General features: G+C 33.4%; 3 protein-coding genes across 13 annotated transcripts; 2 read left to right on the forward strand and 1 right to left on the reverse strand.

Moving 5' to 3' along the window:
* Positions 1-12,664: 12,664 nt before the first annotated feature.
* On the forward strand, positions 12,665-14,553 carry LOC102578545 (glucan endo-1,3-beta-glucosidase 8-like). Its single transcript, XM_006349520.1, has 2 exons — positions 12,665-13,009; positions 13,275-14,553. Exons 1-2 carry the CDS (start codon positions 12,672-12,674, stop codon positions 14,455-14,457), a joined length of 1,521 nt encoding a protein of 506 aa, XP_006349582.1. The 5' UTR covers positions 12,665-12,671; the 3' UTR covers positions 14,458-14,553.
* Positions 14,554-17,079: 2,526 nt separating this feature from the next.
* Positions 17,080-40,165, reverse strand: LOC102578890 (uncharacterized). 10 transcript variants are annotated; one of them, XR_001473696.1, is made up of 17 exons: positions 39,794-40,165; positions 33,303-33,614; positions 31,534-31,713; positions 29,071-29,206; positions 28,058-28,389; positions 27,695-27,824; positions 26,694-26,822; positions 26,520-26,564; positions 25,232-25,308; positions 24,577-24,673; positions 24,402-24,491; positions 24,241-24,291; positions 22,941-23,007; positions 22,688-22,753; positions 19,287-19,407; positions 17,573-17,645; positions 17,080-17,397 (listed from the first exon to the last, which is right to left on the reverse strand). XR_001473696.1 is itself a non-coding variant. In XM_015309629.1 (15 exons), exons 3-15 carry the CDS (start codon positions 33,563-33,565, stop codon positions 21,301-21,303), a joined length of 1,749 nt encoding a protein of 582 aa, XP_015165115.1. In that variant the 5' UTR covers positions 33,566-33,614; positions 34,483-34,789; positions 39,794-39,871; the 3' UTR covers positions 20,960-21,300. The 10 variants fall into 10 exon arrangements, 6 of the variants coding, with proteins under 6 accessions (XP_015165115.1, XP_006349583.1, XP_015165114.1 ...); XR_001473693.1 differs by lacking the exon at positions 22,941-23,007 and having other exon boundaries at positions 17,081-17,397; XM_015309629.1 differs by lacking the exons at positions 17,080-17,397; positions 17,573-17,645; positions 19,287-19,407; positions 22,941-23,007 and adding exons at positions 20,960-21,453; positions 34,483-34,789 and having other exon boundaries at positions 39,794-39,871.
* A 9,485-nt stretch (positions 40,166-49,650) lies between these two features.
* On the forward strand, positions 49,651-56,394 carry LOC102580407 (delta(12) oleic acid desaturase FAD2-like). Of its 2 annotated transcripts, none has more exons than XM_006349527.2 (2): positions 49,651-49,753; positions 54,985-56,394. In XM_006349527.2, exon 2 carries the CDS (start codon positions 54,996-54,998, stop codon positions 56,148-56,150), a length of 1,155 nt encoding a protein of 384 aa, XP_006349589.1. In that variant the 5' UTR covers positions 49,651-49,753; positions 54,985-54,995; the 3' UTR covers positions 56,151-56,394. The 2 variants fall into 2 exon arrangements, with proteins under 2 accessions (XP_006349589.1, XP_015165116.1); XM_015309630.1 differs by having other exon boundaries at positions 49,673-49,751; positions 54,982-56,394.
* The last annotated feature ends 5,114 nt before the right edge of the window (positions 56,395-61,508 follow it).

Here is a 61,508-nt window from a genome sequence, read left to right on the forward strand (position 1 = left end):
CCAGCCAAACCCAAGAAACTTCTAATATGTGAAAGGGATAGAGGTCTAGGCCAACTCTTAACTGCATCCGTCTTCTTAAGATATGTTTCAATACCTTTCTCGGAAATAATATGACCAAGGAAAGCCATGGATCTCAACTAAAACTCGCATTTACTAAACTTTGCAAAGAGTTGTTGGTCCTTGAGGACTTGCAACACAATCCCCAAATGATTGGTATGCTCATTTTCACTCCTTGAGTAAATCAAAGTATCATCAATCAACACGATCATGAACATACAAGGTATTTTCTAAACACCCTATTCATCAAATCCATAAATGTGGCCGAAGCATTAGTCAAACCAAACGACATTACCAAAATCTCATAATGGCCATATCAAGTTCGAAAAGCCATCTTCGTAATGTCATCTTCTTTCACCCTCAATTGGTGGTAACCCGACCGGAGGTCAATCTTAGAGAAATAACTTGCCTCTTGAAGTTGATCAAACAAATCATCTATCCTTGGAAGAGGATGTTTTTTCTTAATGGTAACCTTGTTCAATTGTCGGTAGTCAATACACATACAAAGTGCACCATCTTTCTTCTGAACAAACAAAACTAGAGCACCCTATGGAGAGATACTCGATCGGATGAAACCCTTATCCAATAAGTCTTTCAATCGCTCTTTTAATTCCTTAAGTTCTATCGGAGCCATACAGTAAGGAGGAATAGAGACAGGGTTGCATATTTGGGAGTAGGTCAATGCCAAAATCTATTTCCCTTTCGAGAGGAACACATGGTAGATCATTAGGAAACACTTTTGGAAACTCATTAATAACGAGGACCTACTCTAAGTAGGGGTTTCGGAATCCATATCCCTGACCTCAACAAGATGATAGATACACCTCTTAGAGATCATCCTTCTAGCTTTAAGACAAGAAACAAATTGACTCTTAGGCATAGAGTTTTCCCCTTTCCACTCTAAGATGTGTTCATTTGGGAACCAAAATTTGACTACTCGGGTTCTACAAATAATAGAAGCATAACATGAATGCTGCCAATCCATACCAAGGATAACATTGAAAGCGAACATATCAAGCTCTACTAGATCAACATGAGTGACTCTATGGGATAAGGAAATCGGGATTTTAGGTATTTTCCTAATTGTTTTAACCCCACACTACGTTGTTTTACTCCTAAATATAAGCCTTATAAATACCCTTCACCCTTAGAAATTTCCCCCAAATTATTTATTCCCTCAAATTCCTGAATTCTCTCCAAGGTTCTCTCCAAAAATCTTCTCTCTAGATCAAGGAAGAAGAATCTAGGGTTCTTCAAGTTCAAGTCTCCTTTATTCATCATTTCTTAGGGCTTTAATCAAGGTATGTAAGGAGTTCATCAATGGGTTTCAATCACCCATTGAGTCTCCAAAGTTTCTTGAATTCCCCAAGTCAATTTCCCAAAAATTATTTAGGTTTTCATTCAATCCCTTGTTGTTTCTATTTGTATGGATTTGATTGATTGATTATGATCTTATTTTGATGATTTGGTCTTAATTGCATACCTGTCAACTAATTTCATGTGAACATATGCTTTGACATATGAATTTTGACTATGAACCCTAAGTTACATGAATTTATAAAGAAGCTTGAATATATCAATATATTTTTATGAAATGGTGCATATTTTTATAAAAGAAACGTGTATGACTTAAGTAAGCCTATTGATGAAATTATTTATATGTTCTATGAAGCTTGGTCACATGACATGAATAACATCTAGATTTTACCTTAATGCTTTTGGGCTATTTTCCTAAATTAGATCTCGATTAGTATGGTATCCAGATATGCCATCAATGATTATAGATCACACTTTTAAAACTATTTCCATTAGTAGTAGGAAATTTTTAATATGAAGTTAATGACTATGGGCCTTGTAAAGCTATTATGAAAAGACCATGGATGGTGAAAAGTTTTCTCACGGGTGGTCTAAGAAGCTACTCTATGATATTTCTAGCTTGAATTAGTATCTTAATTGTACTTTCCATGGATGATAATATGAATATGACTAATGACTACTCCATGGGATTTATACTTAGAACCGAGAGGATATTGAAATGGAAGCTCTCCCATAGTTGAGGTCGGGTTTCTAGTAGCAATCTCTCTATCTCATAACTATGTGCACCCATAGGTTTGTCTTAGATAGACATTAGCTAGTGGATCCATTTTAGCTCAAGCGTGTGGTTCTTACCTTGGAAAGTAAGGACATCTCTTTTTGGTATGGGATAGACACCGCATGGTCAATGGCGGTTAATGGTAAACTCCCCACAAAACAAATTAAGTTCATTACTAATATTTTATGAAGATTTCTTTATGATTTAAATATGCATTCACCATGTTCATGATTTATAAATCCACTTAAATGATTTTACTATGCTTTAACGTGGTCATGAATTTAATGTTTTCGATTTTATCCTATTATGATCACGTCTCATGTTTTATTGCATGCCTCTCATAATTAGTACATTCCATGTACTAATGTATACTTGTGCCTACATTGTTCTACTAATGTCTAATGTAAGGCTTGACGACTCTTCTCCCTCCGTTCGTGGTTAGTTGATTGTAATATTAGAGACTTGAAGACTTGGTGAGTCCTCATACTTTGAGGATGTTGTCACTCTTATATGTTTTTCTTTATTATCATTTTCAAACTTTGTATGTGATGTATGGGTTACGTCCCAATCAATTCTTTTGATGTAATAGATGGCTAGTTGAGACTATGTTTGACTTCCGTTTTTGTCGAACTCTGTATGCTATAAGACTATCTATTTGGACTCTTTATTTCTATTATCTTGTATTATTTCTGCTAAGTGGCCTGTGTAGGACCTCTCGGGGTCTTATATATCATGTCACGTCTAGGGTGTACCTTGGGTTGTGACATAGGGTCTTTCAGCAGATTTTTTTTAAGGGTCTTTTTGTCTTTTTCTAACTATTTAACCCGTAAAATATGTCATTTCAAGTTCAAAATTTATTTTTCACTTTTAGGGTTTGATTACCCAAGGTATGTGGGAACTTCACCAATGGATTCCTTTCATCCATTGGATTCCAAAAGAATTTCAATTTTTCAATTGAATTTCACCTAATTCTCTTAGGGTTTTTATGTATTCTCCATGGGTTCAATTTATAGTGATTCAATTGATTAAATTCAATCTAATTATGCATGATTAAACTCAATTACATGATTCTCAATTGATTTCATATGGACCCATGTATATGCCTATTCTATGAATATGAACTATGCTTATGAATTATGATTATGAATTTATGCATGTTTTATGAAATTGATGATCCATGACTAAAGGATGCTTTTAAGATAAAGTATCAATAATTTGTGAAAGATTTTCTAACATATGAACGAAATTATGATTTGGATGCTTAGATAGGTTAAGTGTTTTAATGAACAAATTATAAAATTATGGTTTAAAAAGAAGCTATTCTAATATGAACTTATGATTGGATTGGTAGTTTTAAATTTCTTCTTTCCAAGTATTTAGATAGGATTAAAACTATGACTATTTACATTGAGATTTTACTTAGCACCGAGAGGATTTTGAGATGGAGGTTCTCCGGTTAGTAGAGTTCGGTTCTCTAGAAACAATCTTTTTGTCTCTAACTATATGGCCACATAGGATTGTCTTAAATGATCTAGGCTAGTGGATCTACTTTAGCTATAACGATTGATACGGAGTTCTTACCTTGGCAAGTAGACTCTGTCTTTTCGGTGTGAGAATTACACCAAATTTCGTGTTATAGCTCACATGGTCTTATTGTTGGTTAACGGCAAATATCCCACAAATGAATTATGAACTCTTCAAAAGACTTTTCAAAGCTTTTCTATGGTTTTCAATATGCATTGATCTTGTTCATGATTTATGATATCTCTTTAAATGATTTTACACGTTTTACTTGGCCATGCATATCATGTTTAAGTTCATCATATTATCATGCCTACGTTTTATGCATTTCCCTATACTCAGTACATTCAAAGTACAGAATGCATATTGTGCCAATATTGTTTCATATATAGGGTCCAATTGTTTTCCTCCCAGACTTGGCTAGATCAGGATTTCTCTACTACAAATTGGATTGGTGAATCCTCATGATTTTAGGGCAAGGCCATGGACTACTTTATTTCTTTGATGCCCTTTAGTTTTCAGATTTTGTTGGTGACTTAGGGGTTTGTCCTAGTCAGTTCTATGAATAGAAGGCTTATGCCAGACTTAGTAGTATTTTGCGTATTCTCTTATGTGCTTTGTTGGTATCTTTTATGTCATCTTAAGATTTGAGACTTATATTGCATATATTTCTCATTTGTTGTATTTTATTATGTCATCCTTATGTCAAGTGGCTTGTCTAGGATCTCTCTTGGTCTTATTCGCCATGTCACGTCTAGGGTATACTTTGGATCGTGACAGCATGTCAACCTTGAACTTTAGTGGCTCCTCACCAACTCTAAATTAGAGCTCACCAAGCTCCACATCAACAATGGGTTGAGCACCAACAAAAGCGCCCTAGGATCCACACTTGTTCCCACTTTGATCTCTCTTCGTATTTCCTTTGAACAATTCATTCATTTCACTCCACGTGTAATCCATTAAGAACCCTTCTACCAACACATTAGCCATTAACTTATTTTGATAATTCAAATCTATAGAAAGGTTGCACCGGAATCGCATCGGGTAACATGTTATTTGGACATGTCGCTATATTTTGCTTAAATCTTAACCAGACTCCATAGAGGGATTCTTATGGATTTTGCCAAAAACATACAATATCACCTTGAATTTTAAATAAAAAGGTTATGGGGAAGTATCTTTCAAGGAAAATCTCCTCCATCTCTCTAATATGCAATTGATCTTTGGGACAGATCACCCATCCATGTTGTGGCTTCAGCCATTAGTGAGAATGGAAATAGTTTTAGCTGGATACATTCTCGGCTCATGTTCATCGCCTCAATGAGGAGACAAATCTCCTTCATCTCTCATGTGCATTTGGGCAAAAACAACACAAACAAAAGAGTAGCAAGAAAATAAAATGCACACAAATCTGTATTTAGAAATCAACAAAAAAATGAGCACTAACCAATGCCCGAAAACGATGTCATTTTTTATAAACGCTCAACTATGTCCCATATTTCAGGGCATATGTGGTCATATGTAAAACAAATAGCCAGCTTATGAGGTCGGGGTCGAACCACAAGGATTGGTATGTGGAACTCTTCTTCTATTGATTTCACCGCTCAAACATGATAGAAAATTGAATTCTCAACAAACATACATATGAAAATGGGGGGTTTTAGCTAACAACTAAGATTTTGACAAAATTAAGTAACAAAACATGGTTTAACACAAATGAGAGCCAAACAAGTTGGAAAAGACTAGGGGGGGTGTCCCGAGATATCAAGTGTATGTCCCTTTGATTCTCATGAACTCCAAGACCCTTTCAATTAAAACACCAAACAAAGCTTGAGTAAATAGACTATTCCGAGCTAATATCATTAAATGTGAAACCACTCGAATTATCTCATCTCTTGCTCTAATCCATAGTATAAATTTCATCAAGTCCTCACTATTAAGTCTTACCCAACTCCATTACGCTTTCCCAAGTCAAAATGGTGTTAGAGGGATCAATCAATGTTTGCAACCACTTATTTTAGATTCAAATTTCAAGACAACAATACATCCATGCAATACAATTAATATTAAAGCTAATTAATCAACATCCATTCATGGTTTTACACCCCCTCTAGAACACACACCTCTAGAAAAGGATTTAGATACTCATAAAAGACTAAATATAGACAATACTCATAAGGGAAAGCTTCATTCCAAGAAATATTGGCAAGCAAAACTTGAATTCCAAACTTGAATTGGCCCAAATTTGAGTTTTCTTTCTCTACAAGCTAAGAAGTTGTTACTACTCTTCTATTCTCTGCCTTACACTCTATTTTATATCATATTATGTCATCTCATATGTCCAATTCCCTAATCGGGAAGAAAATAACGGTACATAATTGCACAAATCCCTATTTTATCCTTGAAACATCCCAAAGGAAGCACTCTTTTTTCAAAATTGCATTTTGGCCCTTCAGCTTCCGTCTTTAGGCTTGTGCTGGATCAGTGAGACGTTGATCAGAGAAAGTAGTGTGACAATCACCTCCTCGCATCAACCGTCAATTTTCATCAGGATTTTCTACTCTAAGATCGGCTAACACCAATCAGTCATTGTACTGTGCTAACTTCATGATGGTACTGAGGCATCAAAGCTCCATTCAAGACGACATTTAGTCGGTGAGACATTTATTGGCTTCTACGGGATGCAAGTTAGTTCCATTGTTGTGTGCTTTAATGCTTTTTGGCTTCAAATCTATCAAACTTGCTTTTTTCAAATAATGCATGTATACAAGAGAACTAGGACCTAAAATCTCTTCAACTAGCATTAAAACATGACAATGATTCATAAATTTGAGTCCAATGAGTCCTTAAAATACCTACTCATAACCTGTGGTTTCACTGTGTAATTGATTGGTAGTTATAATCGGTTACATGAATTTCATCTTTCATTTTCTCAAAGTTAACTATATTATTGCGATTTTGGAGCTCAAGTTTGAGTGAAAACAATGGGAATCACTTGGAAGTGTTGATGGTTAGCATTGGGACGTTGCTTGGGTCATTATTCTCATGTATATCTTGTAAGTTCCTCTCAGTTTCACTTTTTTTGGTTCATATCTTGATTATTCTTTAGATTTCCTTGGTTGGGCTATTTTGAGCTCGTTTGTGCTCGGATTGTGCCCATTTTTGTGGCACAAGTTCCTTGAGCTAATTGAGACTTTGTGATGGAATCATTTTGAGATTCCATGCACGGGTCCCATGGTCCTATTTTGACCCAATTTTTAGGTTCTATCCCTTTATAACAATTTGGGTAACTATTTGCTCGTGCTGACATCTACATTGTAATTTGATAGCGTGGCATCATTTAGAGGATACTCTGAAAGGAAAATTTCATAGATAGAAGTTTGAGTAAGATATCGTCCTTGAGGTAGGTTACAATCTTCTCTTTGAAATATTATCGTGATTGTGGGACTGAGACCTTAGACTGGCTGGAGTTCAAGGTTAGTATGATTGTATTGTGATGGGTGGTTACCCTGCTGATTGTGTAGTGTGAATGTATTGAAAATAAATTGACTGTGTTTGGTATGCACTCATACACATAACCTCCATATTTAACATATTTTGAGATAGAAATGTCCATTTGAGACCCTCAAACAAATTTGTCATAATTTTTAATTATTTTGGGCTCCTAGGGAGTGTGTTACTGGTTAACTTGAGGAAACTTGGAATTTTGAAAAGAATTATATCATTTTATAAGGTTTTTGTCTTAAAGATGTATTCACATTAAACTTATTGGTTTTACTATCGAGGCTTAAATATTTTTAGGAAAAATACCACTTTCTGAGAGTTTGGATGAAAAAAGAGAAACGCTTAAAACATATGTATTTCTACTGTTTTGTTGAAATATGGGTTGTTTTAGTTGATACCATGACCCCGAGGGAATATTTCAGGTTGCACTTCATGCATACTGCATATGTTGATGATCTCCGACAACCCACAAATTGAATTTTGGATTTTTACTTTTACTGCATATGTTGATGAGCTCCGACGGGTCTACATAGTTGTCTTAGGGAGCCGACGGGGCGACCAATAAGATGATTTCGACACATTTAATCTTATACATGCATTGACCACATATGCATTGTATCGCCTTGCATTATATGTCTGTCTATAATTGACTTGTGTTCTAGTGTCGAATTTTCATTATAATTATTAACTTCACTATCAATAGTAGTGTGTATGACTCTAGCTATCTGTTGAATTGTAGTGTTAGCACTATCGTGCATCTTTGATTTATATAGTTTCTATTTGAGCTCAGTCGGTCTATGATGCCTACTGAGTACCCCATGTTTTGGTACTCATAACACAGTCCTACATCTTTTCTTTGATGCAGCACCTATTATGATCCAACCCTGCTGATTCAAATCTTTCAAGACATGTCGCTCTTGAATCGTGGTGAGCTCTTGGCATACGGAGATTTACTATTTTCTGTCTTTTGTAGTGTCTATATATTTTATAGTTTGATTAGACAGAATTGTTGTATATCGTCCCTTTTGTACTTAGATATTCTTGTATTGGTAGCACAAGGACTGGGTTTGGTTCTTGTATGTTGTTTTGTCTTTCTTGATCACTTTCGGGGCCTTTCTGTATACTAGTTTTTGAGCATGCGTTTTGCGCGTGTAACCTGTATTAATGAGTATTATTTCTTAAAAATTTAAAATATTATTAAATAATATGATTTGAGTTTTTTTAAAATAAAATCTGTCTAATTGAGGTTTCTTACTTTGTCCCACTACTAATTGTGACACTCTAATTTCATGACCTCCCAAGTGAATGCATTGAGATAATAATATGAGAAGTTAATAAAATAAACTTTATTTATAAGTCAAAAATGAGTTTGTAAAGCAAAAGAAAAAAGATAAAAAGATTGCATGGGATTTATCCCCTGCAAACCGTAGTGCAACATTAATATTTCTTTAATTAAAAGCTTGATAGGAGATTATTTACTTTTTGTACCAAAAATGGTGTAAGATTAACTTTGACCGAAAGAAAAAGATAAATCTTTCATCTTTTTTTATTTTGCCTTTTGAATCTCCTAATAATTATAATGAATGTGTTCAAAATATTATATTACATTTTTATCCACAAGCACTTAAAACTAATTATTTAAATATTAATACTATAAATTAAGGTGTAAAAAGTCTTAATATTTATATTTTGAAAATCAGAATATTTATAAACATAACTACTATTTTTATTAGAATTTAATTATATTTTCATACATAACTTTTCCGCCATTAATCTAATGTTATATGTTTCACCTTCTTTTTTTCCAAAAAAAAAAGGAGAGTAAACATTCTATCACATTCATTCTTAAATATGAAAGTTAATGTACATGTAAATTATAAGTACATAGAACAAAAAAAAAAAGATACACATGAGCAAGACAATTAGGCATTTCTTTTTGCTTTTGTCTCTATAATGAAAACTGAAACAAAAAAAAAAACTAAACAAATAGTATACATTTGAGCATACAAAATAAAAATATAAAATTAAAGCAAGTTGCTAACAGAGTAACAATTCAACTATATAAAGAGAGATAGAAAAGTCTCATAATAATTATAATTTCTACAAATAAGTATAAAACTAACACACTAAGCTCCAATGATTTAACAATTAAATTCTTGTCTATTTTCGTGACTGTATAAGGGGAACTCACAACTTTCACTACAAATTGTGAAATAATTGTGACATTATTTCACCAGTTTAGAGCTCCTACACACAAGAATTCTAGAAGTAGTAAATAAAAGTCTTTCTTGGAAAAGTTAAATTTATAAAACAAAAATTGTGGAAATATGAAAAGTCACATGGAAATTTGAAGGTTCAATTACTATTAAAATAAATATAAAAAAGATAGATCATTAACTTTAAAAGATACATGTATCTACTTTAATTTCTTGTCTTTAAGGAATAATTACTCATTTGTATTCTTTTATTATTTGTGTGAGAAATTTGAAAGGTCAAGATTAAGAAATGAGAATAAGAAGATTAAATATATGAAAATTATAAAACTGAGCTTTTAACGTGTAAAAAAATGATGTAATTAATTATTTTCTGGAAAAAGAGAAGAGCATACATACATTTTAGTAAAGGTAATGCAACAATTATTAATAAAATTATAAGTATTTAATGAATTTAATTGCAATATAAATATTATATAAATAAGATAGATAATTAGATGTTTTTATTATATTTTGATATAAATTAGGGGCAAAATAACAACCCAACGTTGAAGATAGGAGCTTCTTTATATATATATATATCTGAAATATAATTGAGATATTATTATTTAATATTTATTTAATTAATTAAACTTTTAATTTAGTATAGGGTTAAAATAATAAGTATATTAAAAAATTCATTGTAACTTACAATTTACTAAATGTTACACGTATAAGATAGATTTTCATCTTTGACGCTTCCCACTTTTAGTAATATATTAATAATTAATTAAAGTATTATTATTTAATATTTAATTAATTAGATGTTTAATTTAGCCTATATATATATATATATAAAAAAAAAAAAAAATCTGAAATATAATTGAGATATTATTATTTAATATTTAATTAATTAATAAGTATATTAAACAATTCATTGTAACTTACAATTTACTAATGATTCTTTCATTGTCTTTCTAATGAATAACTTACTATTCAAAAAATAATTAAAATATATTAGTATTAATATTTAATTAATTAGATGTTTAATTTAGCCTAGGGGTAAAATGGTAATCTAACTTTTCATCTTTGGAACTTCCCACTTTTAGTAAACCTAGTCTCTGGACACGTGTGTTCTATGTGAATATTTGTAGATTCGTTAGAACAATAAAAAATTTATGCAAATCGTGTGAAGTCAGTAATATTTTTTTAATGTGCAAGAAACACCAAATGAGGGACACATTGTAATGTTTAAAATCAATTCCTTTGAAGCTAACCATCGGTAAATCAATTTCGTTGAAGCTATTATCGGTAATTTTTAAACTTTGTTTAGTAGTTAACACACTTCAAATAAAGTCACAAATGACTAATTTGAGACAAATATCAATTGATAATGATAAAAATTCATTAAAATTAGATTAGTGAAGTCTAATATATATAGAGAAAAAACACACAAAAAAATAGAAGAAAAATACAACATACACATCATTCGTAAGACTTTATTCATATAGATTATAGATAGAGAATAAATATAGAATCAATAAGTTATTCATATTCGAAATTCGGAAGCTACAAGTTTAAAGAGGAAAAACAAAAGGCAGAGACCATGAGAGGGAGTAATTGCACTGACAAATCCTATAATTTGCAAATTATGTATAACGAAGTATGCATCATATTTTTCTCCAGAATAAGATAATACTTATTTCTAATAAAAGTAGAGACAAAATTTACCGGCGGTGCTTGACATCATATTCATTGCTTCACACACCATAACATACACACACACATATATCTTTTATAATAATAACATATCTCGCGAAATCTGTCTAGGGAGTGTAGGGTGTGCACATACATTACCTCAATTCAGAAGACCCTCAACTTGAGTCGAGTATAGCAAATCAGAGTAAATATGAAAAAGAAAAATGACAGTGAAGAGAATATAATTAAATATAATATAACAACTATTACGAAAACAGTAACAACAAAAAAAAGTGCAAAACCGGAACATCATAAAAATAATTGGTGGTAGAAAGCATAAGCAAGACAATACAAGAATAAAAGTACTACTACGACAAACATTACTAAGCCTAAACCCTTCGTAAAGAAAGAGAACACTCCACTTCAACCTTCTACCTTAATCGGCGATCTCCATGCTTAAGCATTTTCTGTAATTGATGAAATCAAATTCATTTTTCTTATGAGCTTTGAAAGGCGAATTAGCTTATGTATTTGCCAATAATAACTTTACCTCATGCACATGATGTTTATAAGCCAAAAGTCTGCCTAGAATTCTGTAGAAAGCTCAAAAGTTATGTTGGAGAATGAAGAGACATAAAATTTGCCTAGAATTCTGTAGAAAGCCCAAAAGTTATGTTGGAGAATGGAGATACATTCTTAAAATGTCTTTCAAAACACCTTTTCATTTTTAGTATTTAATATAATATAATATGATATAATTATTATTTAATATTTAATTTCTTAGATAGATATTTTATAACATTTTGAATTAAGATAGGGGTAAAATAGTATTTCAACTTTTACTTTTGTGGCTTCCCACTTTTAGTATAATATGATATATGATTTTGTATTGCTATATACACATCTATGGTATGTGCCCCTCTTTTTATTATTATTACTTCCGCGTAATCATATGTTAGTTTTTAACTCATCGTTTGTAGTTGGATATTTACCTAGTGGGTGGTTTATGATAGGCGTTATCATGACCCAATTTCGTGTCCTAACAATACATTTCCTATGAGTAGCTTAATATAAAATAATTTTGAAAACCCCTCTCAATTAATGGTATAAATGATTTTCATAAAGTGTGTGCCAAAACCTTTGATATAACTTATTGTGTACAAGGATACTATGTAAAAGATTTGTTGTATAATTTAAATATAATGATTAGAAATTAAAAACTACACATGTGATTAAAATCACCACACTAAAACGCCATCATATATCATATTTTATTAAAAGACAACTAAACTACTCATGTGTGGTTGTAATTTTTAGAGTAACTAAAAATATTATCATTATGTTTTTTATGTTCTCGAGTTTTCAAACTGTCCTAATTATAAGCAAAGCCATTCCTTAATCTTTGACATTATTAGGCCTCTAATGTAATGATTGGTTAATTCAATGCCTCTATAATATTGTAGGCACTTTTTATTCATCTATAAATCCATCTCCATTGTTTTTGTTTGCATTGGCAGGTGTCTAAGAATTCATATCCCCTTTCCCTCCTGCCAGCAGGAAAACCCAAAAAAAAATAAAACAACAACAAAACCCCAAAAAAAAGTAAAATGGGAAAGCTTTTGGTTAATGTTTTCCTAGTAACATTCTTGGTGTTTTTGGGGCATAATGTGGAAGGACTTGGGGTTAACTGGGGTGACATCTCCTCCCACAAGTTGCCTCCTAAAGATGTAGTCAAAATGTTGCAAGAAAATGGCATTAAGAAGGTGAAGCTTTTCAATAATGATGAGACCATCTTGAATGCCTTGGCTGGAACTGGCATTGAGGTCATGATTGGCATCTCTAATCAACTCCTCAAGGATTTGGTCAATCCTGATGTTGCCAAGAAATGGGTAAAAGAAAACGTCACACGCTATGAGCCTAAGTCTCCTAAAGGAGTTAATATCACGTAAGTGCATCTTTTTACCTTTTGATTCATCATTTGTCATATACATAAACATGCCTTTTAACTTGATGTCAGCTTACATCTATGCCCTCCAACTTTGAATGTGCATAACTAGGCACTTAAATTCCTATAAAATTAAACATGTCCTAATACACATAGGATGCAAGTTTAAGTGTCCACCCAAAATTGGCCAAGCTAAAGGACACATTTATTTGTTATGCGTATCATTAAACATGATTCATAAATAATGTATTTATAATTGGTGCAGACTTGTAGGTGTTGGTAATGAGCCATTCTTGAGAGATTACAAGGATACATTGACAAATGTTACAGGGCCAGCATTAGAGAATATCCAAAATGCACTGAATGATGCTGGACTTGGTGACACCACCAAGGCAACTGTACCTCTAAATGCTGATGTTTACTTGTCACCAAGCTGGAATCCTGTACCTTCTGGGGGATTTTTTCGCGCTGACATCATTGATCCACTCAACTCTATTCTTAAGGTGTTGAACAAGAATAAAGCTCCTTTCATGGTCAATATTTATCCTTTTCTTAGTCTTTTCTATGGAAATGGTGCCTTCCCTTTTGACTATGCCTTCTTTGATGGTGTGAGCAATCCTCTTAAGGACAAAGATGGTGTTGAATACACCAACTGCTTTGATGCCAATCTTGACACTTGTGCAGCTGCTCTGGCTGGAGCAGGGTATGGCAACATGACCATTATGGTAGGAGAAATGGGATGGCCTACAGATGGAAACAATTATGGTAATGTGACATTGGCTGAAAAGTTTTATAAAGGATTTGTATCATATCTTGCTAAAGGAAAAGGTAGCCCACGTCGCCCTGGAAATGTTGAGGCATACCTATTTGCCTTATTTGATGAGGATAGGAAGAGCACACTCCCAGGAAACTTTGAGACACATTGGGGACTTTACTATGACGATGGAACGCCAAAGTTCCCTCTTGATTTACATGGAAATAAAAAGACTCTTGTCTCCGTGCCAAATGTAGAAAAACTCTCCAAAAAATGGTGTGTGATCAAGCCGGATGTTAAGAATTTTACAGATCTTATGACATATGCTTGTGACCGCGCAGATTGTACACCTCTTACTAATGGATCATCTTGCCAAAACCTTAATGACGCTGCCAAGGCTTCATACGCCGTGAATGCCTATTTCCAAAACAACCAACAAAAAGATGATACTTGTAATTTTGAAGGCAAGGCAACAGTAACCACAAAGGATCCATCTCAAGGGACTTGCAATTTCACCATTGGCTTCAAGTCACTTACTTCTCTTTCTCCTTCTCCTTCCCCTCTTCCTTCTTCCGATCACTCAGACGCTAAGGCTCCTTCATCATCATCATCATCAACTTCTCCTTCAACTCCAAAAATTTTAGCCTTTGCTTCCATGGGAATCTCTTTTCTTGTTTCACTATTTTTCATGTAGATGAATCTTATTTTGTTACTTAATAATTTGTGATTCTACCCTATAGGATTCTTATTTTTGTGGAGAGTCGATATTTAAATGTAATCTTTTTTCAAATAAAATGTATGGATCATGAGATGTTGCTTGATCTCCTTTGGATTGGCAAGCACAATCATCATTTTTTTATTGTATGTGTACTACATATGTTAAATATATATATATAGAGTACATGCTACCACACTTTCTATAAATTTTTGTAAATCTTTAAATCATGTGATGGATTTTATGATGCTTTTTGTCATTTGGGTCGAATCCCATAGAGAATAAAGAGAAATACAAAGTGTTAAGGAAGAAGGAAAAGACATAACATTTCTCGAATAAATAAGGGGTGTGGGTGGAACACCACACACCATTCCATAATACCCCGCAACTTATAGTATATTTATGAATTGTAAATGTCGATGAATTGGTATGATATCATAGGATTAAGGTTTTCAATGGGAAATTATATCAAGAAATACTTATCACTACAAGTGTTAGACCAAATTAGTTAGAAGCAAACGGGACCCTTCAAACATTGTCTAACTTGGAACAAGCATATCTCTTGGTATATATAGAGTTAGAGGCCATACTATATATCAAATTCAATATCATTGAGTTTAATTTTCAGAAAATCAAAACACTCATACATATATCTTCAAATTAAAGTAAAAATATGTGTATGTTTTACTACTGAATACACATAGGACAAAATTGGCCGCGGTGGACACGTGACAGCCACATGTGGTGCCGGTCAATATGTAGAGAGATCTCATTGCCATTTTTTCGATACACTTTTGGTTTATTGATACCCTTATATGCTCTACCCATATAAATCAAAGAGTTAGTATGCCTTTATTATGTTGCGATATATTGAGATCATAGAAATTGAACTGGTTGTTGGAATATAATATTGTTGCGATCTTATATTTTGTTTATCTTAGGAATTACTTGTGAAGCTTCATATTGAGAATTGATAATCGTATTCATGATCGCCATTGAGTCTACTAGTACATTTTGAGTCAAAGTAGTCATGTTACTCATATCTAGAGAATTTACAAGTCATTTATATTTGTTGATGCCCAATTTCTTGAGGGAGATATATTTCATGTTGTATGTTGTATGTACTGATAGAGGCCCAATCTGGCATCTTCAATAGGAGGGTTGTTGCTTTCAGCCTTGGTTTGTAAGCTTCATTATTTCTGCAACAATTGAGACAAATATTGAGTTAGTGTAATTATGACCCTCTAGGTCATTTTTATGTTATTACCTTCTTTTCATTATTTAGGCCGTTCCTATAGCAATTCCAAGTCATTTATGACTTGCTGGAATTGACCGTTTAGTTACCTTGTCATTTATTTGGATTTTGTGCAAGTCTCTGTACTTTGAAGCTTCTGAAACTTGAACAAGAGGTCAAAAATTTTAGGAATATGGTTTCAGAATGAAATTATGATGGTTCCGTCAGCTTCGAAACACCTTCGAAACACCGAGTTTGGTTTAGAAGGACCCTTGGTGCGGATCCTGAGCCCCCTTGTGGAATTTGGCTTAAAATGGAGTTTGGGTGTGTGACTCACTTTTATCGAGATCTCGTTGAGTCCAAAATGCTAAATTTGGTGCAGTAGCATATTTCGTTTGCGTGCACGGGGTTTCCAACCAATCCCGAGCACCTAAGCAGAGTCCGGTGGGACTTGGCTATATTTTCTGATGACTCATGGTGCAGTCGCTTTCGCAGCCCTGGTGTCACTTAAGTGGTCTTCGGCTCTTCACTGTGGCAGACCTGGCTAGCGAGGGGTCAGTCGCTTTAGTGGCCTTGGCTTCGCTTAAGCGCTTGCCGCTTTAGCGGCCAGGGGATCACTTAAGAGATGGTCAGTCTGGGTGGCCAGCCGTGTTTGCGGTGCCGCTTAAGAAGCGTTAGTGACCGCTGTTGCGGCACATGCAGTTAGTTAAAGACCATTTGGGGGTCTTTTTCACCATTGTGTTAAGTTCGATTTTGAGTTTTCTCAGCTCGATTCTCTGGAGGAATTACTATTTCTTGCTGGAAATTGTTGGAGCATTGTGTGGGAACCCTCCGGAAGGCATTGTAGGTTCATTTCAGAGATTAGTTCTTGCTCCCTTGACCTCTCTTTGACCACTAATGGAGTTTTTCTTTGGGTTGTGTTGCATGAGCTAAATTTCCAGATTTTCAAGCGTGAATAGTGGCCCATTTTGGGACACAAGTTCACAAAACTCAATTGGGCGTTTTGACAGAGTCAATTTTGGAATTCCCGACGCGAATCCCATATTTTCATTTTTGACTTGATTTTGGGTCCGGCTCCAATTGTTGTGCTTTTGGTGTCAAACTGTCTGTATTGACGTTGTGATTCTATTTTTGATAGCATGGTAGCGTTCAAAGCTCCAGAATTATGATTTTAGAGCGTGTGTGGTCTACTTTGAGGTAGGCTATGGCTTCCCGTCGTTTAGATTGAGCTCGAGAATGTGAATGCATGTTAATTGTTGAAATTTGGGATAGGATAGTAGTAGGCTCATGTTAGTTGCTTAGAAACCATAAATGATCATATATATATAGCAAGTATACACACAAATATAATGATCATAAATATTTCACAATTAAAATATGATGATGGAATAAAAGACAAGTAGAGAAGTGGAGATAACATTTTTATAATAAGATATTCAAATCATATGGAGTTTGGCTAGAAGAAAAACAGTTGCTGAAGTGACACCAGGAATAAAGATGTAATTAGGGATGGCTTGTGGAATAACACTTTGCTTGATGAATAATGTAATTAATGGGACTCCAAACAAGTATAACAATACGTCTTTGGCTCCCAACCCTGTGATTTTTGTTTCACCAATTATTTCAACAAGCATTTTGTGATACTCTTCCCTTTTCAATGATTTTCCACTGCAAATCTCATATTCCTGAAAATTGAATTAAAATATCTATTATATCATGTCCTTTAAGAGTAAACAACTATTTTTGTTACTAAATATTGATTTGCTCCCTAAGGATTTTAGTTTACGTATGGAAAAACATATTGTTAATGTGAAAAGAATAACCACAATTGTTAGACAAAAGTGTCATTTGCATGCTTACTTGGTGCAGCCGCTCGAGTGTGGCAATCCCTGGCACCCTTAACTGTGTGCACCCTAGCTCTTTGTTGATATCTCTGTCAAACAATATAACATGGATATAAAAGAGATTTAAATTTACTTTACATTTGTTGTTTCAATTCTTCGATAGAGATTAGATTAAACGGAAAATAAATAAGGTTTATAACAGCTTATGACAGACAATTGTAAGGTCATTAAATTTGTAGGCTCTAATTGAAGAGAATAGCAGAAGAAAAGTATAATGGGGACCTTCTGTACTCAAGATCTTTAACTAAGATCGAAAAATTCAACTAGAAAAGATGAGGAAGCTAGAAAGTTAAAGGAAGAATTTTGGAACGAAGACATGAAACTTCTGTACCATAATCATCTTTATTTTTCACACTAATGACATGAATCTTCTGTACCATATTTACTTCGCCGGATACGTATATTTGGTGCGCTCAGATGCATGTATCTTGAATACATGTGGGTCAAATTAAGTTTAATTTCTTTCAGATACATTGTATCGATCCAAGCGTGATAATTCGCATGTATTTGGATATACCGACTTTCTCTACATGTAACTAGTATCAACGTTGACTTTGCTTGCTCTCCCTCTCTAACTCGTCTATCTCCCTATGAATTTGTATTTCAAAATATATGGTATCAAAGATACATGTATATGACTTGAAATTTGAAGGAGTGGTATATCTGACTTGAAATCTGATTTGAAATTATAAATAAGTGAGAGAATATGTCGTTATTTCAAACTATAGAGTGGATTAGTATTTAAAGAAGTAAAAAGAGCGAATGAATAAGGTTTTATGAATGGAGAAAACATAACAGAAAATAATGGACATTTAAGCCCATTACAAATAGAGGAGGTAAATGATACCATCGAAAGTCTAGAGTCTGGGGTAGCCAAGACATGTGCTGACACATTAAAAAAGTATTTTTCAAACAAAGTTTTGAATGATATTGTTACACGTTCCATGGAGACCATAAAAGAGACTGAGGTCACTAATCAGATTGCTTTGGAGGGAGATAATGAAGATGTTTTCCAGGTTATGTCTCATGTGAAGTTAACGGTAGTTATTTCACTGATTTTGTGATTGTAGAGGTAGAGCATCTATCAAGGACTAGTTTAGATCATGCATCACTTGTATTAACATGTGGGCAAGAAGAACAACATATATCATTAGGACTTACATCTTCTTATAATTTTGGACACAACATGAAACATTTATTGGTATATATAGTAAAGCACAACTGACTTACTAGGAAATTCTTTTTAAATTTTGTGTGTGTGTTTAAACAAAAGTTGAAGCAGCTTAAGGTGGCCTAAGTTAAGTGGAGCACAGACACATTTGAAGACATTTTGCATGAACAAAAATCATGTTGAAATGATAGTGTATGGAACAAGAGAAGGAAACTTTTCTAATAAAAAAAAATAGGCAAAAAAAGTTAAAAGTTAATAACATGGAAGATTACACTATAACAAAAACACCTTTTAGCGGCAATAAATATACACATTAACAAAGAGTGTTAAAGCCTTTACAGACATTAGTTAATTGTTATTTGATCCAATGTCGCTAAAGGCTTTAAAGACATATACAAAGAGTGCTAATTCCCGCTAAAAGTACATAGTTAGTGGCAATTAAGCCATTGCCGTTAATTAATTGCCGCTAAAGATCATTTTTTTATGTAGTTTTACTTACTCGACTGTTTGGCAGACTGCACGGCAAAATTGTGCTAAGCTCCATTTCTTAGTGTTGTTAAAATGAGTGATGTAGCAATTGTCTATTATTGGACCAATATTATCACTCTGCTCACCATTTGCTGCAAAAAAACAAAAGCAAAAATATTACAAAAATTGACATGAAAAGAAATGAGGTGTGCAACATAGAGAGAAAGAAGATGGACCAAATTTCTTGAGGGATTGTCCCATACTATGAAAATATTAGGTGAAATGATCAAGAACAAAGACATATATATATATTACCTCAAATTAAGACAGATCTATTAATGTAAAATGAGACTTGAAAAGGAGGAGGAGTATATCTTGAGCATGAAGCAAAAACACTTGACACTTTTCTATGTACAAATTGATACATATGACTTTTGGTAGCCAAGGAAGGAATGTTTGATCACTACTCTAACATTTGAGACAACCAAAAGACTATGCATGGCAAAATATTTTATTTCAACTTGAATGGACTATAACTTTTGCCTCAAAGAAGAATCTACTAATTTATTTTACCAAGTCCAATTAAGAGTGTGTTCGGTAAGAAGGAAAATGTTTTATATGGAAAATAAGTTGGTTATTTTTTCATGTTTGGTTGGTGAATGAAAAAGAATTTTTTAGAAAATATCTTTTATTTTTGGCTAGAGAGTAGAAAATACTTTTTAGGACAATAGTTTCTGACCTGAAAACCAACCCTGATAATTGATTCAACACCCGATCCACGACCTTACCCCTACTCCCGACATGGGACCCGATATTCGAATTGGGACCACACCCTAATCATGATCTGAATCGAAACACAATCCCAAGACCCAACCAAGGACCTAACCCTGACTCACGACCCAAGACCCAACATTCGAATTGGAATATGATCCTGACACCCAAATTCAACTGCAATCCGGACCCACCTTTCGAGACGGGATCCGACTTAGACATTCGACCCCGACGATCAATTTAGAACCCAAACTCGACACCTAATATAAGACCCGACCTCGACTTTCAATCCAAAACCTGACTCAAAACCCCATCCCAACACCTAATTTGGGACCCGATTTTATATCGACCTAATCCTAACTCAAGATTCGACTCCGACTCAATCTGGAACTCAAGAGTTGGGTCTTGAATCGTGAATCAGAAGTTGAATTCAAAATTAACATCGGGAATCAATACCCGAAACTTAAGTTGGTATAGAAAACTGAGGTGTGAGGTTCAAAAGATTTTGGAAAATATTTTCCTTACTTTTTAAGGCAAGTCATTTTCCTTAAATTTGAGAAAAATAAATTGATTTGGAAAACATTATCCAAAAAATTCAAACCAACCAAACATGAGAATTTTCTGGAAAACATTTCCCTTCATGCCAAACACACCTAAGAAGGAAGCCACATGCCTGTTACGCTCCAAATTATTCTAAGTTTCGATGGTACATATATAACCCGCAATCCATCACATGAACCCAATAGCAAGTAGCAACAACAGGTAAATATCATAAAACACAAATTTAAATCTAGTACAATCTTTTCTAATAGTATTTCTTTTTTCCATCGACTAATTTAGTTTTTCTTTCTTGATACGTTATTTCACCTTCGTAACATTTTACAAATCTTAATTTTGAAAAACTTTGTTTATATGACCTTAAACTCAGCAGTATGTCTATCACTCTTCAAAATAAGGACCATGAAATAAGAATTTACATGAATACCAACACACATTTAATTTATACACATCGAGTATTGGCTTATTGCTTGCCAACTGAGTAAATGACAGATCCAACCATAATTGTCAGGCCAAAATCAATTCTTCTAAAGGCATTGGCCTCTTTGGGGTCCAATTCATTCTTCCTAATTGTAGTATAGGTACACCATCTCTTATTGCATTCAAACTGCCAAACATATACTTAATTTTACAGAATAGCAACTTTCTGTAACCTTCTCTCATTGAACTCTTTGAGAATTAGAAGCTAAAATTGTACAACTTTGTATGCGTTGAACTTAGCCGAGCAAGGTATTCCAGTGTTTTTTAAGAATCTCATGTGCCTTGAAGCAAGGGACTGCCTGCAGTTCAGTGTGCCCATTTAAACAATCCTGCGTTACAATACCCAGCCTCACCAAAGTACTTACGGCTTTGTCTACAGGCATTTCAACCTGCACATAAATGCATCAGTGTCAAGATGGAAAAATATATACGGGAGACCTTGTACTTGTTCCAGTTTGTCATCCTGGTCCCCCTTTACTACACAAAGTTTCATTCAAACACTTCTACTTGTTCAAAATCTGTCCGAGAATGAATGCCCCTCACTTGCGCTGACATGAATGACCCATAGGATCCACGTCACTTGCCAAATTAAAAAAATATCAAAGTATGAAAAGAAATTTTAAGAATAAAATTAAAACTTATTCTAGGAAATCCCCTGCATTTAGTTCTTCCCCCATCTGTTCAATATCTTAGGAACAAGCTCATTCCAAGTTAAAAGACATCCACAGTCCACACAATACAAGCATACTCCAGTTGTTCACACAACAAATTCTCAGCATCTAATTCACTCAAGTTAACATCCAATAACTTCTTCATTTCCTCAAGAGATTCATATGCCATTCTCTTCAACCCCGTTCTTCCATAATCTTCACTCTCAGGAACAATCAATGCCAACTGGTTCAAATCAACTGAATTCACCATGAACAAACTCATAATTTTGGACCCATTTTTTGACATCGCCTTGAATGTCAACACCCACAAACATAAGAAAAAATAGTGTTTTTGAGGAAAGAAAGAAGAGTTCGGGATGTAATCTGAGGGAGTAAAATAGAAGGTAATGGAGGCCGACACAGAGTTGGAGGAACACGACGGATGGGTTTTCATCACCGAGGCTAATACACAACCACCATTCAATATCTATACACGTTGACAGTGTGACGGTCACTTTGTTTTGTCCTATTGTCTTTATTTGTGATCTTTTTAATTCTTTGTGAATTAGGAGAGGATGAATAGGAAAAATGAAGTGGAAGGCTTGTTTAGTGGTGGTGGGGAGAAAAAGAAGAAGAAGATGGGAGGATTTGCAGAATTTCTTCTTTTTCTTTTTCTTTTTCTTTAATTATTATTTGTTTCTGATTTTAATACTTTTTCCGCCAAAATATTACTTTCATGGGCTTTTAAGCATGTGTAACTGCACACTTTATACAACTCAGCAAACCAAATGCCACACAAGCTTGGTCAATGGTCCAAAGGACTTAAAATACTACTTCTGAGTTCTGAACACGTACGTGTTCAAATAAAACTGTGTAGTTGAGGGGTCGGGATGACAAACCGGAACAAGTATAAGGGTCTCCAAGGCTATGCCGCCAAAAATACAACTACAAAATAAATAAATCACCAAGTTACCTTTTCTTCCAATAGATCATAAATAAACTTCTCACATCTGGCTCCGATATTTCTAGCACAACTTTCCTGCATTCAAATTATTTTTAACAAGATCTCAGATGGTTAAATTCAACAGAAGTTTGTAACCAACTGGAAATCTTTGCTTAAGTGATGACTACAAGCCCGTGCCTACACCTTCAAGGCCTTTCACATGTAAAGCTAAGGAGCTACAACCATTTGGATTACTTGTGATAAGTGGGAAGCATCAATGTACCTACTAACTGCTTTATCATATTCTTCAAGTGTAAACAAAACTTTTGTCTGCTAACTTTCTTCATAACCTTCAGAGGGAAAAAGTGTTATTTTTTTAAAAGTGACAACCGAATTCATAACCTGACACTTCATCCTATCACCATGTTCTCCTATCATAGTGTAATTCATGTACACCTAAATGATCATGTAACTAGAAGAGAAGAAGATCAATCGAACCAAAGTGCACCTGAAGTGCAATGCTTCCATTTTTCACATAATGGTGTTCTGTAAAAATCCTTAGCGGCTATGCCATTTAAAGGAAGTGATGGAATCCAGAAATTCAATTAGGCTTTAAAATATTGACATCACAAGAATGAAAAACAAAATCACGATAAAACAGAGAACACTAATATATGTGCATTATCCAAGAAGCGATCACAGCACTTGAAACCACCATATTAGGAAGCTCTTCTTAATTTCTTTCATTCCTTTAGGACAGGCAACCCCCTCAGGGATTCTAGATCCAATTCAAGCTCCAACTAAGAGTAGGAAGAAGACTTCATTAGACTTTAAGGTTTCATGAGTATGAGATTAGTCCCTGCTTAACTCTCTTAACTCACTAGCGCCCCAATTCCCAAAATTTCCTTGCCTAGGCACCTCCATTGAGATTTGTCAAGGATCCCACACTTGGATTAATTGAAAAGGAAAACAACAAACAGATTATGTTTTCGCCGCACTGAAGAGAACAGTGGGAAATACAAAATGGAAGGTGCAGGTGGAAGTGGGTCTATTTGTTTTCTGTTGCTATTGCAATTTAACAGTGATACTCTTAGAAATCTATTTCCGATGCAAACAGCAAAGAGTGGATGATATCAAAAGAGGTGATGCCCCTAGGTAGTGAGGCTTTGACTGATAAAGCTATAAACTACAGCTTTAAATATAATGGAGGAAAAATATGAAAAAAATTAAAAAAGGAAGACCGAATCAGCTGCTACTTTTTGAAGCGTAGGCTATCGCGGTGGTGTGGGTTGGTTTATATATTGATCAATCCTAAGAAGTGAAATAATCTGGAAAGAAAAGAGCAAGTAGAAAAAATGAAGCACAGAGAAAAATAAAATTATCAGAAATTTTGTGCTTGTTACTTTCCATTAAGTGCAGTCTCCCGGTAGCTATAAAGAAATGAAAACCTTAGAATGCATAATAAGAAATTATAAAAAGATTTTATTTATACAGACAAATCAAAGATCATTGAAAAGAAACTAGTAGAACAATTAACAAGGAGAACATAGTGCTCTAGGAGTAATGATAAGATCACGGAAAACCTGGATGTTTTCTTTCAGCAAGACTGCATATGCCAAAATGGCTTCTTTGTACTGCAAGAAGGGAAGAATGCAAGAATCAGGTGCCTATATATTTCCTCAAGAAACCAATTACATTCACTTGTGTAGACAAAACGGATACAAGTGTTAGAGGCTTCTGTTACCTGCTGTTGTTCAGAAGCATCCAGGAGAAAGTAAACAGAACCAAAGCCACTTGCTATTGTTTTCTCATTAAGTGTCCTGTTGACCAGAAGCTAAATATAGCTTTAAAAAAATGAGTAGGCATAAAAAATTTAGAACTTCATAAAAAGAAATGGAGAATGGAAGTGATGGACTCACTTGATATCTATCCCATGTTTGCTTGTAACCCAAGACCACACGGCTCACATATATCACAAGAGCAGTGACTGCAACCACATCTAAAAGTATTGCGGATCTGTAATCAGATCATCAAGTTACTTTACTCAATTGAAGCACACATAGTAATCAGACTAGTTATGTTTACAATGATTTTAGCATCAAAGAAAAACAATTATACCAAAGAAGCCATGACTAACAAGTAGAGGATGATGCAAGTTTGATTTGACCCACAAGTTTGAGAATCTTAAATGTCAAAATCATGTGCACAGTGACCTATAATTCTAACACTAAACCAAAACCAAACTGAGGTACCAATAGAATACAATACTGAAAAAATAAGATAAGCTTCAAATAAGCATGTTAGATATGATTTTACTAATGTACGAAAAAAAGTAAAACTCGGAACAATAAATTTGCCAACCACACTTATTTTAAGAACCAAGATGAGGAAAAGAGGAGTTGGATGACAGCAGTGCCTTAAAAGTATTGTTTGTCTCTCTTTATAAAAGAATTTTGAGTCGGTTCAGGATATTAAAGAAAAGATGATGTCCTAACAAGACATTGTGCATTATTTGACAACTACACCATGGATTGAAAATTGTGTAGAGATCACGAAAAAGTTGACCAATCATACAGTGAAAACATGTTTTCGAACTTGTAGTTTATGAAGTATGCCAGAAGTCCAAGAACCGAGGCAATGTCCAGGCGTACCTACAAACAAAAGTGAAAGTACTTCTTCAGGATAAGCAGCGAATTATAAAACAAAACAAAAAAACAGCACCCTGCATTCAAAACACTATAAACCTCCATGAAATAATTATAACAATAGTATTAAGAGTGAGCATTCTCAGTCCAGTGACTAAAGGAAAATAGTTATATCTTCGTCAAACACAAATAAGGTTGAGGTGGAAAGGGCTATGACAATTGCATTCATTCCACAAGTAGTTTGTGATCTAAATGATATAGACTTTTAAGGTTTCCTTCTACTATTTGACCTCTAGAATTCCCAAAATTGAAGACATAATTAAGCAAATAAAAGTAATGACATTTTCAAGTTTTTAGATGAGATGGACACACAATTTAACAAAGGTATTGGAGTATACAGAAGTTCTGGCTTTAAATCTCATCACCATCCTCTATCAAAGAATATTTTCACATGCTTGACCCATGAAAAAAAACAGACTTGCATGCCTGAATGTGTGTATAATGCAATGCACACATGGGATAAATTAAACCATCAAACAATTAGAAAGTTCCATGGCCTCGGTCATGAGAAAGAAAAAGACTTCAGTAAGCAGGTATAGTGGCTACTCTGATACAACTTATGCCGAGAATTTTCTACTAAGAACTCCACCTTAAATTTTGTATGATATGCCTTTCTTATATCTGATTTACTGATTACATTAGGAACTATTGTTTTTCCAATCTGCTTATGTCTTTCATTTATTTATCCAATTCAAATATGTGTTGGATTATATCTATTCATTCTTCTTTCTTTAAATGTTTGCCCAGAAAAATGTCACAAGATGGAAACAGAAATCATGTCAGATCAATATTTAGAAACCAACTAAAATTTACAGAAAATTTTGATGCTTACCATACAATGGTTATCCAAGAAGATTGATACTAACTTTTACGTATTTTCAGGCTACAAATTATTATTGTCGCCAATTCCAAATTTAATATCTATATCTGTACCACACCACACAAACAGCTAATTCCTAGAGGGCCCTATGTACAACTTATGAGAACTTGTGCACTTTCCTTTCACCCAGTTTTTCTTGATATCAAAATGTAATAGTTTAAGGTTTCATCTCAGGTCATTAATGCAGAACACCATTGTCAAATTATCCATTATCAAACTGTAGAAAATTCATTTTTTCCATACTGAAACGATGTTAAAGTTCAATTTCAGCTCATACCGAGTCTAGTATGCGGAAAGACAACTTCTTGTGTGGAAAAACAACCTACAGAGAGTAACAAGCATAATAAGTTGAAGTACATACTAAATCAAAATGTGGACGGAGAACAAATACAATCATAAACTTCAAGTGATTTAATAGTTGATCAAGTATATTCTGTGTTCAAGGATTTACGGGTAGATCTGGAATGGGGATTCTCTCGTATATCTTCAGCTGTAAGGAGGGAAACTCGGCTATATCAGCATCACCTCCTTCACAAGTTCCCTTGATGTATAGCAAAATCAACTCTTGGTAAGCTGGCTCCTATCAGAAGCAACTATCACATTATATGAGGATGCAGAGCCTGAGAATAAGGTTATCTAGCAAAAGATGAACACATATGTATTTAAATGTTTTCTTTGACAGTTTACTCAAAGTCTCGACTAAGATCAGTTTTAAAGGCATAAGCACTCTTAAGGGTGCAGTATTCCATTGCTATTGCTAGAGATCAGGCTATTCATAACACAGAGTACATAGGACATGCAACAGTTGCAATGAATTATTTCAAGCACTACAGTCAGATGTAATATTCTAACCATGACAACAGAAATGTAATGTTCATGATGAAAGGATTTGGGAGTAACTCAAGGCAAAAAAATGTACAGTTTTAAGAAGGGGGAATGGAGAGAGAAAGAATGAATTGCAGTTGGATAAGTGGTATAAAAGAATTGCGCTTATAAACAATATATAAGATAAAAAGGTAAGGCGCTCTCAAAAGAAAAGAAAAAAGGAAGACTTGTGGAAACAGAATAAATTGTACGCCCTCGTCCCATTTTATATGACTTACTTTCTTTTTTAGTCAGTCCCAAATGAATGACACATTTTTATATTTAGTAACAATTTAACTTTAAAATACTTATCCTTAATGAAATGATTTATAGCCACACAAATATCAATGACTTATTTTAGACCAAAAGTTCCAAACATCTTTCCTATTTTCTGAAACTCCGTGTCAAGTCAAACTAACTCATATAAATTGGGACGGAGGGAATAACATCTTTTAAGTAGTTTGAATTGAAGACCGTGCCAACCCATGATATTCATTGTGCTTCAAGCAATTATGAGGACAAAGATAGGATAGTAAGGCATTAATGTCATATGCTATGAGAACCGAACTTCAATGTAATTGAAGTTACCTGGAGTGTTGATTTTGAGAGAAGAATGGAAATAGAAGTTCTCAACATTCTCCAAAAATCATTTCCACATAGTTTGCGTGATGCAGGTTCCCATATATCGCTAAGTGATATCCTCGACAAAAATATTGGCCTAGACAGAAGATTCTCTTTGATGACATAGTCATTTCAAAAATCAATGAAATTTAAATCTCATTCTTTAACCAAAGAAAATAACAATAGCAGCAGTAGCAAGAACAACAAAAAAAAAAAAAAACTTCCTAAAATATGAGTTTTTTCTTACACATAAGAGTGTATGCAAGTCTTACTAGAACACATACACTCAGTCACACAGCAAGATAAAATTTCATACTCAAGTGGACAAACCTTAAATGAGACTCGGTTTCAGTAACATCTATTTCATCAACTTGCTGTTTATGTGTTGAAGGTAGAACTCCAATCAACACCAGCAGTTTTTTTAGAAGCCTGCCACGAGGCCCAGCTGCTGAAAGATTTTCTTCATAACGAGTTACTGCATTCTGTGCAGCTTTCGAAAGGGGAAAGTCGTTTTCTGATAATGTGTCAACTTCAAATGGCCTATTTGATATGTGCTGGTTGTCACTAGATGTTTGCTGAAAAATCGAAAAATATTTCAACCAAAGCTTGGTTTTTCTGGCCCAAATTTGAGCATCGTCTTTTGTGATAGATCTTTCCAAAACCTGGTTCAAGAATAGATAGAAATCTTAGAACAATTATAATGACCTTCAAAATCAATGGAAATTTTCGCATCTACATCAAAGCACTAAATGCATTAGCAAAAAGAACTATATGATCAAGTCGGATCATCATCAATTCATCATAAATCAAATCAATATGGTTTCAAGTATATATGTAATCATGAATAAACAAAAACCAGAATGATTGAGCTTGAGAATTAGTTGCAGCAGCCTTTACATGTACTGCCTAATTCTGCCACTGTTTCTGCTTCCCTAGCACATGACTTTCAGATTTTTAGTAATCTTGCCATGTCTGTCTCAATTAAAATAATCCTGTTTATCTAAGCGAGTGTCTTAGTGAAATATTTGAAATGATGATCATTTGACCACAGATATATCTTTTTAATGACTTTTTGGTTTAGCTTCTTTTTGCAGATTTGAAGAAGCTCATTTAAAAGAAAATGCCCTAACTTGGTTTATGTTTCCAATTCTTTTGGAGATGCATGGAAGTCTATAACTGTGATTGGCCACCAAATCCAAGAAATCAGGTTCGTATGTAATCACGAGAAAAACTACCAAACCAACAAAATTTCCCCTCCCAATTAATATTGAGGAGCCTTAGAAAGCAACTTTTCAGTTTATCTCTATAGAAAGGAAAATTTTGATTTACCAATACCAACATACCTCAGTCAACCAAATACTAACTTTCTTCAGAGGTTTGACTATCAGAGAGAAAACTCCTTGTAAAAACTTTGACTGCAAGTACTCTAGTTTTTCAACAATTAGCAAACCCTTCTGCCTCTCAGTTGCATAACCACGCCTGCATGCAAATATTCATGAATTTAATACATAAAAGAGAACAAGTCAAAAAAAGAGGAGTAAGGGAAAGTGTAATGAGATAGGAATTTCAACAGATATCCTCCCACAAGTGTAAACCCGTTTAGATATCCTCATATATTCCATTTGGAACTTTCATATCTCAAAACCCTCCCACAAGTGTAATCCAACTTCGGGATTCATTCGTGAACTCTGAATACAGACTTACTAGTCTAAGAATGGACTTGCTAAAAGTTGGCTCTGATTACATGTGAAAGAGTTTGAGCATTTAACCCAGAACCATAAGGTAATAGTGGATCACGAGCTCTATAGATTCATTAGTTGCCCCTGTACATCTGATGTAGACTTTTAACAACAGGTATCTTCTCCAGCTGACAAGCGGCCTTATGCAACTGGTCCGGCCAAACTTCTCTTTATTTTCTATGTTTTACTGACCACTTCTTTCAGGTGAGTTTCCAACAGCACATACCTCTTCTTCTGCTGCTGATTCTTCAAGCACTGTTTCTGAAAGATCTCTCTTTTTTCCCGTGGTAATAGAATTTGGATGTTGAACCCATCTGAACATCGAAAAATCTAGTTCTGCTCTTTTTCTTCAAGATACTAGAGTTGATTTTTTCTTTTTTAGAGTTATCAGAGTTTGCTTTTGAGTTCCCTCTCTGAATGTTGACTTTTCTGTCAGTTTCAGGCATTGGTCAGTAGCAGGGCGGTCCACGTATGAGAAGGATCCTATTTACATCCACTATTGTTGAGCACATTCTGGATCTTGGGAGCGACATTGAGTATTCCATTCTTTTGTATAGTCGGGTTAAGCCCGTAACTTTATTTTCATTATTTTTAAAGTGTCATAGAGGCTCCATAATTAGTGTCGAGTTATGTTTTGGGGGTGAGGTATTCATTGACATCGCGAATATATTATATTTTTTTCGATATGTTTAAAGGGAATGTTTGGCCATAAAGAGCCGCTTGTTATAGATTTACATTTGTACCAGACTTTCAAAATCTATTTGTTTTCGTAAAATAAATTAATGAACTGAGATACATGGGCAAGGTAGAGCAGCTTGTTTAGACTTCATTCGAGGACAAATGTTTCTAAGGGGGAGATAATGTAACACCTCGAACTTGAGATAATAGAAAAGTGCAGCTTTCCAGAATCTGGTGTCGGAACCAATTGAAATCATCCACGGACTGTAGGTAGAACCACGGACCGTATGTGGGGTCCCGTGGTTCAACCCCAGACTTAGAGGAATTTCAGAATCTAAAGATGACACCTACGGCTGTGAACCACAGTCTGTTGATTGACTTTTTTTATAAATATACATTTACCTAGTCACTTTTTAGAAGAAGCCAGAATATAATAGGAGTACAGAGCAGAGTAAAAACAAATTACTTCTATGCTGTGTTTGGAATGGAGGAAAATATTTTTTGGAAAATGTTTTCCAATTTTTCCATGTTTGGAAAATATTTTTCAAATCAACTTGTTTTCCTTAAATTTAAGGAAAATGACTTCTCTTCCAAAATTAAGGAAAATATTTTTCAAAACTGTACTTCATTCTTTAATTTTTTTTTCTTACCTTATCCATACTCCGTTCCTGACCCTCCCCATTCAAAAAAAATAAAATTAAACTTTTTAAATTTTCTTAATTTAAATTTCAAATATATTTCAAATTTTCAAATTTTTCCATTTATATGTCACCCCTACCACCCCAACCCAGGCCATTCTCGTCAATTTTTTTTTAAGAAAACATTATTTTTGAAAATTATTTTTAAAAAATCATTTTTCACGCAAACCCTGCCGCCGCGCCACCCCCATAAAAAAAAAAGTTTTTAAAAAAATTGTTTTTGAGAAGTATTTCAATTTTTTTTAAAAATCATTTTTATCCCCTCACCCCCCCCCCCCCCCCCCCAGACCCCACTTTGTGGGACTACACTAGGTATGTTATTGTTTTTGTTGAGATACATGGGCGAGGTGGGCAGTTTCTACACTAAATCAGTTTGCTTGGTGCAAGTTGGAAGGTGTCGGGTACCGTTAACATCTCATTTCATTTTGGAGCGTGAAACCCAAATTGCTCACCACCTTGAGGGGGTGTGCATGAGGAGAAAGTCTAGAAAATCATTAAGACTATTATGTAAAATACTATTGTAGATTATTTGAAAGTCAAGATATTAATTGGATAAAGAATTAAGAATAATTTTCATACTTTGTACAGCCAAATGCTCCTATATAAGGAGCCCTTTTGTATGCTGTAACAACTAATTTAAACAAGAGTTTCCTCTTTCCTCTTCTATTTCAGAAAAATTATCTACACGAACCTGAATAATATGGCACTGGACTGAGATGCACTCTTCCAGTCAACAGATATTGGCAAAGTAAGAAGATAATCAGTATTTAGAGCAGATGTCAGCCTCAGATCTCTAGCAGACAATTCTTCAAATCCAGCGTTGGAAAGAAGCTGCAGGAAAGCATGTTGAAAGCGACTGGATACGGCAGTTCTACAGGAAATTTCAGATGGCAAGTCACATATAGTTAAGAAAATCAAATTGTTATCATGAGAATGCCCATGTACAAAGCAAAAGCATATAATATTAAACACTGCAAGAGTTCTAATAGATATTTGATGTATAGGCGTGATCATTTTTGCTGTCATCATAGATCTCTTGCTTCAGCTCAACCAAGCACTGTTTTTAAGTTCAGATAGTTCTCATTTCTCTAAGGCATTTTTTTTAAAAATCGTCAGTGATCTGTCCTTGTCTCTTATCATGTTGCCCAAATTAGAAGCAGTCTAAAGTCTGAAACCATATCAAATTTCCTCATGTTTTTTCAGCTTCTTTCATTTTTTCTGTATTTCCATTATAAGAGTAAGCTTTTAGACAAACAAAATTAGGAAAGTAATTCGGCAAACAACAAGATGCACCTTATTTTTATCAACATTGTGCTCCAAATTTGTGTATTTATTTGGTGGTTTATATTGGCGATATCGTTATTACCGACAATCATCAAGGTGGTATCATTAATTTAAAGCAACATTTCTTTTAGCATTTTCAAACTAAAGACCTCGACAGACTGAAGTAAGACTAGGTATTGAGGTTGCTCAGTCCAGATCAAGTAATGTTATTCCCCAACACAAGTATGCTTCGACATTCTTGAGGAGACTGGAATGGTGGCATGTAGATCCATAGACACTACTATGGATCTGAATGTTGAACTCATGCCGGGACAGGAGGAGCCACTCAGTGATTCAGGAAGATATAGGCGTTGGTTGGTAAGTTGAATTATCTCACAGTGACCAGACTTGACATTTCTTTTTTGTAAGTGTTGTAAGTCAATTTATGGATTCTCCCTGTGATAGTAATTGGGATGTAGTTGTTTGCATTCTATGATATGTAAGTAGCTCCAGGTAAAGGACAACTCTTCGAGGATCGAGGTCATTTGCAGATCTTTGGATATATAGACATTGATTGTGTAGGATCACCTTGTGATTAATGTTCTACATCCAGATATTGTGTTTTAGTAGGAGGTAATTTGGTGTCCTAGAAGAGTAAGAAACAAAGTGTGGTTACTCGATTAGTACAGAATATCGAGCAATGGTTGTAGCAACTTATGAGCTAGTTTAGATTAAGCAGTTGCTTAGAGAGCTACAATTTGGAGAAACCAGTCAAATGGAACTTGCATGTGATAACCAAGTGACCCTCCATATCACATCAAATCTGATATTTCATGAGAGTACTAAGCTATTGAGATTGACTGTCACTTTGTCAAAGAAAAAATACTCTCCGGAGATATTGTTACAAAATTTGTGAAGTTGAGTGATCAGCTTGCAGATATTTTCACCAAGTCCCTTGTTAATCCTCATATTAATTACATCTGTAGCAAGTTTTGTGCATATGACTTGTATGCACCAGCTTTAAGGGGAGTGTTAGAATAAGATAGAAATATCATTTGTATATAGTATCCTACTTGGAGAAGGATTTTCATGTAGTATCTATAAACAAAGCTCAATGTAATAATGTAAATACACAATTCAATAATATTTTTATCCAATATTCTCCCAGTAATTATACTATAGAAGATAGCAACATACCTAGACTCCTCAAGAGAGTCTTTGTTGACAAATTTGAGAAAAGAAACATACGGAGATCCTGAGAATTGATTAGAACCGGAAGTCCATAGATTCTTCAGTTCCATGTCCCTGCCATATTTATCCATGTTTTCAACCTTCTCAACATCACTTGTGACAATGTCAGAGCCCCTTCCATTTGGCGTAAAATTTCTTTCTTGGCCAGATGAAACCGCAGTATTATTACTACTATCATTGGTATGAGAGCGATCATATTCAACTCGCATTTCCTCTAAGATAACTTTGTGTTCAGCATGGAGAATCAGGTCCAGGCATCTGCAATTACAATTACAGAAATTCTATTAGCAAAAATCAGAAACTGAACACCAAAAAGTATGTAATAATTAATGTTCTAACTTTTAAAGGAGAAATAAAAAGGAAACAATTTACACAACTGTAGAAGAGAGTCACTAGGATTCTGACTTTCATGAAACATACTTTTTTTTAATCAAGTAAGGTTTTCATTGATAATAACAAGGCCAACTTGGCCGTATACAAGAGATATACCAAAAAGGAGAGACCTACAAAATATGGTTCTCTTCAAAAGAGACCCAATCCTCTATACAAACAGGAACTACATGGATGCACCAAAAGAAAATAAGGATCAGAGATCACTCCTCAATTGAGTAAAGCTCATCTCCAGTAGAGGTGGAAAAATCAAACTCAACCCATTCAACCCCCCCAACCCGTTTTAAGTTTGGGTTAGTTATTGACCCGCTCATTCATTAGCTCAACCCATTAAAAATTAGGTTGATATGTAACCCAAATTGGCTCATGAAAAATCTTGTCAAAATATTTTTAAAGAACTTTGTTTTTCAAATTGATATGTTATATATAGTCATAATAAAGAAAAAAATAATTTTATTAGGTACTAAAATAGTTTAAAAGAACAAATCAAACAATTAAGTTTAGTAAAAATTGGGTTGGATTGGATCTTGACCCATTATATAACCCATTACCCAATCCGTTTTGACCCAAGCCAATTTAGGTTGGGTTGGGTCTTGACCTGATAGTTATCGAAACCCATTATGACCCGCCCAAATTTAACCCAACCCGCCCAATTGCCACCCCTAATCTCTAGCCATTCAAAAGCTCTCCTATTTCTCTCTTTCCAAATGACCAATATTAGAGCTAGAGGAGTAACCTTCCACGCCTTGTGTCTTCTTCTCCTAGCTCCACTCTTCTAACTGAACATCAACCCCTTGATCTTGGCATTATCCAAGTGACGCCAAACCATGTAAACATATAATCCCATAACCTCGTGGCTAATTTGCAATGTAATAAAATATGACTCACATCCTCACCAGTCTCCTTAAACAGGAAACACCAGCTCATGTGGACAACCTTTCGCTTCCTAAGGTTCTCTGCCATCAAAATCACCCCTCTATTAGCTAACACCTGAAGAAGCACATCTTTCTTGACACCTTTGGTATCCAAATCTTCCATGTATTCTGTTTATACCAAAAATAAAACAAGATACGGCATTAAATCTTCATCTTCTATTCAAACAGGTGGTAAACAAGCGGTGGACAAGCACCAGATGGCATTTATTAAGGGCAGGCAAATCATGGTTGCTGCATTAATAGCCAGTGAATGTGTGGACACAAGAGTAAGAGGAGAGAAAGCAGGCATCCTGTGCAAACTTGATTTGGAAAAAGCATATGACCATGTAAATTGGGGGTTCCTTCTAAACATCTTAAGACAGATGGGGTTTGGAGATAAATGGTTAAAATGGATAGGTTTTTGTATTAAAACCGTCAGGTTCTCCATTCTGGTGAATGGAGAACCGGTGGGTTTTTTTTCATCTGAAAGGGGCTTGAGACAGGGTGATCCTCTCTCCCCTTTCCTATTCATACTGGTCATGGAGGGGCTGAATAGCATGCTGAGGATAGCTACTCAAAACAGATGGATAAGGGGATTTGAAGTTAGTAGCAGGGCAAGGTGTGAGTATGGAGATTTGCCAATTGTTGTATGCTGATGACACTGTAATCTTCTGCGAGGCAAAAGAAGACCAGATTAGATATATCAGAGTGATACTTGTGATCCTGGAAGCTGTCTCTGGTCTAAGGGTTAACTGGAGGAAAAGCAGTTTATTCCCTATCAAGGAAGTAGCACAGATGCAAAGATTGGCTAACATCCTAGGGTGCAAGATTGAGCAATTCCCAACAACTTACTTGGGAATGCCTCTGGGAAGCAATCATAAAGAACTACTGATATGGGATGGGATAATCCAGAGGTCAGAGAAGAAGTTAGCCATATGGAAATCTCAATACTTGTCACTCGGGGGCCGACAAACACTAATAAATGCAGTGCTAGACTCCCTCCCCACTTATGTCATGTCTCTATTTCCCTTACCTGCTAAGGTGCTGGAGAAATTGGACAAACATAGAAGAAACTTCTTTGGTTTGGAAACAAAGAAAGGAAGGGGTACTATCTAGTTAACTGGGAAACAGTGCAGCTACCTAAGCTCTCAGGTGGTCTTGGAGTTAGGAATCTTCGAATCCATAATGAGTGTCTCTTGATGAAATGGCTGTGGAGATATGTGGAAGAAGAACATGCTCTTTGGAGAGAAGTTATACATCACAAGTATGGCCAGGACTCCCAATGGTGTACCAATGAGGTCACTATACCATATGGAGTTTCAACATGGAAAACAATAAGATCCTTCTGGACCAAACTAGCAGGAAACATCAAACTCAGAATAGGAAAATGGAGCTAAAATACTAATTCTGGAAAGATGTTTGGGTAAGACATGAGGCATTAATGCAATCTTTCCCTGACTTATTTTCTTTCTGTAGCAATCCAGATATCACTCTAGCTGAGAGTTGGGAAAATGGTTGGGATATATCTTTCAGGAGACATTTCAATGACTGGGAAATAGATAGGGTGGCACAATTGTTACATGTAATCAATGAGTTTAATGGTTTTGCTGCAAGGCCAGACACAATCTAGTGGGTACACTCTGAGGATGGAAGATTCACAGTTAACAAGCTCTATAAGAAGGAAATGGTAACTCAACAAGGCCTCAGATTGGCTAGATGGAAATATGTATGGACAAGCCAAGCACCAACCAAGATCAAATGTTTTGTATGGTTGGTAGCTAAGAGGGCTTGTCTGACACAGGAGGTACTGCAGAGGAAAGGTGTACAACTAGTACCAAGGTGTTTTCTATGCAATGAGACAAATGAGACCAACAGCCATCTTTTTCTACACTGTAGAGTCACAGGTCAACTATGGTCTCTGTTTTTGAGGCTCACTGGTAACAGCTGGACGATGCCAGAACATACTGCTGACCTGTTGAGTTGCTGGATCAGGAGAGGAGGCAGTAAAAGCCAAAAAAAGTGGTGGAGAATTATTCCAGCTTGCATATGGTGGTCAGTATGGAAGGAAAGAAATGGAAGATGCTATGAGAACAAATCAAACTCCATACAGAAAGTCAAAGAAAATTGCATTGCATATTTGTATTTTTGGTGTAAACAGAAATGTATAGAGGAGGTAGAGCAACTAGTAGCTATGTTAGGATCTTTGTAATTAGCCTTCCCAGCCCCTCTATGTATGAATTTTTGGAGGTCACCAGCATATCCTTAATGCTGAGGAATACAACATTACTAATTTCAAAAAAAAAAAATCTTCATCTTCTGGGTAGAACTACACTTGTCTTCAAAACGTCTTTGTTTTCTCTCTTTCTCCATATTGGCCACCAAATACAAGTTGGGACAATTCTCCATCTTTCTTTCTGGCCGAAAAGACTATCATATTTGTTCCAGTTTTCCCGTACTTAAAGTACTTCCCCGGGCATTACCCAAATCAGTCCTTTCATAGTAATGAACATCCTCTATAATCGACTAGTAATTTTACAATGTAAAAACAGATGATTGATTGTCATTATCTCTTCTTCACATAAATAACATCTAGAACATAAATGGTAGTCCCTTTAGGTGAGATTATCGTGAGTCAAGATTGCCTGTTTTGGCAGAAGCCAAACTCCATCCTTGATTTGGTCAGACCTCTCCGGCTGTTGCATCTTGTTGTTGGTTTAAGTTGTAGATCTGTAAGTAGAGTTGTTTTTGTGTCCTTTGGCCAAGCCAATTGGATCTTACAAGAATATTTTCATGCTATTAAATTCCTATTTCTTGCTAGCTTTCCATAGGGTTTTTTAACATGTTTAATTGCCCAGTTACTTTCCATACCATATGTTTATAACGAATAAAGTTTCACATCGGTGGTTAATAAGATGGATGGTTTCCTTATAAGGAGTGGACAATCCTTCTCCCTTCAAACTAGCTTTTGGAGAGTGAGTTAGGCCCAAAACCTAATTTTACATGGTATTAGAGCAAGACTTATCCCACGAGATGTTAGGCTCCTAAACTAAAATTTGCCCACGACTCAGATGTCTAGCCTGGGCGTGAGGTGGGATGTTGAAGAATGAAAAAGTCTCATTTCTCTATTTCTCTCTCCTTCAAATGTTAGAGCAGAATGTCATTTGCATCCTCCTCCCTTTGAGATAACTTTTGGGGTGTGGGTTAGGCCCAAAGCCTAATGTAACACCTTACTTCATCCTGATTAAATCACTCCACAGTTATTGATCATTAGATGTAAGTCTCCAAAGTCATTTCATTATTAGACTTTGATTCGAGATTTTCAGGTTCCTTATTCCCAGACCTCGTGCCTTCTTACTACCTTACTACATGTTAGCACATCCCACTAACCAAGTGAATCTTTTTTATGTCACTGTTGCCTTGCCACATGAACGTCATTCTCAGAGCATCCATTCTTTTATCCATATTCATAGAAATGGAAAACAGGGACATCATATAGGCTTTTTTCTTTCTAATTTAATTAAAGGCCACTAGGTTGTTTACCTAGGGTTATCTTATGCAATAATCAAAATCAAAACAAAATCCTTACAACTAGAACAAGAATGTAAGAAATAAGAGCTAGAATCTAACAAAAATGATATGCCAAATGCGATGTTGATCATCGAGGTGGCCTTAACTTTCTGTTGTCAATGTTGCTTCTGAGTTCTGATGTAGCCCGTATTGAATGCCCTCTTGCTCTTAGGAATGATGATTACTGCTCTTTTCTGATCTTGCATATTAATGATACTTATATATCAACCATATTTGTTAAAGTTCCTCAAACAAAAGAACTCAGTGAAATGGTCATGAAGCTTCCACCTGCTAACGGAATTCCCCAGCGCTTTGGAAGCCTCCTTAAAGAGTGTAATCCAGCCACTCTATTGTCTTCTGGATGAAACTAGTTCTGGTCATCATTTTGCAACCACTTTCTACCCAATCGTACCAAGTCTGACGTCTTGACTCAATCCTTGTTATGTCATAAGATTTGAAACCCACCACAAAGTATATCATATTATCTCCCATGCTTAGCGACCTAATCAATTACAGGCAAGACTGCCCAAAAAAGCCTCTCCAAAAATGTGAAACCTTGGAGAAGTTCTCCTCAGTAAACGTGAGAGCACTTTTAACTTATTCCTAAAAGTATGGAAGAGTAATCTTTAGACATGGCTATTTCTAAGTTGTTATTAGCTAACAATTTTTAGTTACCATACCCCACGAAACTGTTAGGGTTTTTTGAAGAGTGATGTAAGCAACAACCTTTGTGGATCATATTCTCCACCAGACATATAGGCCATACTTCCCGCAAATCATATGGGCCAACTTATTTAAGTTAAGACCAATTCAAGGAGGAAGAACTACTTGAGTTATTTTACCATTCTTTGGTACAAGGCTCCACAGCTGCTCCATGAAAAACAGAGCCACTCCCTACTTCTCAGGGATAAGACTCCATTTTACCTCAACTATCACTTACAAAAGTAATGAGCATTTGAACTCTTCTCCATTATAAAAGGAGCTCTTAGCTCTCTGGATAGGCATCCAACAGAGAATAACACCTCTCACATGCATACAAAATACTACACTTTGTCATCTCTCACATGCATACAAAATACTACACTTTGTCAAATACATTAGAGAACAAAAAGCTATTACCATGAAAGGTAGCTCCCCAACTCTCCATCAATAAAGTGGTGAAGTAAGATTTTCCCAATACTAAATTAGTAGAGGCGGATCCATACCTATAAATGGGGGTGCACGTGCACCCATCGACTTTGGAAAAAATCATATGTATATCTATCTTAAGAGACGGACAAAAACTAGGATATAATTAAATGTGCACCCATGAGGGGAGCATATGAGTGTCCTAGTGCCCGCCTAAGACAAGGGTTTGAGCCAGCTAAAGCCCCTTTTTCACTATTTTTATTTTAAGTTTAGCTTAGTGCTCAGGTAATATTGGTGCACCAAAAGCCTTCAAATGTTGCCACCAATGTGAATACAAAAATAACCTAAAAAGTAGGAGCATTAGAAATGCAGTATGTGTTGAGTGAATATGATTTATGTAAGATGGAAAGAGAAAGAGTTAAAGGAAAACAAAAGTACAATGATAGATGGCGAAATTGATGGGCCTCATCAGGTGAGTTAAACATAGTGGTAGTGATAGCATCCAACAGCTGCGATTTAGAAGCGGCAATATATCTTTGTCTGGGCACTTTAATTCCAGAAATTCCTTCATTCTCCGGTGAACTGCTACTGCTAGGTTTAGTTTTAGTTTCAATTTCAATAGGAAGGGAATTGAAGCGAACTGATGAGCAATTAGGTACTGTGAAAAACCGAGAAAGTAACTGAGATGATGACCGCGGAAAAGGTAGAGGAGTAGTCATTTGCAGAGACATGAGTAGTAGTAGTAGTAGTAGTTCAGAAAAACGAAACGTCTGCCATCACTATTTCTTTCTTATTCTTTTGTGACAACTTATCTTGTTTTGAACACGTAACAAGTATTTCCTTCTTTCATTTTAAGTGACTATCATTTGACTTTGATACAATATTTTTAAATATTTGTGTCATGGTAACATTTTATTAAAATTAAATTGTTTTCAATTATGAGATACCATTCTTTTAGCCTTTAAGAGCAAACTAACAAAAAAATGTGGTATATACAAAAAGAATGATTATCTAATAAGAACAATCACCATAAAATAAATAACGATTTCATTTTTGATAGGTTCTATTATAAAGTTACACTCTTTAATTTATTTTTTTATTGCAAAAAATACTCACTTGTACAACATGTTTAGCAAGGAGTAAAGTCAAAAAGTATTACCAACAAGGGTTGTGATGGAGTCATAACTACTCCTTCATCCTTAACCAAGAGGTTTTGGGTTTGAGTCTCCTTGGGTACGGAGTCGCCTTTGTTAGGGAGTGTTTTACCTCCAATGTGGGACTTCTCGACGCGAATTCGGATTTTGTCGGGCTCCAATGTGGATACCGAACACCGGGTGGAAAACCAAAAAAAAAAGGTCAAAAAGTATTGCCAAATTTGCATTGGTAATTTAGATGTATGATCCTTTGCATCAGTGGCATAGTTAAAAGTTTCACGAAGGGTGTCCAAAAATTTCATAGGTAATAAAAATAATTTAATGAATGAGTGCACTTAAATTTTGTAAATCAAACTAAGTAACATTAATGATTATTTTTTGTAATTAAAAATATACCAAAAACTTTAATCAAACACTACATAATATTTAGCTTCAATGTTCATGTTTATCTAATAGGAAGTGAACAGACAAAGAAAAAAAGAGAAAGAAAATTCAGTTTACAATGAAATCACTTTTATGCTTCAAAATTTCACAAACACAAACTAACAATGAGATATGAAAATTAGAGAGTACAATAAAACGAGTTATAAAGAAATTATGTATGAGGCTTTTTCACTTTTAATATCTTTATAGAAAAAAATATATAATTTGCTTATTAACTTTAAATTAAATAATTACTTTTAAATTTTATTTAAATTTTTAATAAAAAAAAAAAATCAAAAGTCAAATGATTAAAAATTCAATTGACTACTAATTTTTTATTTTTTCCTTTAAATTTTTAAGTTGTAGGTCTCTAATTTAAGATTACTTTAATAGATAATATTATTTTTGAATTATTTTAAAAATAACATATTTATTAACTGTGATAAAGAAATTAATTAGGAGCTCTTTTGAAAATGTAAATAAAAAGTGCAATCAGGGGAATCGAATCCGCGCACAGTAGGTTGCAAAGGACTCGGCTCCAGCTAAACAACTAAAACTATTGGGCTAAGAAACTTGATTGTTTCAAATGTGTCCAAAATATCTTATTTATGTAATTTTCTAACGAAGGGTGTCTGGTTGGATACCCTTAGCCTAGTGTAGCTACGCCCCTGCTTTGCATCCACTTTTTTCTCTTCCATCACTCTCAAAAATGTTTTGACTTTTTTTCACACAGCCTAACCCAAATTACAATGTAAAAACTAAATGCAATTAGGAAAAAATATTATGAAAGAAAAGCATCTCTCATTAAGGCGAGCAAAAGACCTAAAAAGGAAAAACTTTTTTAAGTCATCGACGGCCCTTCAAAGTTGTCCGCATATTTTACTTAGATATCTCAACTAGGACTATTACCTATTGAACACTTTTATCTATTCAAAATTTGTTCCTATTAGACATTTTTTATAATCAGCAAAAAAAAATGTAAAGTGTATGTGATACACTCTCGATGACATGACAAAATGATTAATGCAAAGACGACATGTGGCAAGTGGGCCTCAAAAATTATTTTTAAATTAAAAAAATTATTTCAAATACATTTTCTACCCATTCTACCCAACCCCACGCTATACCACCCCGTTTCTTCTTCATCTTCTTCCTTTCAACATTTCTTTTCTCAAACCACAAAACTCAGCATCTTATCAAATTACTTACATATTCAAATTTTAAAAGGAATTTTTTTTCATATCTAATATATGAGAGAAAGATGTAGAGAGACGTGTACAAGAGTGATGAAGAAACGGAGTTTATTAACGGATAATCATTTTAAAATCGAAAAGAGAAATCAAAAGACCCAAATTAATTTTATCGAATTCTCTGATATTATTTTCTATAACTTAAATGAGTTTGTATTTTAATTTGAGTGGTGATGTTTGTTTGGAGGTGGCCGGAAATGGAACTGGACGAATGTCAGCTAAATATTTTACTCCAATATTCAAAAATCTTCTTTCTTATTTCTTTTTGCAAATCCAATTAGTTGATTTTTTGGAGAAAAAAAATAGACACAAGATGCAGTTGTCTTTGAAAACCTAAATGAGGTGAAGAAGACGAGGCTTCTTTTTTAGGATTAAAAAATTATTATTTTTAAAAATATTTTAAAATTTGTTTAAAGTTATTTATAATGCCAAGTGTCAATGGAAGAAGAAAAAGAGTGAGTTTTTTTGAAAATAATTAAAATAAAATACAATTCCACATTTCTTTACGTGCCAAAGAAAAGTGAAAAATATTTTTTATGCTATATCAACATTTTGTGTTTAATAGGTACATATTTTGAACATTTTAGGTGTTCAATAGGTATTAGCAGGGGCGGACCCACACCCATGGTTATGGGTGCTCATGCACCCACAATGTTTGGCGTAGATTCGTGTATCGATGTAGAAAATTATAATAAATTTATATTATACTAACCGTGAGCACCCATAGAGACAAATGTGATCTGGGAGTTGTGGTAAAAGGTGACACAATAATCTTTGTGTTTGCCTTGAAGTTCAAGGTTCGATTCCCATCACCCTCACATTATATTTTATTTTATATTCTCTCCCTTTATTTGTATGACTTGTCATTCTTTTACCATTTTTGTCCCAATTCTTTCCATTTTTCTATTTAATCTAGGTTGAATTTGGTTAAAGTAAATTTAGATTGGAATTTGATAAAAGTCGTTTACTTTTCTCTTTTTCTTTTTCTCATTTCTTAAAGTTAATTTTATTGATGAACAAAATATAACATTAACAATATTATTATTTAGAAAATAAGAGAGAATATTAGTTCTCCAATGTTGTCAAAATTTTCACAACACATGGTGATTCTTTTTCTTCTTTTATCTATCATATTTGTGATTAGTTTTACGAATAACGATTTTAACTTTATTGCACCAAAATTATTTAATTACTTATCATAACAAATAAATTAGATTTGCCTTGTTCAAGTATCAAGAAAGTAGTTAAATAACTTTAATTTAGGACCACAAGATTCAAGGACAATTTTGTACATTTGACATAACTTTAATTTAGGACCACAAGATTCAAAAATCTTCTTTATTTTCTTAAACTCTGTGTCAAGTCAAACTAGATCATTCTTTGTGAAACGGAGGGAGTAATATTTATGAAATTATGACATTATTGAGAGAAGATCAAGACAACAAATTAATTTTATATCCCTAGTATTTTTCATATTAGTTGACCACTTTCCTTTTTAATCCGTGGGATTTATGCTTAGCACCGAGAGGATATTGAGATGGAAGCTCTCCCGTAGCTTGAGGCCGGATTTCTAGTAGCGATCTTCTTATCCCATACTTATGTGCCCCATAGGATGATTGTCTTAGATAGACATTAGCTAGTGTATCCACATAACCTAGAATTTCACGGTCTTACCTTGGCAAGTAGGACACCCCTTTTCGGTGTAGGGTAGACACTGGATTCCATGTTAATAGCTCACATGGTCTTAAATGTCGGTTAATGGTAAATCTCCCACAATAATGAACTAAGGTTACTTCTAGAAGTAACTCACAAATGTTTTAAAGATGTTAGCTTGTATTGACCATGTTTTATGACTTATGTTTTCTACTCTTTGATCTTATAGTTTAGCTTGGTCATTACACGTCATGAAAAGTCCTTTTAGCATGATTTCATACTGTTATACATTGCTATTATACTTGGTACATTCCATGTACTAACGCATATGCTTGCCTACATTCTTTCATTAATGTGTCCAACGCCCCTAATTTGCATTTTTGTGGCTAGAGTTCACTATAGTAGTGTTGAAGATTGGTGAGTCCTCATGTTCCAAGGACCAACCTTCTATTTCTTATTGTCTTTACTTTTAAGTTTTGTATGTGATGTACGGGTTATGTCCCGATCACTCTTGATGTATTAGATGACTTTGAGACTATGTTAGACTTCCGCTATATTTTATAAACTCTTATGTTTTGAAATTGTCTTTTTAAATCTGTTGATTTTCTATTTTCTTGTATGATGTATTCTAAGTGGCTTGTATGGGGTCTCTCGGGGTTTCACACGTCATGTTATGCCTAGGGTATACTTTGAATTGTGACATTTTTCAACAGAAATAAGTTATCGGTGAATAGGATTCACGATAAGAGTAATGGATGTCCCGATAAAGTTTCCCGATGTATGACCGGAAAACACGTCTTTGTTTGTTTTTTCCTATTGTCACACTAGATACGCTGAAATCAAAAATGCAGAATAAGAAGTAAGTACCAGCTGATTAGCTGTAATGCCTGAGAATAAGTATGATTTATGCTTACTGTCAAGTTGAATATGGTTTGCAAGGATAAATTTGTGTACATAGAATGATTCTATAATACTGTATCGTATAAAAAAGTGATATTTAAGTAAAATAATGTAATTCACGCATGTCATGACAAGGAGAAATTCCAATGTTCCTTCCAAGGATTACGGGGAACTCTTTACCCTTTTCCATTTTAGCTTCCAATTTAGTTTCTTCAATTTCTCCTTAGTCACTCATAAAGTGAGCAGAAATTAGTTTCTTCTGAAAGAAGGACGAATACAATACCATTTTTTCTCGAATCTATCGTAAGATGGTAAAAAAAAATTAAAAACGTAAATAACAATGTATAATACGGAAGATTCTACTAACTGATCATCAACAACAGTAACCTCACGGCATCTATTTTGACTGCGGTCTGCATATTTTGAAGGGCTACAACGGAGAACAACTCCTACAATATCTAATAATAAGTAATAAAGAAATATGAGTTATTTACACGTGGGTATATAAATTTTCAGCTAACTGATGGTTGGTAGGAGGGATACACCAATTTATGCAGCAGTCCTGAAGTCATTTGAGTAATACTGGCAAAAGTTATTGTCAACAATTCTGTAATCTAGAAGAAAGAATTATGCAATCAAGCAATCAAGAGGATCTGTTCATTGAGAGTTTCTGAGAAGCTACCGAAAATACATTGTGCATTCTATTTAATCTCACTAATCATCTAGCATTTTATAGATGTCTAACAGACTAACAATCTAACTCACACGTCACCCATGTGACTCTTCTAACAACCTTCTAATAGCTTCCTAACAGTGTTAACCACCTCTAACAGACACTTAACAGTGTTACACGTTTTAAGTAACTAACTCAGCAACTAACTCTTTCAATAGTTATGGTATTTAGCAGATAGTGGTTTCTCAAGCTCGTCATTTGATTTGACATGTTCAACTAAAATTTCTTTATCAAGTGGACAATAAAATTTATGTATTAATCTTTCATACGAAGATAGTGAAACTTTCACTCTAGCAACGGAGATTAGATATGTATCCAACAGTATAAACTTCTCTACATAATACTCAATATCACCACCATATGCAGCTGCCTTGATTTGTTGCTCCTGTAAAGTCAGAGAATTTTGTGAGATACAGATAAAAAATATATTTATGATTAAAGGATGAGATGTGATAATAATAAGTGAGAGTATTTGTTCTTATTCCAAAATCAGATTTTGAAATATAATTTTCTTCTCCAAACTATGTCATGGTCGACTCATGTCCATAATTTGGACTTTGCAAGTTCAATTGGGAGTGTTAGTTGTCATTACTTCAATATTGAATCTTAGTGACATATGTCTTTATCTTCACAATAATATGGGACAGAAGAATCAGGAGCCACAAGAGTTAGAGTTCTTTTGAATTTGTAAACTCTTGCTCGCTAATAGTAAGGCACACATGTAAGATTAAGTACTGTAAATTTTTGAATTAGATATATAATTGGAGATAATTCTTATGGAGATTTAGTACAAAAAAATTTCAGTGTTGACTTTTAAAATGTAGAATTTGTATGTGTTTACCGTTAAAGAAAGGGAGAAAGTTCGTTACAATATATCATCAAACACCTTTTGTACAATACAAAGCACATACAATAATAGTACTAACATGCAATAGAAGCTAACAAATCCAAAAATTAAAGTGAGAGAAAAAGACAAAAAAAATATTAGTACTGCATTTCTTTATAGAAGTTGAAACATCAAAGAAGAAACAACAAAGAAGTGTGAAAGAAACTTTTTTCAAAATCAGTGGAGCTAACAAAAGGGAAGACAAAACTATTTTATTACTATATTTCTTCACAAAAGCAGAATCAAGAAAGAACTGCATAAAAAGTAAATAAAAGGACCTAAAAGTCACAAATCTATGAAAGCAATAAAGGTCAAACCCAAAACCCACGAATTTAAAGCTTGAAGGAGATGAGCTGCAGAAGTATAAAACTGATGGAGATCAGTAAGAGTTGAGAGAATGAGTGATGGTTCCATTTTTGATTTGAGTATATGTAAAGGCAATAACTAAAACTTACACGCAGATGTAAAACCTTTCACGTGCTCAACAACCAATAAAATAGGGCCAGAAAGAGCCCCACATTAGAGGGGATCAGTTGTACCTTTTTTATATAAAGGTACAAACACCTAATGCAAAAGGTACAAACACTTAGGGGTCGTTTGGTAAATTGTATTAGGAAAAATAATGCATGTATTAGCCTTGTGTATTACTAGTACCTTGTTTGATACTTTTTTTCAACCTATGTATAACTAATGCTTGCATTAGTTATACACTCTATTGTGTATTAAGGTGTGCATTGCTAATATCATGAATTTCTAGGTATTAGCAATGCAATGGTTTTAATGCATGCATTAATATGATAAAAGACCCAATTACCCCTCAAAACCTTTTTACATCTTTTCCACCATAAAAGTTAAGTGTATCTTTGTAAATAATTTTTTTAATGCAATACATACTATTTTTAATGTATCAAACCAAACAATGCATTAAAATAATCTATGTATAATTAATGCAAGCATAACTAATACATGCATTGCTAATTCAACCATTAATAATACACTCTATTTAGCATTATTCTTATACACTCTACCAAACGACCCCTTAATGTCATGATAGTCTTAGTATTAGTTAGACTATTACAAGTCATTACGGACACTTGTTTAGTAGTAATGTGTCCTTCCATATCTTCAGCTATATAAGTCATTATGAAGAGTGCATGTCTATACAAGTGTTTATGGATGCTTTTTATTTTTGAATTTCATGAAAATTGTGTTAAATCTTATGTAATTATTTATGAAGATTATTGATGCTCTTTCCATTATATTTTCTTGTTAGAGAATATTTGATGGATATAAGTATTTATGAAATTATGACATTGTTGAGAGAAGAACAAGAGAACAAATTAGTTTTATACTCTAATACCTTTCATATTAGTTGTCCACTTTTTCTTTTACACGTCCTTTAAAGAATTATAAATAAAAATAAAAATTAATTGACAAGTAATTTTAACTAACTATTTTTAGTAATATAAATAGAACAAATAATACAAAATGTTTAAAATAAGATGAATTCGAGAAGAAATATTAAATTTCACACCCGTGAATAAAAATTTAAAATAAGAAAAACAAAATTTAAAATAATTATAGAGAAAAGACATAAAATGACACATCAAGTTGTCCCAAATTTTAAAAAGTACATCTTAACTATTCAGGTGTCCTATTACCTCACAAAAATATTAAATATCTTTGTAAATAGACCATTTTGACCAATTTTCTCTCTCTGTTTGTGAACACGCCGATGACAACACGTGAAGGTATCATTTTGCTTCTAAAAACCAATTAAAAAGCATCACGTTTCAATTGTTTTCTCTATTAATTAATTAATTCATTTTAAATACACCATCTTCCCCAAAATTTCAAGAGAGCCTCTGGTTGAAGGTTTTAAAAAAAAATCAACACCCTCTCTAATGAAATCAGCTAAAAAAGATGAGAATTTAATTTAATTTTCAATCCAAAAAATTAATTAGAAGTCGTTTTGTAACAAAGTTGGAGAAGCAGTAATGAAAGAAGAAGAACCAGTTGGGTAGCTATGGTGACAAGAAAAGTTGTTCCCACAGAGGGAGAAAGGGAAAGAGCTGTCGTTGTTGTATATAGCATGAGCAATAGCTACAGATTTTCGAGTCAATTTAATCAATCTAAGGAGTAAAATTGTGAAATGGATTGATGAATTTGAGTTAGAATTTTGTGGGTTATTGAATAAAGATTGGAACTTTGAAGAAGATTTTTTTTTTTTGAAACGATTCGGATCGGGTTAACCCCCTTTTTAAATTGAATTAATTAATTATAAGGGGTGAGAATCACACGCTTGTTCATAGATGTGAAAATGGGTCAAATGCTTTATTTATAAAGGTATTTAATACTTTTGTGAGGTAATAGAAAATCCGCATAATTAAGATATCTTTTTAAAAATTCGGGACAACTTCAGGTGTTACTTTATGTCTTTTCTCATAATTATAATAGGAAATAGTAGAAAAAATGAACCAAAAAGAAAAAAAGTTAATAAGGAAGACAAAGGAATTTTGGCCCATTATGGGATCCAATAATCTACTTGGCAAAATACGAGAGAACTTCATACAAATAGTCTGCCACATATTCTCTTCGTCCCAATTTAGTGACATATTTCGAATTTCGAGATTCTAACCAGTTTATTCTTAATCGTAAAATTTTCATATATCTTTAAGTATTTTGAATTGTCAATTAATGTGACTTATAGTACTTTTACGTAGTTTACAAATATACAAATTTTATTTTAAAATAATTGAATATTCCATGAGCAAATTCTCAGTCAAACTTACATTATTTGAGTCTCGAAAAATAAAATGTATCACATAAATTGGGACGAGGGAGTAATACTTTCTACCTAACACATACTCCCTGCGTCCCATTTAATGTGACATCCTTTCCTTTTTAGTCCGTCTAAAAACGAATATCATCTTACTATAATTAAAAATAATTTAACTTTAAAATTCCCTTTTTACCCTTGATGAAATGTTTACAATCACACAAATATTTTAAAATTATTTTCGACTAGAAATTTTAATTTTTTTAAAACACCATATCAAGTTAAATTGTACCACATAAAATAATAAAATTTCTGGTCCTAATACAAATATGAATTGAAGAGGACAAAGGTGTAATTTTAGTTGTATAGAGTCAATCATAGCCTACAAAGAAGTGGGTGCTAGGAGATTTCCATTAGTGTGGAAAAATAATAAAAAAAGTAGGAAGTGGATGGTGGTCCCCATGTTATTTCCTGGACCCGTTGGGTAGGCCATTCATTCCGGAGGAGGGAAACTAAAAAGCTTAAATACCTATTCTTTCTCCTCTTATTTTCCACAAATACATACATCACAGAGAGGAGAGGATAAAGAAAATCTCATTTTGGCAACTAAAGTTGTCCAGGTACCTTTTTATATTCTCATTTTCGATTTTTGTTGCTTCTTTTCATTCTCAAAATTCATGAATCTCAGGTTTACAATGTGATGTATTTTTGTAAATCACCTATTGATTTTTTTATTCAATAGCTATGGATCTATGGGGCTGAGTGCTTCTATCCATGCTTTATCATCATTTTTATAAACATACCTGTACCCTCTAGGCTCAAATATTTAAGACAAATATAGTGATTTCAATGTGGATGGAACAAGATATAGTGAGTCACTGTGTAGGGTGGCGGATCCAGAATTTTCAACAAGGGATTTTGAGAATAGTGTCTAGGATTTGAGCTTGGAAGTTTTTGAACCACTCAGCCAACCTCTGATCGAGGTTCAAAATCAATATATAGATATAAAAATTCATAAAAATACTTTTTATATATACAATGTAATTTTTGTCGAGCCTGTTTGATTATGTTTGTATGATTTGAGATCTGCTTATTGCAGAATTGGTGAATATTGTTTTGAGCATGAGTTGAACTTTTTTGCCCTGTTTTAGCTTGTGAAAAGTTGCAAGTGGAGGGAATGTTGAGTATGTGAACAAGTGGTCCAGATTTTGCTTAATTTTTTTTTTGTTCCTACTCTATTTTTGCTATTACATACATCTTGAAGCACATAACTGCCTGAGTGATACAGATCCAATCACGGGTTAGCGGTTTTTAAAGTCACTCAATTTTGAAAATTTATTCATCAAAGTTATTAAATTTTATTTTGTATTAATAAAATTATTCAATTTAAGTTTTTGTATTAATTATATCACTCAGCTAAATATATCATTAAAAAAAATATGACATGACAAATAAAATTTAAGTTTTATAGTTGGGAGTTCTTATTACTAGTAGTTTTGTAGAGCTCAGGTTTTTAAAATTCATTTGTTTTGAAGTTAAATAAAGTTTATCACTCTATTTTTCAATAAATTGTTTGCTGCTATAATTATTGAGTTTATGGCTTATAATATATATATATATATTCTTTTTAAAAAAAAGGATAATAAAGGATAACATGTATATGTATTTGCCTCATAAAAATATAATGATATTAAAAACTAATAAAAGCAAATATTTGTTATTGGAGATTGAATATTTGTCATTGGAGATTGAAGATTAATTAATTGGGAGGACATGGCTTTGTGCAGTAGCATTTGGAGTTACTATTCACTCCAAATTGAAAGCCCTCATTTCTACAGGCAGTTGCACATTTTGAATGTTCTACACATGGTCTTTTGAATGTATGGCTTGATTCTTGACAAATATTGACCTTTGAATTTACGGGTCGCCAATATTAGAATAATACTAAATAGAGTATAGTAATATTATAATTATTTTTTATCTATTATTTGGTTCAATATATTAAGGATAGTATTGTCACTTATCAAACTAGTAAGTGATAGTTTAGGTATAAAACTCACACTCTTAATAATTTAGGTATGAAACTAAAAAAAAAAAGAATAACTTAGCTGTGTTTTTGACACTTATCTCTCTATATATAATAGATTTTCTAATGCCAACCTATTAAATGTTTTGTTAGGTTAATCTAATTGGAGCAAATCTCTGTTTTATTTGTTTAGCAATTAGGACATCTCAGATCTTGTTCAGTCACGTGATGGCAGTATTAGTGTGTAGATCTAGTTAACTAAGAGGCACTTGTTATTGTTAAGTGCAAATTGCAGTGTTATGTGAACATGGGCTGCTCGTTGCAATATTATGTTTTTATGTATTATTAATAAATATAATAACACTCCATTCGTCTTAATTTATGTGACATTTTTTAGATTTCGAAATTTAAACAAGTCTATTTTTTATCATAAATTTTTCATATATCTTTTAAATATTTTGAATTGTAAATTATTGTGACTTATAGAACTTCTTATGTAGTTTATAAATATATAAATTTCATTAAAAAAATTTGAAGATTTCATTGTGCAAATTTTTGATCAAACATAAACTATTTGATTTGGAAAAAATGATAAGTGTCGCATAAATTAAGACATATATTTATGGGCATATATGTGTATTGAATTTCTTGCATTAAATGAAGCACTTACATTAAAAATTTGGCTGATTCTGCTCCCCAGTTATGTGGTCCATCACTCTTTTAATTTTTTCAGTCTTTCTTAGCTTATTCTACCTAGATTATGTGGTCCATCACACTATTTAATCTTTAATTTTCACTCTTGCTTAAGCTTTGTTAATTACCATCCACGTAGGTTCTTTATAATGTAGTAATTAATATCTCTCTAAGTACATATTAAGGAGCTTGTTTGGTAGAGTGTATTAAAAGAACTAATACATGCATTAACTTTATGTATTAGTAGTACCTTGTTTGGTACATTTTTTCAACATATGCATTAGTTATACACTCTATTGTGTATTGAAGAGTGTATTACTACTAATACATGAAATTTGTGGTACTCCCTCCATTTCAAATTAATTGAATTATTGAGACATTTTTTATTTTTCAAATTAGCTTAATTATTCAATTTTCGAAACTATTTTTAGAATGTTTTTTCAATTTTACCCTTCATTAGTTAGTATTGGAATTAGTTATTAATTAATTTAGTTATTTTAATCATAAATTTGACAATAATTAATAAGGGTAAAAACAAAAAGTTATGTCTAATTTATGTCTTAATCTTTTTTTCTCAAAGAATGTGAAACACTTCAACAATTCAATTAATTTGAAATGGAGGGAGTAGTAGTAATGCAAAAGGATTTAATACATGCATTAACATGATTAAAGACCTAATTGTTCCTCAAAATCTTTTTTATATCTTTTCTATTATATTTGTGGAGGGTATCTTTGTAAATTGATATTTTTAAAAAAAATTTATGCAATGCATGCTAATACACCAAATAAGAAATAATGCACATTACTAATACACTAGAAATATTCAAAAGAATAATAGTAAAAAATAATTTTTACTTTTTATCCTTAAATTTTTTTTCCCAAAGAATATCATACATATAGACTAGTGGAAGTAGTTGAGAGGTGGGCTAGTTGTTGATTCTTTAATGATCTACAAAAGTAGTTAAACTTCAACTATATAGAAAAAAAGTCCAGATTAATAGTTGCCTAATATTCTTGAAGTGTCTATTGAAAATAAATAATAAAAAATATTATAAGAACTACCTTTTATTAAAATAATAAAAATGCTACTACTAGATGAAATATAAAATCAATAACCTAAATATTTCTTTAACACAATTAATCATATGGTTCAACCATAGATTTTAATTTAATAAAATAAGGCTCTTATTTAAGTATATACTTCAAGAAAATTAGAAGCGTATTAAAATTTGATTTTGTTTTCTCTAGAGTTGAAGTTTAACTATTTTAGAAGACTATTGAAGTAAGTCATCTGTGATTTTACGTGAAAAACTATGTGATGAAAAATTAAGAACTATAATAGAAATATTTCTTTAGCACGATTTATAATACGACTCTACCATATATTTTAATTTAATAAAATGTGGCTCTTATAAAAAATTTATTATTTATTTTTAGTATATACTTTAATAAATTTAGATAATTATTAAATCTTATTTTTTTTCTCAAGAGTTGAAGTTTAATTACTTTAGAAGACCATTAAGTAGAATAAATATGTGATGAAAGAATAATAAGAAAATCATATCTAAGAGTGTAAATGTATCCATTTATTTTAAGGAAAAAATTAAATTGACTCTTGCATTTTGAGAAAGTGGTTAAATTTACTTCAATTCTTTGTTTGTAGTTTGACCCTTTATCTCCGTTAGGACAAGGGGCATATATGAATAAAAATAACTACAAGGGACCACCAAGGGTTGTGGAGAATGGCCGAGTGATAAGTACTCCATCATCCTTAATTAAAAAGTCTCGGGTTTGAGTCCCTTGGGTACGTAGTCGTCTATGATATGGAGTGATTTACCCCTCAATGTGCTAGTGTGAATCCGAATTTAGTCGGACTCCAATGTGGGTACGAACACAGTTTGGGAAACCAAAAAAAAATTTCCAATGTCCCGATGCGAGACCGGTAAAACAGCAATACTCGGGTGCAGATCAAGAGGTTGGATCCTCTATGATTTAAATTTTAAGATTCAGGGATACAGGTCCATGTATGGATATGGATGCGGAAATTCGACTAAAGATAATTCAAATATCTAAAAATAAATTATAAAACCTAAATAATGAGATATTATGTGGAAAACTTGAGGAGAAAATATTGATAAAGAGGAGAATCCTGGAAGGAGATAACAAGAAAGAGAGTAACAATATAAATTTATATATACAAGGTATTTTATTTTCTTCAATTTCACATTAATTTTTATTTTGATTATAAAAATCATTGAATATGTTCTCGAATTTGGTCAAAGTGACCCAACACAAAGTACCCAAAACGGGTTGACCAGATCCCACACCCACATTGTGTCTATACGGATGTGGCACTGAAAGTGAAGAGTCCGAACAACTTAGCCGGACATGGGTTAAACCAAGAAAGTTTTGATCCTATTAATGCAGGCTTGCAAATGCCATGTGTTTTGTATTTGAAGTTCAAAGTAGTGAATATTAAATTAAATACCGGCTGAACCATTCTGGATTGCTAATCTTGAATTTGACGGCAACTTGATTATATTAAGGAATACTTAATACACAAAGTCAAAAAAGCAGTCTTAGGAGAATTATCTTAACCAGTTTTTTGCTCTCTTTATTGTGTATATATATATATGCTTGCTGCTTGTCTCTTTCCTTATTGTCCATGCACATAGTCGGCTTTGTAGTTTTGAATGAATCAACTTTCAAGGTCAGCCATGCCTTTTAGTTTTTTACCTTTTGGGTTTGAGGTGCAGGTGAGGGCTTAGTTTTAACAACTTTCGTTTTATTTAGATGCAACTTTTTGCAACTAGGTATCTTTAAGGAGTTGGAGATATTAATTTAGAGGTATATACCAATCTCTTTATAATCTTCAATTGATATTGCATACTGTTATTGGGAGGTACTATCTCTTATATCTTCAATTTATATGCATACTGCTTGTTAAGTTCAAATTACCCTCTTTCTCAGATTTTTTTCATTTGGGATGTATGATGTTATCTTCCTTACAAAAAATAAAGTTTTGGTACCACAAGACTTTTGGCGTCTTTAATTAGAAGTTCATGCCCTGTTGTTATATTCTGATATCTATTATTCAAATTTTGAAAACATCAAGAGTTTGTTATAATGCAGGTTACTGAACAATGGGTGCAGGAGGTCGAATGTCCACTCCTTCTGAGGGCAACAAGTCTCAGTCTGATGTCCTCCAAAGAGTTCCTCATTCTAAACCACCCTTCACAGTGGGTGACGTCAAGAAAGCCATCCCACCCCATTGTTTCAAGCGATCTGTCCTACACTCTTTCTCCTTCGTTCTTTATGACCTCGTAATAGCCTTTCTCCTTTACTATGTTGCAACTAACTATTTCCATCTCCTCCCTTACAATTTATCCTACGTAGCCTGGCCGCTTTACTGGATCTGCCAAGGCTGTAATCTAACAGGAGTTTGGGTCATAGCACATGAATGTGGTCATCATGCCTTCAGTGACTATCAATGGCTTGATGACACTGTTGGCCTTGTCCTACACTCATCTCTACTTGTTCCCTATTTCTCTTGGAAATATAGTCATCGTCGCCATCATTCCAATACAGGTTCAATGGATCGTGATGAAGTATTTGTACCAAAGTTGAAGTCGAGTATGAAATGGTTCTCTACTTATCTCAACAACCCACCAGGAAGAATCCTGATACTTGTTGTCCAGCTCACTCTAGGCTGGCCTTTATACCTGATGTTTAATGTTTCAGGGAGACCTTATGATCGGTTTGCTTGCCATTTTGATCCCAATAGCCCTATCTACACAGATCGTGAACGCCTTCAGATCTTTGTATCTGATGCTGGTATATTTGCTGTACTCTATGTACTTTACACTCTTGTGGCAGCAAAAGGACTTGCCTGGGTTGTCTGTGTTTATGGATGTCCATTACTCATCGTGAATGGATTCCTCGTATTGATCACATATTTGCAGCACACACACCCTTCATTGCCTCATTATGACACATCGGAATGGGACTGGTTGAGGGGTGCTCTTGCTACAGTTGACAGAGACTACGGAATTCTCAACAAGGTATTCCATAACATCACAGACACTCATGTAGCACACCATCTGTTTTCAACCATGCCACATTATCATGCAATGGAAGCTACAAAGGCTATAAAACCAATATTAGGTGACTATTATCAATTTGATGGGACATCAATTTGGAAGGCCATGTATAGAGAAGCTAAAGAGTGTGTTTATGTCGAGCCAGATGAAGGTGACCAAAACAAGGGTGTCTTTTGGTATAAAAACAAGCTTCATTAGACTTTGCTACTAGACCATGAGCAAGGCTGGTAAGTTTAAGTCCCCAGCTAGAAGGGATTTGCTTCCATTTTCTTGAAATTTAGGCTTGTTTTGATCGAAAGTGGATTCCAGTTTTCGTTTAAGTAATTTTGTTATTTCACTGATTTTAGACAACTGTGAATGCTGCTTTATTTTCCCAAGTCACAATGTTTTGTGTAAAGGGAAATATGCCTAACATATATTTCAAGACACCATTTAAGTTCAATGACTATAATTCATACTTTATCTTCCACAATATTCAAATCCTCTCAGCAACGGAAAAAAAGGGAGTAGATTTGACTTGGCACAACCTAACGATACATCCAATACCAATGATCTGTGCCTAGAATGTGTTGCTAGATCTCTGCTCTAGAAAGCTATACAGGCAACGGCGAACGCGCTTTGACCCTGGGCGCGCGGAAGCCTGTGTGTGAACAAACACCGGCCGGCTTCTTGCCGGTGTGTGTTAGTGAAGCTAATAGTTCGAAGTAAATGATGAGTGTTCGCCCTTGGTCTATGCGGAACACCATAAAAGTTAAAAAAGACTAGTCTGAAATAAAAGTGCAAGCATATGGAACCACATATAGATAATGTTGTTCAAAAGAAGAGAATAGATTTGAAAGTAACATAAATAACAAATTACTTTTGAAAAACAGTTAAGTTCCGTTAGGGAAATGAATTACCAATCTCAAAAAAATAACACTACTGAAAATTAGTACCCTTTTAGTCCAATATAAATCAATTGTTTAGTTATTGTGCCCTATTTTTCTTGTGAAAGACAGATCATTGATGCAATAACTTTTTTTAGGTTAAAAGAGAATGGAAGAGTTGCCACATAACAAATAAAGCTGCGTTAGGAAACCATTCCAATATATTTGTGAATTATGTGGGAGAATTATGTGAGAAATAAAAGTCATTAATTATTAACTAAAACGGCTAGGTGATAGATAATTCAAAATTTTATTTAAGACAAGTAAATCAAATATGCAAGGTTGATTATTAATTTAATTAACACAAGTTTAGATGTTAGGATAATTGAACAAACTAACTAATTAAATAATTAAAATGAAAACTTTGGGCAATGGTACTTTCAGAAACGCGTTGACTTAATTTAAAAATTAAGAATTCAACCGGGTAATTTCTTTTACTTTCCGCTAATTATTCATTTATAATTAAAAATTAAAAATCAACATGTCTCATCGAAATCGAACATTGAATTTGATAGAGAAAATGAATATAACTTTAACAATTGAATTTATGTGAAGATTGTAAAAGATAAGTAAAAAAGTTAAAGGATATGAAACATGGAAAGGAAAATATTATAACTCGAAAAAGTTGATTAAATTGTTTTTGGTGAAAGTGAAGAAACCTGTATCACCAATTCGATATAAGAACCTGGTTCTTGTAGTACTTTAACATAACTTCGTAACACAATAACAAAATTTTATTGGGGAAATCCTCCTTACTCAAGGAAAGAAAAATCATGACCTACATCGTCTAGGATTTTCAACAACTTCTCACTAACTTCAAAGAGCGGCTTCATGTTACAACTCTATAATCTAAGGGACTAACTCTAGTACCTCAACTCCAACGATTCAATATAACTGTTATATTTACTCTCCAAGAAGTCACAACAACTTCTTGTTACAACTCTCACAGACTCACTTTCAAACTTAGAATTATTACAACTCAATAATGATTCCAAGTTACTTTAAAAATAAACTTATTTAGAATGAAAACCTGACTCTAGTTCTTCTTTCTTCTGTCATTGTACGCTCCTTTTGCCACTTCTTGCCTTTTGCTAAAAACAACGATATTCATTGTGTGCAAAATCTAAAGTTTCATTATTCAACTTTCTCCTTTTATAGTCATCCTGTTTTGCGTGTCCAGAAAACCCTAATTGAGTCCGAAAGTGGCTCTTCAATAGGTCGGCTACTCCTTATATAGAACCTTACGTGGATTCTAATTTATTCTCACGCGACTTAACTTTGATAATCATTTTTAGAATCTGATCTGCATTGTCAATCATCAAAAACTGTTTTTGTTGAATATTGACTTGTCATCAGAAAGTATGACATTTCTATTTAGGATCGATTCTGCATATAAATATTGGATTATATTTGCTACAACCTTTTATCATTTTCAGGACAAATTTTGGGTGTGTATATATATATATATATAAAAAATTTCATGCAATACTAAGAGCTAATTCGTTGTTAGCAGTAAAAATTACTAAACGTTTGAATTTTCTTGAACAAATTAAACTAATCATGGATATGCGCTCCTTAAACTCACCCAATCGGTGTTCTAATTTGGTGATTAATTCATGTGAATAATGAGATACTTTTTTTAATGATTTTCTTTATCCCAATCAAAAAAAATTATTACATAGGCAATAGGGGAAGAGGAAATTGGGGAGGGGATAATTACAAGGTGGAGAATAGCTAGGACCTTCACCAACAAGGTGGAAGTTCACATACCCAACTAATTGGGTATTATCAAAATTTCAAGAAATTTTATTGTTAACAAGAAGTAAATCCATACTTGGATATAGATGAAAGGATGCCAACTGCCCCGTTGATAGAAGATGATCAATACATCACATTTTCAAAACATCATTCAGGCTTATACAAAAAAGCTAGTAAATTAGAATGTAATGTTGATATTCGAATAATGTTATTTTCCTCAAACAATTTGAAATTATCGGTTGATTTTCAAAATGTAATATATGTAATGCTAAATAAAAGTACTCATCTTATTGACTTAAAACAAAGTGAGCAAGATCAACAACAATGTTAAGAATTTTGAAACAAGCGATAATAAAATGAGTACTTTCACTTACTATTATATCAAGATTCAAAAAATTGATCAATAACTACTTATAAATAATACCATTTGATGAAATTAACATTATTCCATCATAAACATCAAATTCACTAGCCTTTTGTATAAGCATGAACAAGTTTTGAAATGTGACATATTAACACCTTCATTTATATAAAGTATAGATCAATATTTTCGAAGAAAGGATGTTTATAAGAAATGAAATATCAAGATTATTTGTAAGCATCACAAATTTTTTTTTTACGAAGCATTAACTTTTTAACCTAATATTGTAATTAAATCAAATCTTTTTCATGAAAAAAATTTATAGAAGCAAAATAAAACTGATATGATATTTGTAATGAGATATGAACTTTAAATTTGAATAGGTAAATTATTGATGAACTTACCTAATGCTAGGTTAGCGTTTGACCATATATTTTCAAATATTTTGAGAAAATTATTTATTGGTAAAATTTTGCCATGTGTTTGACCACAAACTTTTAGATCTTTTTGGCAATTCATTTAAGGGTGAAGTTTTGCCATGTGTTTGACTACAAATTTACAAATATTTTTGGCAACTCATTATTGGGTGAAGTTTTGTCATGCATTTGGCCACAAATTTTTTTGGGAGATATATTTGACTTTTTTTTGTAAAAAAAAGGAAAAATACATAAAAAACCCCCTGAACTTGACACGCAAACTTACTTTAGTACTTAAACTACACGGGTATTTATATACTCCCTTAACATCTTTTAAGTGATTTTTTTCAACCCTCCCATCACCAGCCCAATTGAAGGCTGAGTATTGTTGAGTGACACACGTTTTCATTCGTCCACGTGTACATTAACAAAATTCCTAATTAATTGCTTAAATCTCCATAATAATTATTTTTTTAAAATATTGAGCTAAAAATTAAACCCATCAATGAATTTACTCCCCAATATACAAACTATAATTCAAATTTCAATTGCATTTTTCAGTTTAGTTATACGATACCACCTTCCTCAAAAATTGAAAAAATTATTTGCATAAAAATGAAATATTATTAATGAATTGGGCAAAATCTCCATAGTTAATCTTTTTCCAACAATATCTTCGATTTTTTTTAATGGAAGTCAACGTCATTCCGATAACGCTTTAAACTGATAGATCTAATAATTTTCTTTGATGTAAAAAATGGTGGGTGAATCAAACACCAAAAAATTTGTAAAAAAAAAGAAAGAAACGATTAAAAATAGAAAAGAAAAGAAGAAGAAGAAATAGTGGAAGAAGTTATATTGAGTAAATGTTTACTTGAACTAAATGAAAAGAATAAAAAAGAGAAAGAGTTATGAGAAGAGAAAAAAAAATGAAGAAGAAGATGCAGAAAAAGAACAAAAATGGAAAAAAAAAAATGAAGAAGAAGATGCAAAAAAAGAAATATAGAGAGAAAAGTTAATTCAAAATAAAATATTTAAAAATTAGTAAAATAAGTTATTAAGAATTTTACCCAATAAAAAGATGACATGTGTTAGTTTTTTGGTGTTTTTTCCTTTCTCACGCGCTTATGAAAAGTTGGTGATACAAATTTTGCCACGTCATTCTTTAAGGGGTAATTAAATTCAATTCAAATTAAATTAGGGGTGGTAAAGAAACATTTGTATAGTTTAAGTGCTAAAGTAAGTTGTGCGGACAAGTTCAGGGGGGATTTTATGTCTTCTCCCTAAAAAAAAATATGTTTTATACCTATAAGTTCTAAGAATTTATTAAAAAGGCAAAATGGTCTGGTGGACCCTTGTACTTGTATGTGTTTGTATTGTGAACCCTTCTACTTGTCTATTTGTCATCTGAACCCCTGAACTTATTGAAACACAATATTTTAAACACTATTTCTGACTTGGCATCCTATGTGGCATCTAATACCAGAGTGCGTGTAAAACACACCTATTAGGAGCGTGAGACCCTTGAAAAAAGGGTCTAAAAGTCACATTAGGACTTTGTAAAGCCATCATCTTCCTATTTGCATCTAACACCATTGTTGGATAGAATTTGAGGTTTTCTTGGCCTCTTTTCCGATCTTTTTCCCAAAAATTTCTTCTCTATCGTTTCTTGTTATTATACGACTCTTTTTTTTTTTTTTTATGAAAAACGCCATGGAAGGCATACAACTACTACCAAAGCATCTTACACTAACATTAGGCACAAAAATGCAAAATCCCCAAAAAATTTCAACAAAATCAATGTAATTGATTAAAACCCCAAAACCAAACAAAGACACAAATAGATCAAATCCAAACTAAACAACAAATAAATTCGAAAATAAATTGAAAAACCTACCAAGATAAGTTGAAAATCAAACAAAAAAAACTCAATAATTTTTTACATTGACCCCTTGTTTTAGTTCCAAACCAAACCCAAACTTATTGCCTTCTTCTTGTCCTCCTCACCTTCTCCGACCAAACTGCCTTCGTTCTCACCATTTCCGACAAGCTTCAACCAACAACTATAAATGAGAACCAACAACAACAACAACAA

Source organism: Solanum tuberosum, unplaced genomic scaffold (genome assembly GCF_000226075.1).
Source record: "Solanum tuberosum cultivar DM 1-3 516 R44 unplaced genomic scaffold, SolTub_3.0 scf00111, whole genome shotgun sequence".
NCBI lineage: Eukaryota > Viridiplantae > Streptophyta > Magnoliopsida > Solanales > Solanaceae > Solanum > Solanum tuberosum.

Excerpts from the sequence above, each read along its gene's own strand:
- LOC102578545 (XM_006349520.1), top strand. The coding sequence starts at position 12,672 with ATGGGAAAGCTTTTGGTTAATGTTTTCCTAGTAACATTCTTGGTGTTT. Across the intron at positions 13,010-13,274 it reads CCTAAAGGAGTTAATATCAC|ACTTGTAGGTGTTGGTAATG; the intron begins GTAAGTGCATCT and ends TAATTGGTGCAG.
- LOC102578890 (XM_006349521.2), bottom strand. The coding sequence starts at position 40,086 with ATGTCTCTGCAAATGACTACTCCTCTACCTTTTCCGCGGTCATCATCT. Across the intron at positions 29,207-31,533 it reads TCCAGTGCCATATTATTCAG|GCGTGGTTATGCAACTGAGA; the intron begins GTTCGTGTAGAT and ends ATTTGCATGCAG. Across the intron at positions 26,565-26,693 it reads TCCCCATTCCAGATCTACCC|GTTGTTTTTCCACACAAGAA; the intron begins GTAAATCCTTGA and ends TACTCTCTGTAG.
- LOC102580407 (XM_006349527.2), top strand. The coding sequence starts at position 54,996 with ATGGGTGCAGGAGGTCGAATGTCCACTCCTTCTGAGGGCAACAAGTCT.